The sequence below is a fragment of the Gossypium arboreum genome, chromosome 5 (genome assembly GCF_025698485.1).
Source record: "Gossypium arboreum isolate Shixiya-1 chromosome 5, ASM2569848v2, whole genome shotgun sequence".
NCBI lineage: Eukaryota > Viridiplantae > Streptophyta > Magnoliopsida > Malvales > Malvaceae > Gossypium > Gossypium arboreum.
The window spans coordinates 61,333,993-61,406,081 of NC_069074.1; the positions used below are offsets into that span (position 1 = coordinate 61,333,993).

The following is a 72,089-nucleotide window of genomic DNA, read 5'->3' on the forward strand; positions in this document are numbered from 1 at the left end:
AAGGCCTTGGGACTTAACCCGGATATCACAATTTGCACAATTGCCTTGGGCTTAGCCGGATATCATAACTTCGCCTAATTGCCTTGGGCTTAGCCCGATATCATAACTCGCATTAATTGCCTTGGGCTTAGCCCGGATATCACTCGAACATTCATACACATCTTTGTTTCAATTTCATAACACAACTTTTATGCACAATTCACTTAGCAAAATATCATTTCGGCTCAATGGCCACATACAAAGGCACAATGTCGATTGCTTATTACTTCATTCAATCGAATCAAAATCTAAGTTTCGATACTCAAAACTTACCTCGGACGTGGTCGAACGATTTGACGGCTATTCGACGACTTTTCCTTCCCTTATCGATTTAGCTCCCTTTGCTCTTGAGCTTAATTTAACAAATAAATTGGTTTTATCATTTGAGCATCGAAGAGGAATTCAAGATACCTAGCCAATATATATGCTCATTAGGCATCAAAGTCGCATATGTACGAAATCACGAATCGAACTCAACACATTAGTTAATATTCCTCTTAGCAATTTTCTAAGCCAAGAATAGGCATCAATATGCTTGCCTCTAACCGAATGCATGCACACCAATTTCCCCTCATGTGGCGAATATGCATGTCCATGTTGAGGCCAATTATGCACTTAATACCACACAAAACAGCATGCATTTTACTAACTAACGATTACATATTGTAGCTCAATACACATCTCTCATGTACTTCATAACCGAAACATCATCACAAGCAAATATATACCTTGAAATAGTATATATGTCATGCCAATACATCATGTGCAAACATGTATACACATATAGGTGCAAGGTCAATCTCAAGGGTTCATACCCATCCAAACACAAATTTTACCAATCAAGTAACAAGCATAAATCATGCTCATGAATGCACCATGGCGAATACATCACAACCATACTCTTTCAACTTCGGTCATGGTTAAACAAAGAATTCAATGTCTTACTCAAGATTGCTACAAAGAAATTTCAAGAGTAGTCAATCCATCATTGCATGCATCATTAGCAAGCTTCACATTTAGCATGCAATGGCTTCAACACAATAACAACCTTGGCCAAATACCATTTCCATGGCATAACAAGGATTTGAACCATGGCTAACATGAACATCAAGTTAGCAACTAAAACATGCATGAATCTCATGACACAACCTCATACATACCTTAATCTTGATGCAAGTATAGCCAAAATCTCCTTCTAGATCTCTTCCAAACCAAAAAATAGAGCAAAAATCCCTCCTTCTTCCTTAGTTTTGGCTCAAAGAAAGGATGAACAAAATTTTTCTTTCTTTCTCTACAACTCACGGCAATGGGGGGGGGAATACCACACTCACACACATTTTTTTTTTCATTCTTTTCTTACCCATACACCTTTGTTTATTATTTCTCCCTAATGCACCAACAAAACATGTTTCATGACATGTTTTGCCCATCCTCTCTTGCCATGGCCGGCCACTTCATGTTGGGGGGGGAATTTGACATGCAAATCCCTTATTTTTGCATGCATGAGCAACTAGTCATCACACATTTCCCCATCATATTTTCAAAGTTCACTACTAGGTCCTTTCTAGTGAAATTCACATTTATAACACTAAATCGAAACATCAAAAATGTCACACACAAATTAACACATATCATAGGCATCAAAATAAATTTTAAATTATTTTTATGCCTCGGTTTTGTGGTCCCGAAACCACATCCCGACTAGGGTCAATTTTGGGCTGTCACAATTCTCCCCCACTTAAGAAATTTTCGTCCCCGAAAATCTTACCGGTAAATAGGGTTGGGTATCGCTCTTTCATAGAGTTCTCGGTTTCCTAAGTAGCTTCTTCTATCCCGTGTTTGAGCCATAACACTTTCACTAGCGGAACCCGCTTGTTTCGCAACTCTTTCACTTCACGTGATAGGATACGAATCGGTTCTTCCTCATAACTCATATTGGTTTGAATTTCAACCTCGATGGACTAATCACGTGCGATGGATCGATCTATAGCGTCGAAGCATCGAAACATGAAAGACATCGTGAATCTTTTCGAGTTCGGGGCAAAATCAAATGATATGCCACCGACCGACTCGCTTCGGATATCTCATATGGCCCAATGAACCTCGGGCTCAACTTGCCCTTACTACCGAATCGAGTATCTTTTTCCAAGGCGAAACCTTGAGAAACACTTTATCTCCCACCTGATACTCGATGTCTTTTCGTTTCAGACCCGCGTACCACTTCTGACGATCGGAGGCTATCTTCAGACTTTTACGGATTACTTTCACTTTCTGTTCATCATCTCTAATTAAATCCACCCTGAAAATTTTGCTTTCACCGAGCTCAGTCCAAAACAATGGTGTACGGCATTTACGACCGTACAAAGCCTCGTAGGGTGCCATCTTAATACTTGATTGAAAACTATTGTTGTAAGCGAATTCAATCAAAGGCAAATATCGCTCCCATGAACCATCGAACTCGAGGATGCAACATCTTAACATATCCTCAAGTATCCGAATTATCCGCTCGGATTGACCATCGGTTTGGGGTGAAAGGCGGTGCTGAAATGTAGCTTGGTACCCAAAGCTTCTTGCAACTTCTTCCAAAATCGCGAGGTAAATCTCGGATCTCTATCCGATACGATGGAAATAGGCACCCGTGTAATCTCACAACCGAGAAACGTACAATTGGCTAGTTTGTCCATTGAAAAATCCGTGACGACGGGATAAAGTGAGCCAACTTAGTCAATCTATCTACCACGACCCAAATCGCATCCTTCTTACTTGCGACAATGGCGGTCCGGATACAAAGTCTATTGTGACTCGATCCCATTTCCACTCGGGTATCGTGGTCGGTGAAGTAATCTCAAGGCACTTGATGTTTCGCTTTCACTTGTTGACATATTAAACATCTCAAAACAAAGTCGGAGATGTCTCGTTTCATACCATGTCACCAAAACCGACGTTTCAAATCGTTGTACATCTTCGTACTCCCGGGTGGATTGCCATTCGGCTACAATGGGCTTCGTTCGAATTATCGAAATAAGTTCAATTCTTTGGAACACACAGACGACTTTTGAACCTCAAACAATCGTCATCATCGATTTGAAATTCGAGTCCTTGTTCGAACACACTCATTTCGCTTTTGCAACCAACTCATCGTCGACTTTCTCGAGCTTCACGAATTTGACGTATCAATAATGGTTTGGCTTTCAATTCAGCTACTAACACATTGTCGGGTAGAACAGATAAGTGTACATTCATCACTAAGAAAGCGAATAATGATTTACGACTTAAGGCATCCGCAACCACATTCGCCTTTCCGGGTGATAGTCAATGACCAGCTCATAATCCTTTAACAGCTCGAGCCAACGTCTTTGTCGCAGATTTAAGTCTCTTTGAGTCATCAAATATTTGAGACTTTTGTGATCCGGACACATGGCACTTCTCACCAAATAAGTAATGTCGCCATATCTTTAAGGCGAATACGATGGCGACCAATTCGAGATCATGGGTCGGATAATTTTTCTCATGTGGCTTTAATTGTCTCGACGATAGGCCACAACTCGCCTTCTTGCATCAAGACGCAACCCAACCCAAGTAGGGATGCGCCACTATAAATGACAAACTCTTTGCCCAATTCGGGTTTCACTAGAATTGGGGCTTCATCAAATAAGTTTTCAGTTGATCGAAACTTTTCGACATTTCTCCGTCCATTCAACTTAACATCCTTTTGGAGTAAGCCGTCATTGGCGTGGCTATCGTTGAGAAACCTTTCACAAATCATCGGTAATAACCGCCAGCCCCAAAAAGCTCGAACCTCGGAAATATTTCTGAGGCTTCCAGTTAAGTATGGCTGAAATTTTGTTCGGTCGACTCGAATACCGATGCAGATATCACATGCCCCAAGAAGCTAACCTCTTAACCGTAACTCACACTTGCTAAACTTAGCATATAATTGCTTATTCAGTAAAATTTGCAGCACTAACCTCGTGTGTTCAAAGATGTTCGGTCTCATTTCTTGAATAGACCAAGATGTCATCAATGAACACGACTACGAACCGATCCAAATATGGTCCAAGATCCGATTCATTAAATCCATAAATACCGCAGGGGTATTAGTAAGCCCAAACGGCATCACTAGGAACTCGTAGTGACCATATCTCATTCTGAAGGCAGTCTTGGGTACGTCCGAATCTCGAATTCGTAATTGATAATAGCCCGATCTCAAATCTATTTTCGAGAACACGAAGCTCCTTCGCTTGATCGAACAAATCGTCGATACGCGGTAACGGATATTTGTTCTTTATCGTCGCTTTATTAAGCTGACGATAGTCGATGCACAGCCTCATGGTTCCATCCTTCTTTTTCACAAACAACACTAGCGCACCCCAAGGCGAGAAACTCGGGCGAGCAAAACCTCTATCCACCAATTCTTGCAACTGAGCTTTCAACTCCTTTAATTCCGTTGGTGCCATACGATACTGAGCTATCGAAATTGGAGTGGTACCGGTACCAATTCGATGCCAAATTCTATTTCCGAACAGTGGTAAACCCGCAATTCTTGGGAAAACATCCGGTATTCACAAACCACCGCACAGATTCGGGTTTCTTTTTTGACTCCTTGTCATTGAGCACATACGCAAGGTACGCTTCGCACCCTTTTCTTACATATTTCTGGGCCAACATTGCTGATATTACAGCTGGCAACCCCTTTAAGTCCGTAGACTCATCCCGAATTATCTCGTTATTTGCGCACCTCGGATCAATAGTCTTGCTTTTGCAATTTACAACCGCATCGTGCATGGTCAACCAATCCAAACCAAGAATAACGTCGAATTCGTCGAACGGCAAAAGCATCAAGTCCGCCGGAAAACAAGAACCTCGAATACTAGGGGACTTTTCATACACACTTTGTTGACAAGCACGTAATGACCCAAGGGTTTGACACCGAATTACAAACTCGAGAGACTCAATGGGCAAAGTCTTCTTTGGATGCTAAGGTTTTGTATATATAAGAATGAGTAGGACCAGGTCAATCAAAGCAATCACATTAGTGTAAAGGAGAGTAAAAGTACCGGTAATAATATCGACGAGGAAGCATACTCACGCATGGCGATGGCATAAGTCCTAGCAGAGCACGAGCCTCGGATCGATGGTAGCATCTCTAGATCCTCTCGACCGCCACTAGCAATGCCCATATTTCTAGGTGGCCTACCTCGAGTTGTGGTAGCACCGGGTTCCCACTTTGATTTATGTTTTGTTCAGATAAACTCGAGCAATCCTTAATGAAATGATCGATCGATCCGCACTTGTAATGAGAACGGTCACGGAATCTACAACTCCGAATGCCATTTGCCACAATATTGGCACTGCTCGTCTCGACGATCATTGCCAACACCGGCGATCGAAGTGACTTGCGTGCCCATAGGGGGTCGATCGCGATCTCGTCTAGAAAAGCCCAAGTGTCTCTAGACCGCCTAAGCCATCTCTAAATTTCTTTGATGATCGTGGGAAGGGCTTCCCAAGACCTCTTACTGAAACTCCCTTGCTCCCACTTCAGCTTTTCTTTTCTCCATATCGAGCTCCTCGGCTTTGCACGCTCGCTCGACAAGAGCCACAAACTCTCGGATTTCCAAAATGCCAACATACCGCTTTATATCGTCATTCAGTCCATCTTCAAAGCGTTTACACATCACAGCTTCTGAAGAAATGCATTCGCTGCATCTGGCTAAGCCTCACAAATTTTCGTCAGTAGTGTAGAATCGACATGGAACCTTGTTTAAGTTCAAGAAATTCCTTCCGTTTTTGATCCATAAATCTCTGACTGATATACTTCTTTCGGAACGCGGTTAGAAAGAACTCCCAAGTTACGTGCTCCCTAGGCACAACAGAAGTCAGAGTACTCCACCAATAGTAGGCGGAATCGCGTAGCAAGGAGATAGTACACTTTAACCATTCATCGGGTGTACATGATAGCTCATCGAGCACCCGGATAGTGTTGTCCAACCAAAATTCAGCTTGCTTGGCATCGTCGCTATCCGTAGCTTTAAATTCAGTAGCCCCATGTTTTCGAATTCTATCAACTGGGGGCTTACTTGACCTTATTTGGTCGCCACGGAGGTATTGTAGGTGCGGGGGTTGCATTAGTCGGGAATGGAGGTTGTGGAACAGCCGTGTTAGTTCGAATGTATTGGTTGAACCAATCATTCATCACGCTATAGAAGGCTTGCTTAGCCTCATCATTCGGATTTCTAGCAATAGGTTGAGAGTCCGCCGGCGCTGTCCCTTGCGCGGGAGCAGGCGCCACACTCTCCACATCATCAGCTATTGCTCGGTTGGGATCGGGATCCATGGCTATAAACAAACACAAATTTCAAAATGTCAGATATCACCACACTATCAATTATCACTTAATGGCATGTATAGCTAGACCCCAAACATATCACGGTAGTCCTAGGATCGACTAAACCGTAGCTCTGATACCAATAAAATTGTAACACCCCGAACCCGAGACCGTTTTCGGTGTTGGACACGAGGGGTTAACAAGCCAAAACCACTTATAGCACCGACCAACTTGACATTCCCAGGCAAGCTGGAAAACTGCGTCACTGTTGCCTTAAAAAGCATATCTTGAGTTACAGAACTCGGAAACTGTTTCCATAAATTTTCCCTGAATTTAGACTCATATATCCATCCTTGGATTTTTTTCTAGAATTTTTGGTCGGGCCAATTGGTACAGTTTATTAGTTAAAGTCACCCATGTTACAGGGGTCGACTACACTGACCTTCGCGCGTTACAACTTGAATATCTCTCTGTACAGGGTTTCAATACTGATGCCGTTTGTTTCTAATGAGACTAGACTCAAAAAGGAATCTGCAAATATAAGGCATGACTTCTAATTCATTCTGGATAATTTATGGTAAATTTTCAAAGTCGCGACAGGGGACCCAGAAACCGTTCTGGCCCTGTCTCACGAGAACTTTAATATCTCTCAGTATACTGTTCATATGATCATTTTGTTACTTTCATATGAAAATAGACTCGTCAAGGTTCGATCACATAATTTATTCACTATTTAAAACCATTTCTACAAATTTTGGTGATTTTTCACATCCACATCACTGCAGCTGGCAGCCTCTGTTTTTAAGGTAGGCTTTACCTATATTGTAGTTCCCATGGACCAACTATAGTCTAGTCATACTTAGGTCCTCATATGATCATATTTAGCCATTCCAATGGCTGATCATGTGACCAACACTCTCATTCCAAACCATAATCACATCATGAAACCAAATATAATTACAAACCACATATGGTCAAATTCCATACTCCACTTTTACGAACCATTTTCGCATGGCCGCACACATATACATCACAAAGTACTTAAAACAACCGAGGGTGGTCCTATACATGCCATATCCAAAACTCAACTAAAGGAGTACCAAAAAGGGCTTTGATAGTGTGGTTGACTTCAACTTCTATGATCCCGAATCCGATCGCTAACGAGCAAAATCTATAAACAGAGAAACAAAGAAACGGAGTAAGCAATTTATGCTTAGTAAGTTTCGAGCCATAATATACACACAACCAAAGCATAGCATTCAAGTAGCTAAACAATAATTTATATGCACAATTTCTCAAAGACATGCTTACTTCACAATCCCAACTCTTATATTCATACACAAATAACGGCCTAGTTAATGCCGATAGCTCATTTATCATTAGAGCGAATATTCATACGCACTTACTCATAGTGTGCGAAGCACACACAAAACGTACCTTGTTGTTGGGAATTTCACAAGTGCATTAACTGAAAATTTTCCAGCAAGTTCAAAGTTCTCGAATCACATACCTTCGGAGTTTATCCGGATATAGCTACTCGTTCAAACGCCTTCGGGACATAGCCCGGTTATGGTAACCCGCACAAAGGCCTTCGGGACTTAACCCGGATATCACAATTTGCACAATTGCCTTCGGGCTTAGCCCGGATATCATAACTCGCCCAATTGCCTTCGGGCTTAGCCCGGATATCATAACTCGCACAATTGCCTTCGGGCTTAGCCCGGATATCACTCGAACATTCACACACATCTTTGTTTCAATTTCATAACACAACTTTTATGCACAATTCACTTAGCAAAAATATCATTTCGGCTCAATGGCCACATACAAAGGCACAATGTCGATTGCTTATTACTTCATTCAATCGAATCAAAATCTAAGTTTCGATACTCGAAAACTTACCTCGGACGTGGTCGAACGATTTCGACGGCTATTCGACGACTTTTTCCTTCCCCTTATCGGATTTAGCTCCCCTTTGCTCTTGAGCTTAATTTAACAAATAAATTGGTTTTATCATTTGAGCATCGAAGAGGAATTCAAGATACCTAGCCAATATATATGCTCATTAGGCATCAAAGTCGCATATGTACGAAATCACTAATCGAACTCAACACATTAGTTAATATTCCTCTTAGCGAATTTTCTAAGCCAAGAATAGGCATCAATATGCTTGCCTCTAACCGAATGCATGCACACCAATTTCCCTCATGTGGCCGAATATGCATGTCCATGTTGAGGCCAATTATGCACTTAATACCACACAAAACAGCATGCATTTTACTAACTAACGATTACATATTGTAGCTCAATACACATCTCTCATGTACTTCATAACCAAACATCATCACAAGCAAATATATACCTTGAAATAGTATATATGTCATGCCAATACATCATGTGCAAACATGTATACACATATAGGTGCAAGGTCAATCTCAAGGGGTTCATACCCATCCAAACACAAATTTTACCAATCAAGTAACAAGCATAAATCATGCTCATGAATGCACCATGGCCGAATACATCACAACCATACTCTTTCAACTTCGGTCATGGTTAAACAAAGAATTCAATGTCTTACTCAAGATTGCTACAAAGAAATTTCAAGAGTAGTCAATCCATCATTGCATGCATCATTAGCAAGCTTCACATTTAGCATGCAATGGCTTCAACACAATAACAACCTTGGCCAAATACCATTTCCATGGCATAACAAGGATTTGAACCATGGCTAACATGAACATCAAGTTAGCAACTAAAACATGCATGAATATCATGACACAATCTCATACATACCTTAATCTTGATGCAAGTATAGCCAAAATCTCCTTCTAGATCTCTTCCAAACCAAAAATGGAGCAAAATCCTCCTTCTTCCTTAGTTTTGGCTCAAAGAAAGGATGAACAAAATTTTTCTTTCTTTCTCTACAACTCACGGCAATGGGGGAATACCACACTCACACACATTTTTTTTCATTCTTTTCTTACCCATACACCTTTGTTTATTATTTCTCCCTAATGCACCAACAAAACATGTTTCATGACATGTTTTGCCCATCCTCTCTTGCCATGGCTGGCCACTTCATGTTGGGGGAAATTTGACATGCAAATCCTTATTTTTGCATGCATGAGCAACTAGTCATCACACATTTCCCCATCATACTTTCAAAGTTCACTACTAGGTCCTTTCTAGTGAAATTCACATTTATAACACTAAATCGAAACATCAAAAATGTCACACACAAATTAACACATATCATAGGCATCAAAATAAATTTCAAATTATTTTTATGCCTCGGTTTTGTGGTCCCAAAACCACATCCCGACTAGGGTCAATTTTGGGCTGTCACATTAAGTGTTCTAGGTGTGTGTGTGAGGTCCCAAGTTCAAGCTTTTACTTGGGCAAATTTTGGTATTTTTATGAATAAAGCCCAATCTGTGGTTGTTGGTTTTTAAATAAAATGTGGTTAGTAATGGACAGAATTGGCCTGCTGGTCTGGTGGTTAAGAGGTGTATTGGTGTGTTGGGGGTCTGGATTTCGAATCCCTATATGAGCAGGGAAATTTATTTTTGCTCAGTTTCCATGTAGAGTTGTGCTGGAGATTGTTTTACGGTAGTATTTAGTTAGTGGTTTGTAGGAGATTTTTTAGGGTTATAGGTAGGAGTTATCAAATATTATTTCATTTTCTTTTTCTCAAAAGTTTTGGTTTTTCTCTTCTTCTAAAACTCTGACACCATTTTCCCTCTCTCTGCAAAATTTCGTCCCTTCTTCATCTTCTTTTTTTTTCTTCTTGATCTATTTTCTGTGTGGTCTCCTATTATTCAACTTGTGACTGCGATAGTTTGGCAAGTGGAAGTGTTTTTCTTTTTCACTTGAATAGGTAGTCTTTTGCTTAACTCGTTTGAAGCATGTAGAATTCTTTGTTAACGAGGAATTTATGTTTTGACTACAGCGAATAGGGAGGAGTGGAGTTTTGGGGGTGCTGACTCATAATCGAGCCATTTGGAGTTTTGGGGGTAAGTGTTGAAACTCTTGTTTTGAGTGGTAGGTTTTGAATTCCGATTTAATCGAATCTAAGAATTATTCTAGGTTTGGTTCTGTCAATTATTAGGTGCTGGTTATCTTGAGAGTGTTGTTGCACCAAAACGTTACTAGGTGTGTACCCGAAAATACAGAAAATGAGATTCGACGAAAGCTAAAAAACTAAACTGTTGACGCCACACGGGCATGTGGTCGCTCGTGTGGTAGGCAGTGTGAGGGGACACGACCATGTGATCAACGAGTTAGGTCGTGTGCGTATGACACGACCATGTGATGGCCAAATGAGGTCGTGTATGACATACAAGCTCGACCAATTGGGCCGACTAGGCCACACGGGCATGTGGGCCCATACAGTCGTCCATATAGGCATGTAGATTTCTGGGCCAAGCCGTGTGATCCACACGGCCAAGGCCAATTTGGGCCGTGTGGGCCACACAGGCGTGTTGGCCCACACGGGTAGGCCACATAGGCGTGTGAGCCCATTTTTCTGAAATATTCTGTAAGGTTGCACGGGTCACCCAAGTTGACTATAGACCTACTGTAGGGTCAGTAAGCTTTACTTAGACCCATGATTATGTGATCTGATTGTATGGTGTCTGATTGAGCTTGATATTTGTACTAAACTAAATGTATGTTATGTTATTAGCATATTTGCATGTCATTTATAGCGTGTTGCATTGCATCGGGGTGGGTTGATGATGTTTGGAGGAAGTATCTAAAAGGGTTTTTAGCCTGTTATTTGACAGCTCAGCTACAAATTTCTGATTATGTGTCGCATTTCGATACAGCATGGTGTGTAGGGATGGGTGGGTTGATTTAATCCCCACATGGTGCGTAGGGCTAGACGGAGATGGTGTGTAGTGGCTGGTGGGTAGGATTATGATTTATCGTATCTGCATTCTGTGTCTGATATGGGTCAAGGCCCTAATATAATTCTGAGATTGTATTTGAATGGGCTAAAGCCAAATTAATTCTGTAAGGAGCTCGGGACTGAACTGTAAATGACTGTATTCTAATGTATTTCTGTATGCATGTTTTCTGTGGGGATTACACACTGAGTTCGCGAAAACTCACCCTTTCTGTTTAATTTGTACAGGTAATCCCTAGACTTGAGGGATTAGCATAGCGGAGGACTCGACAGTGGCCACATATAAATTTTAGACTGTTTTTAGCAAATTTTTAGATTTTACTACTTATTTAGGGTTTTGATGTAATTTATGGACTTTGGACTGTTTGGCTTTAAACTTTCAGTTTCTCAAATTGCTCTACGATTTATTACTGCAAGGCATTATAAAACACGGTTTTCCCTATGATCAAATGGGTTTTTCTAAAATAAGTGTTTTCAAAGCTTCCACTAAAAAGATATGAATTTAGACATTTCGAAAAACATGCACTTTTACTTAAAAATTAAAATAAAGGCTAATTAACTGGAACGATTTTTAACTTGACAAAATAGTTTTCAAATTCCATTCCATGTGACATCAATAGATTCAGCCATAATATCGAGGCCAAGTTTGGGGTGTTACATTTAGTGATATCAGAGCCAGGTTGCAAAACTTGGCTGTGGATTTGGGTTTAAAAACTTGGTTTTAAAGAAATGATTTTAAAATGGTTTGAAATATTTTTGACTAAGTATGTGGTACACCGAGTATTCAGCGTCAATCCTGTAAGTTTTCTATACTCTGATAAACTGATTAAAAACTATTGATAGTTTACTCTGAAAACATTGATATAGACTATTCTGAAAACACTTTAGTTAGCGTATACTGATGTAACGGCCCAATCTCTCAAATCCCGAAAACTGTGTTAAAATTATTGTTGTGTATGTGACGTGGTAGTATACTTGCCTTAGTGGTTTAGTTCTCTGAGAGTGTCTAGAAAGTCATGGGTTCAAGCCCTGGCGTGAGAAAAATTTTTCTCCTACTTGAATAAACCCTGGTCTTAGTTAGTAGGCTTCTTAAATAAATAGGGTTAAAGTATGAGACAAAAAGACTACTGATCTAGTGGATGAGGGTGTGTGGAGTGCTCTAGGGGATCATAGGTTTGAGGCTTGGCAACACAAAGGTATGTTTTATTTCACTTGCTTCTGATGCTGGGGAAGTGTTGTAGTTCGATTGAAATTGGGGTGTTGAGGAGTGTGGGGGCTGAGGCCGAATTCTAGGGGAGTGTTAGAGAGGATTTCGGCTAATAGGGATTTGGTTAGGTGGGAGTTGGATGGGGGATTCTAGGAGCGATAAGGGGAGAGACATTAAGAGTTTTGAAGGGAGTGGAAGAGGTTGTGTTGAATTGAGATTCTTACTTCTTGCAAGGTTCGGTCTTTGAACAATTACTAGAGGTTGGTCATTCTTTTGATTTTTCCCTTGGTGCTGAATTGCCATCATTTCGTTTTTCATTTCACTTGTGGGACGGATTGGTGGTAGGGGTCATCTTGAGTTTTAACCATTCAGCACTTTTCAAGTTATTCTCCTCTAACATTTTGTTTATCGATTGTTTTTGCTCTTTTCCTCTCATCAAGTCTCTTTGGCCGAACATTCCTACCTTGGGGTTAGCCGGTTATCTTTCTTCCTCTTCCTTACTCCAATATTTTTCCTCTTAACTGAGTGCACATTCTCTCCTTCATCTTTCCCTTTTCTTTCTCCCTACTCCTTTCCCCTTTCGTTTGGGTCTTGGTCGAATACTCTATCTCACCTTTCTATTTTTTACTGTCAGTTAGCAAGGGTGTGGTGTTCTGTTGGGTTGGACGATTGATTCTCTTCTCTCACTTTGGTGTTTATGTGTTGACCGAATGTTGCTAGGTAAGCCTCAACTACTTTTTCCTCCCCTTTCAATTTGTCACTTTGATTGAATCCTCTTCTTACTAAATCTCTTCGTGCCAATTACTTTTTGTTTTCCCTTCCAGATTAATCCCTATTCTTGGTTCTGTGTGTGTTACATCCTTAGTTTGCAATCTACTCAGTTGTGTTGGTAAGTATGGTACGATTATGATGGGATTATTATTAATTTAAGTACGAGTCTAATATAGACAAGTGATGTCTTTTATGTAGGTGGTGGTCAAGTTGATCGACACATCCCCTAGAAATCAAGGGTGCGACTATTGGGGCTTTGGTAAGAAGATCGTGATTACTTTGAAACTCTATTTGTTTCCTTTTGGAACATAGGTTAAAATCTTATCAGCCGATTGTTAATTATTCTTCAGGTATAAGAGTGATTGGAGCGCGGATTAACTTTAAATCGTAATAGGTGTGTAATCACACTGCTTCAATCGTGAACCGAAAAAATCCAAAAAATTGTTACCATTGATGCCAAACGGGCGTGCGCTCGCTCGTGCGGTCATCCATACGCACAAGTGTAGCATGTGATTGTAGAGACCACCACGAGCGATTTTGTGGGTTTAGATCATTTTGGTTCACGAAACGAAGAAATGGGTCGTGTGGGCCCCACGGGCTCGTCAGCCCCCACGAGAAAACCACACAGATGCGTGGAGTTTTGTGGGCCTGGCTGTGCAGTTCACACACCAAGGTCATTATTGGGCTTAATGGTCCACACGGGCATGTAAGCCCACCTGGGCCGTGTTATGGGCTTTAGGCCCATTTCCACTATTTGGTTTTAAGGCCGCTCTGTGACACCCCTAATTTGACCCTAGTCGGAAAGTGGTTTCGGGACCACAAAACCGAGTCACAAAAATAATTAATTGTTATATTTTATGCTTATTATTTATGAATAAGTATGTGTGAAAATTTCATGCTTTAAATTTTGTCATTTGGATGTGAAATAAATAAAAAGGGGCTTATGTGAAAAATCTTGAAAATGTCATAAGTTAATTGGAAGTGGCTAAAAAAATTGCATGGTTTGAAGCATGAGGGACTTGCATGTCAAACATTCCTTTTTCTTGGTAGTGGACGGCAAGGATGGGCATGAATGACACATTTTGGCATTTTGTGCTTTGTATGTTAGTAAATAATGTTAATAATATATTTGTTTATATTAAAGAAAATGGTTTCATAAAATAGAAATAATAAAAGTTAATGAAATAAATGAATAAAACATGTTTGAGGTGAAAATAACAAGGCCATTTCTTCTTCTTCTTCTTGCCATGAGTTGAGAAAGAAAATAGAAACCTTTGAGCTTAGGGCATTCGGCAAAAGAAGGCTTCAAATAAGACTCAAGAGCATAGAGGGGCAATTTTGGATAAAGAGAAAGTAAACGAATAGCCGTGGATATCTAGTCGTCGACCACTTCCGAGGTAAGTTTTAAGTGATTAAACGTTGAGTAAATTCAATCATAATAGGACATGATGAGTTGATTTAATAAGATATGATGTGGCCATGATATGTTCTAAGCTCAAATGGTAAGTTCTTAAGTGTTTGAGCTTGGGAATTTAAGTGTAATTTGAAATAGTCTGCTTAGGACAGCAGCAGTAATGTGACTTTAGAAAATCACCATAAATTTATGGACTTGAATTAGAAGCTGAATGAAACATGAAATTAAAGCTTAATGAGTCTAGTTTCTTATAAAAGAAACCGTGTAAGCAAAGGAATTTCCGATAATGAGATATTTAAAGTTGTGTGAGACAGTGCAGAATGACACTGTAATCCTCTGTTCTGTTTTTAGAAAATCATTATAAGTTGTACAAAAATTTTTAAAAGACAAAATTTATATTCTAGATGACTTAGTGAGTCTAGTTTCAAATGAAATAAACTAGAACATATTTTGAATTTTGTACAATGAGAAATTTGATTCGTAGTGAAGAGTGGTCAGCATAGTCAAATAGTGGAATAGGGGAACTTTAAGAAACATCTGGCATTGATTGGCCAAACCAAAAATTCTGAAAATTTGTTGGATAAAATATGTATGAGTCTATTTTCAGGGAAAATTAACAGCACTTCATTTGGAGTTTCGTAGCTCCATTTACGAATAATTTAATGACTATTTCTCAGGAAAAACAGCTTGTGCTGAATTTGTGATTATGTTGTAAACCTTAATAAAACTATTTGAGTTGCTTATAAGCTATCGATTAAATATTGGTAATCAAAGTACCAAATCCGTATTAAAGTGAAGCTATAAGCCGTAAATGACTAGTAAACCTAGTCAATTTTGTTATGATGAAATTGATGTACAAGGTGTGTATATGTGATAAGGCCTAATGGCCGATGTGATGAATGTGAAAGTGTATATATGTGATAAGGCCTAATGGCCAATGTGATGAATGTGAAAGTGTATATATGTGATAAGGCCGAGTGGCCAACGTGATGAATGTGAAAGTGTATATATGTGATAAGGCCTAATGGCCAATGTGATGAATGTGAAAGTGTGTATATGTGATAAGGCCTAATGGCCGATGTGATGAATGTGAAAGTGTATATATGTGATAAGGCCGAATGGCCAATGTGATGAATGTGAAAGTGTATATATGTGATAAGGCCGAGTGGCCAACGTGATGAATGTGAAAGTGTATATATGTGATAAGGCCGAATGGCCAATGTGATGAATGTGAAAGTGTATATATGAGATAAGACCTAATGGCCGATGTGATGGATGTGAAGGTGTATATATGTGATAAGGCCGAATGGCCAATGTGATGGATGTGAAAGTGTATAAATGTGATAAGTCCCGAAGGGCATTTGTGTCAAGATTATATCCGGATAAAACCCCGCAGCTTTATGCGAGAATATTATCCCGATTAATGTCCAGAGACTTCGTGCTCGTACTATATCCGAGCTTTAAAGACCCGACGGCTAAATGCTAGGATTCAAGTAAGACTTTGATATTGAGTATCTGCAATAAGTTACCATCAAATAAGTATTATGTATTTAAGATGTTCAGTACGATTACTTACTCATCGGTGGAGTGATTTCGAGGTGAATTATCAGTATCAAAGAGGTAGGTAAATGTGATTAATATTATAACTCCAAATATGAGAATCATCTAATTGGTAATGGTATGCTTGTATAATGAAGTATGTGATGAAATATTCTTATGTATTAGTCCTTATGATTTGAGTATGGGTTGGGTTCAGCTAGATGTGCCAGTACAAGGTAAGGATTATGTTTTGTAAGCTTACGTATATGTGATAAGGAATATGTTTGGTTCTTTATGTACCTACGGTAATTTAGTACTTGTCATGTTGAAATACTTAAAAATATGGATGTGATTATGAACAAGTGGAAAGGATTATTGAAAGCTGAAAATTGATGAAGAATGTGCTTTGGAAATATTTGACCATCTAGGTCATTATTATTCGGAAGTATATATGTGACAGCCAAGTGATGCGTTTATTGATATTATAGTACGAGGTGAAGCTCTAGATTAACTTCATCGAACAGTTGAAATGAATGACCAATGATAGTGAATGAGAACACTTTGTTTTGCTTAAAACTTACTAAGCTTATAAAAGCTTACTTTGTTCGATCATGTTTTGGTTTATAGGTTGTGGATTCTGACTACCAGTTCGGGGATCATCAGCACTTCGTCACACTATCTACCATTACGGCAACTATGTAATTAGACTTAGCTTATGGCATGTATAGGATAGACAATATAGTAGAATGTTATTTTGACTATTGTATATAAGCCATATGAAAATGGCATCTTTTGAATGTTTACTTATAGAAGTTTACATTTTATCCCTGGCTGTGTTTAGTGTTTATCCAAATGAATGATCTAAAAAAAAAAAAAGTTTTACCGTTTTGTCATGAGTTACAAGTCCGGTAATGCCCCTTACTTATTCCGGCGATGGTTACGGGATAGGGGTGTTACATTTTATCGGGCCGCCCAAGATGACTATGGGCCTACTGATGGGTTGGCAAGTACTTTTAGACCCATACTGATGGAATGACTATTATACCCCTACAGGTAAGATGACTGATATACCCCTATGCTTTATATGATTGTATTTGAGCATTACATTTTGTATACACGTATATATTATGACACGACATGTTGGATGGGGGTGGGTTTGATATATATATTGGAGGAAGTGTACTGTACTGGCAGCTCTACTGCAACTAAAGAATAGTGCCGCAATCGATGCTATATTTGGAGTGTAAGGATAGGTGGATCGATTTTATCCCCACATGGAGTGTTGGGCTAGAAGGAGCAGAGTGTAGAGGATGGATGGGTAGGATCTTGGTTGCATTACTGATATTATAACTGTAATAGGCTAAGGCCCATACTGATACTGTTATTGTATTGGGCTAATGCCTACATTAAAACTGGACTGTCATTGATATGGGCTTAAGCCCAAACTGTTTTGCCTACTGATTTCTTGTTTATTAAAAATAAGGATTACACACTGAGTTTTCATAAACTCACCTCTTTGCTTTCTTGTGCAGGTAATCCTTAAATGGGCCGATGCTACGAGGGACTCGATGGGGGCCATACTGCTGATTTTGATTCCTGTATCGATTTTAACCTTTAGGTTAATTCATTTTGAGTGTTGGTTATGTAATAAGGCCTCTTAAAGTTTTATATTTTGGGATTTCTAAACTTTTTGATTACATTTGTTAGCTTTAGGACGTGAGTGTTCAAAAAGATAACTATTTTCAAAAACATCACGTTTACACAACGCATTTTCTAAGCTTCCGCAAGAGACAACGTTTTAAAAAAAATAATCAAAATCGTTTTAAACTTGGTAAACGATGTGTTCTAAATTCCTCACAGAAAACAAGTAATAAAGATAATTATGTTAAGGGTTTTCTTTCAATATCACACTTTCTAAGAAAAACACTTCTATGTGACATTGCTAGAGTCGGCCACAACATCTAGGCCGAGTTTGGGGTGTTACAACTGAGACTGCGAATTACGAAAATCACTCTGAACTACTGAAACTGCTTACGTAAAACATCTTCTAATAATTATTGAATTGTATCTGATTCATAAAAATCTTAATATAGATAATTCGATTAGATATGAGCACATGAGGTATTTGAGGAACGGGGTACTAGAGGCTGTGGTAGGGGCCGTAGAGGGGCTCGAGTTGGGTCTTATCTTCTGGTAACCTGCCTAATCTAGATACGAGCGAGACACCGATTTCACCTACTGTAGAGACTGGGTCTCATGATCGCATGGCCAGGGATGACGCATTGTCCCAAGCTATGCTCAGGATATTGGAAAAGGTCGCTAGGCCCAATACTAGATTTGAGGGCTGGGGGTCGGTTACAAAATGGCTCCTGTCCAATGGGGCTAAGCCATTCAGGGGTGTCACTAGAGTCACCCCTAACGTGGCTGAGTATGGGATGGATGCCCCGAAAAGCATCATGGATGATTTGGACTTTACCCTAACCAGAAATTGAAAGGGGTTATTTCCTTGCTTCGCGATGAAGCATACTGGAATGACGGAAATGTGCAAGTGTACACAATCACATCAAGAAATAAAGTAACAAGTAAATGTCAAGTTATTATACCCACAGGGACTGCGAAAAGGATTATTTATGAATGCTATTTAAAACACTTTGGTGAAGAAAAATATTTTGTTTGAAGAGGGTGATTAAAAACTAAGATTTTCAACTAAGTAAACTAAAGAAATAAATCTCAAATGCACGATTTCAAAATATGATTTAATCAAGATGACATAATTGTGTTGACTTAATTACATTTCTTTAACTTAGAATTATTAAACTCATGTCTATGTTATTACAAATAAATTCACGACAACTCCATAATTTGCTAACTTATGAACATATTCACCTACACAAATCCATTCATCTCTTAATATATCCTTATGTTAATTCAAACGATTAAACAGATTTTAATAAGCAAACATGTTATGGCACATGCAAACTCATTAAATTGAACTAATCTCTTGCATATCCCTATGTCAATTCAAACGATTAATAAAATCTAATAAGCACATAAAAGACTATGTGAGGTAACAAGGTATTCTTACTTTGAAATAGTTTAATTACAATAATCTTGCAAGTTATGCAAGGCAAGTGTATTGCCAGATACATTGCTAATTTAACCTTCAGCTACCTTAGAAGAATAGACATGCATTGATTAATTATTATGTCCATTAATTACAATTTCAATCCGTTTAAGTAATTAATTCATTAGCTACCTCACAATTGTAATGCAAGAATAAATTAGGCATGATTTTACTTAATCAAACATTTTACCGAGGCCTAAAATAGCATAAACACAATTTTAATAATTTAATCAGATGAAATGCAATCAAACCAAAATGAATTAAATTCAAGCTAAACTAATTAAATTAATCATTCCAACAACATAAATATTAATAGATATGTTCATCATAACAACAATAAAAATTAAAGAGATAGGGAACAGGAGTCAAATCCGGTGTTTTGCCAAGGCTTTGACAAAGTTGCTCCGTTCTTTGTTCTTTGTTGTCCTCGCCAATCAAGGCTTCTATGGAAACTCAATTGCTGCTCCAAAATGGCTGAAGAAGAATCCTTTTCCAAGGGGAGAAATCGACACAAGAGCAATGGACTTGAAATAGGAAAATGAGAGGAGAAAGTGAGAGAGGAGAAAAGAGATGTGAATGAATTAAGGTATGTTTTGAATGATCAGCCAAGGGTTTTTATAGCTGAATGTGGCAGCTAAAATTTTCTAAAAATAGAAGCCAAAGAGCAACCCCTTGGCCGGCCATCTATGTGGCAAAATTGATGGCATCAACTTTGCTAAATATGGCTTGGGGCAAATCCATAAAGCCACCAATTGTGGAGGGGCTTCAATGCAACTTTGACAAGTCTTCAAGGGCTGCTTTGAAAGCTTAATTAATAAGATAATAAGCTGATTTGGGTCAGCATATGGACGGTTTTGGGCTGCCCAATCCTTGGCCTGTTCAGTTCAATCGGTTTGGTTCAATTGGACCACTTTTTCCATAATTAATTAATAATAATAATTTATTTAGCCCAAATTAAATTGGGTATAAATTAAAATTAATTATATTATGAATTAATACACATAATTGGAGCGTATTAGGCTGGAAATTAATTCTCCTTGATACTTCAAATTGCTTCTCAGTTTTGTGCTTCTGGCAGTGTTTGCCGAGCCATTTTTTGCCCTATGTGCAAATCTGTCGAAAATAACCAAAATTCATCAAAAATAATTATAAAATTAACTAAATTTTAACATATTCATATTTTAAGTGCACTTTAATTATTTTATAAAAATTAATTATTTTTCGACAAGAATTTAACCAAATTCGCATGAATTTAAGTTAAAAAGGGTATGAAAAAGTATGTAAAATTTTGTATGTCCACACCCCGAAAGTTAATCATTGCTCATCTCAAGTAATGCACAAATTTTGAAAAGAATTTCTCGGAAGCATCTTTGAAAAATTCTTTCAGGACAACATTTTTCTCAAAATTATGAATTTAATATACTTATGCTCAAAGACAAGAAATTTGATAGTTATGCTACTTAAGTATACATATCGTTCAAATAAATCTCAACAACTATTGTGATAGCAAAAATTAGACTAAATGCTTCCTAATAAATTCATGTTAAACCTTACCAATGTAATTTTATTTCCTTTATTCAAGATTAAGCTGCAATCATTAAGTTTAACTTATGTCTTCATAGGTTGTACGTAGCAATTTCTCTCCACTAATGTAGGTAGCATTGGAACTTTTGAATCAATAGGTCTTTAACAAGGTTGTAACGTGGCTGGGCTTAAGGGTAGGTAAAAGATAAATAGATTTAGGCTTTTAAACCCTAGACTCGGCTTGCATTGGACCTTCGAAATAATTACTTTCAATACATCAACTTTCCTCGCTTTGACATGCTTTTTTGTACATCTTATTTTAAGAGCTCATACGCTTTTTTTTTTTTTAAATTCAAGCATTTTGCTGAATGTACTACAATTTTAGAGCATTCGATATTTATTTTCAACTCCCCCAAACTTATTTTTAAAGAATACTTTGAATAGTACTGAGTCTAGTGTTTGGGACAATTTTATGATAGTTAAGAGAGAAGTGATGGCTAAATTTGCAAGGGTTCAAATAAAATTAGGCCATATAGTCTCAAAGTTGGGTTTCAAAGGACAAAAAATTCATCATGGTTGACTTGAAAGGCTCAAACGGTCCGAAAAAAAGTTGCCTAAATCATTTTCAATGTTCTATGCTTCCTATGATTTTGGCTCCAGAAACTACTAAGTCAATTCTAAAGACTTAAACTTTCATGCACGCCTAACTTTCGTAAGGAAATAAAAATTTATGGTACGATTTGCATGCTTTATTAAAAATACATTCATATCATTATTAAGCTAACATAATAATTTATTGAAATAATAGAACTTTATTTATACTGAAGTTTAGTATATTTAACAAAATTTCCAATTATTGAACAAAATATATCCTAATCATAATTAAAAGAAAATTTTATTCTGAATGGAAATAATTCAAATTCAATTTTTCTGTCCCCCCTACTTAAGATGAACAATGTCCTCACTGTGTAAAGTGAATAGATACTATACACCAGGTAGGATTCTAGAAAATAGGAGGTGAGTCAAATTGACTGCTTAAGTACCAAGCTCTCTCTAGATCCAGTCCTAGACATGTATATACCTATTGCCACACTTTGTACTTTACGACTTGTTCAAATTTTATTTATGATTTTCCTCTCTTATCATGCAAAAATAAAAATTCCTTATTAAACCTAATCCTAAAATGACCTAAGACAGAAATAAAATAAGGTCAAGATCCCCCATTTTATTTATTTACAGACCCTTCCGAATTTGACTCATCTTTTGCTCCATCATTATTCCCTTTACATGAATCACTTCGCTCTTTCTTCGATAATGGACTCCATGGTTCAAATATAAAATCTAAAAATTTAGGCACAAAAATAAATGGGTCATTGTAAATTTTCTTAAGAGCACTTCGCATCGAGTCATCCATTATTTTTGAGTATCTCTAGTAAGCTTGTTGCTGCCATTGCATATGTTGCATTATGTCCATCAACTTTGACAGCTCATCTCGAAGAACTGGGCTAGGCGGTTGAGCTCTGAACATTGAGGTTTCGTTATCAGGTTCAACTTCTGGTTCTAGTGGTTACACCTTACTAGAGACTTTAGCTGATTGCATTGGTTTGATCTTTGTGGGATCTTCTTCCTCTTCTTCGAGATCCTCACTTTCTTCAATTCACTGATGTAAAATAGAATCTCCAGCTATTCTATAGAAGTCCCAATCTGTGATGTTCCCTGGCTATAGCCTGCCTTCTTTACGTTTGCAATAATTTTAGCTTTCAAGCACAAAATTGTTATTGTAAAGGGAAAGTAGGCTGGGCCAGAACGTCTAATGACACAATTTCGCATCTCTCTCAGGATGATTTGTCCCACATCAATGATCTTTCTAGTTAAGATCGAGTATAATAAGACATTCCCTCTAATGAAATTGCAGTCCCATGTGAGCTAGGCATAAGGCTAAAACGGATGAAATAGAACCATATCTTTTTGAGTGGTGTCAGATATTCTCTTCAACAAGTGTGGATTCCTTGCTTTGACACAATCCACTGAGAACCTGGAACTGTAAGTTCCTCGAGAATTTCTTACAAATTATAATCGTTGTTTTCGAAATCAGGCAATTCAAAAAAACTCATTAATAGCATTCGAAATTATTGGTACCTTGATTCTATGAATTGGAAATTCTATCAACTCGCTTGTGGTTAAATTCACATAGAATTCGCGAACTAGTTCTTCATCCACACTAGGTCTCTTCACACAAAATAATTCCTAATTAAGGGTTTCAACAACTTGACGAATACGTGCCATAAAATCTTTGTAGTTGGTTTCTTTCAATGTAAAGCCTTTCTCTGGATGCATCTGTTGATTTTTGAAGATACTCTCGTATATTGCTTTGGCTTCTTCACAATGGAACTTGTTTTGTGTTTCATCAATTTGAGCACAGGCACGAGTTCTCTTGCAAGGCATGATTAACCTGAACATAAAATGGGAAAATTTTTTTCTCAAAATTTTAATTAAATAAAGATTCAATAAATTGAAAATTAAATAATTAAATAAAATTAAAATTTAGGAGAAAAAATTTTGTCTTACCACCCTTTTTATAAAAATTAAGAACTCCTAAAAATAATTAATGGACAAAAGAGTCAATTTAGGGTAGGTTGGAGGGTTTATTGGCTAAAAATAGTGTGTTGGTGCTGTGCTATGCGGATGGGTGTATGGCGATGAGGCTTGGCGTGGGCAGTTATGCTGGCTGTAGGCCGCAACACCAAGTAGGCAACAGCTTGGGCGCACGCAAGCTAGGGCTGGAGAGAGCTCGAGGTGCACGGATCCTTGTGAGCAAGCCTGTCGAGTGGCACCAAGGAGCAACTGCTGGGCGCACAGAGGAAGAAGGTGTGCGCGAGGTGAGCTGTTGGCCGACTAGTTGGGTGTTGTTGTGGCTACGGGCTTGCTGCACTTAGGGGATTTGTGTTTTGGGATTTTGAGTGATGAATGATGAAGAAGGTGGTATTTATAATGAAGGGAATAGGACTTAAAGAAGAATTCTTAGAACAATTAAATTATTCTAAGTTCTAATCCTAAATAAAGTTAACAACAATTAATAATTAATAAATTACATATAAATTATTAATGCTATTAATTTATTTAAAAATAAAATAAACTAATCCTAATTCTATGCTAAATTGATAAAAATTAATATATAAATTATAATAGATATAATTGTATATTAAAGATTATCATCTTATTATAAAAAACTTATCAAATAAAATATGATTAAATTAAAACTAATCCTAATTTATATAGGGTTGATAATAATTAATATATATTATAATGGATATAATTATATATTAATAATTATCATCTTTTTATTAAACTAAAACATTTATTCTAGAAGCCTTTTGAAAATATTTACAAAAAAGGCATCTAATTTTTACTATTTCTTAAAAGAGCAACCAAATTTTAAAATAATTCAATTAAGTCCTTAGACTTAATGAAAATTTGAAATTGAGTTGCAATTTAAAACTTGGATCGAATTGACCCTTTTATTTGAAAAACCAAAATTTAATTTTCTATTTAGGGAATAATTCCTTGGAAATTATGTTAAAATCAATTCCCAGGAAAGATTGGAGGGGTCACAAGCTGTCCCGCTTAAGTTCCAATCTCCTAGATAGAATTTATTTAAAATACTAATCCTGAAAATATACCTTAAATCATTTATTAAGAAGGAAAATAAGAAAATTTAAACATCTGATAAAATGAACGAAATTTGATTCCGTTCAATCTTATCTCCCCAGTAATGTTTCAGACGCTAAGCATTAACTTGAAAATTACCTCCCTTACCTTGGAGTTCAACAACTCCATATGGATAGATGTGATGAATCATAAATAGACCGGACCAACGTGATTTTAGTTTCCCTAGAAAGAACCTTAATCTGGAATTAAATAACAAAACTTACTGACCTGCTTCAAATCTCGAGCTCGAATGTGCTTGTCATGCCATTTCTTTAGTCTTTGGCATTTTCGTACGAGAACATTTAGAATTCCTCTAGCTCATTGAGTTGGAGCATCCGTTTCTCTTTAGCAAGCTTAAAATCCAAATTGAGTTAGTAAGCTTTGTGCTCTAACTGCAAGGGCAAATGATAGGCTTTCCCAAAGACCAACCTGTAGGGTGACATCCCTAAAGGTGTCTTGTATGCTATTCTGTAAGCCCAAAAGGCATCAACCAGTATTTTGGAAAAATCTCGTCGGTTTGGGCAAACTACCTCCTCAAGTACGCCTTTGATCTCCTTATTTGCCAGTTCAACTTACCCATTCGTCTGCGGATGGTAAGCTGTAGCGACCTTGTGTTTCACTCCATGTTTATCTAATAACCATTTCAACCACTTGTTAATGGGACCCTTCATCACTGATAATAGATCTTGGGGTTCCAAACCTTGTGAACACATGTTTTTGCAAAAACTTAATTACAACCTTAGCATCATTTTTCGGATAAGCTTCAGCCTCAACCCACTTAGACACATAGTCTACTGCTACTAATATGTACTTGTGACCAAAAGATGGCAGAAAAGGACTAAGAATGTCAATGCCCCATATATCGAACAGTTCTACCTTAATGATATTTGTTTGAGGCATTTCATTTCTATTGGTGACATTTCCAACCCTTTGACATCGATCACAACTCTTTACGTAAGCATATGCGTCCTTGAATAGTGTTGGCCAAAAGAATTCGGCTTGCAATACTTTGGCCGTAACATGAGTACCCCCGCAATACGAGTGACAATGGTATAGAATCTTTTGTACTTCATCTTCTGCCACGCATCTTCTAATCATTTGATTTGCTACTTTTTAAACAAATATGACTCTTCCCAGAAATAGTACTTCACATCATGAAGAAACTTTTTCCTTTGATGATATGTCTTATCAATCGACATCAAACCACAAGCTAAATTGTTAATAATATTAGCAAACCAAGGGATATTATGGATTTACCTTTAGTATGTGTTCATCCGAAAACGTCTCTCGAATTGGCATAAAAGGAGAGTTCCCTTCTTGCGGCTCTAATCTAGACAAGTGATCTGCTACTTGATTTTCCACTCTGTTTCGATCTTAAATTTCTAGATCGAACTGTTGAAGTAGTAGTACCCATCGGATCAACCTCGGCTTAGTGTCTTTCTTAAAAAGTAAATAATTAATTGTCGAGTGGTCTGTATAGACAGTCACTTTGGTACCTACAAGATAAGATTGAATCTTGTCAAAAGCAAACACAATAGCAAGTAACTCTTTTTCTGTTATCGCATAATTTAGTTGAGCTCCTATCAGAGTTCGACTTGCATAGTAGATGGGATGAAAAACTTTGTTCCTTCGCTGGCCCATGACAGCTCCTATCCCGAAGTCACTTACGTCACACATCAATTTGAATGGCAAATCCCAGTCTGGTGTGACGATTATGGGTGCTGTAACTAACCGACTCTTCAAATCTTTGAAAGCCTTTAAGCATTCCTCATCAAACTTGAACGTCGAGTCCTTCTCTAATAATTTGCATAAGGGTTTAGCAATTTTGGAGAAGTCCTTGATAACTCTTCGATAGAAACCGGCGTGGCCCAAAAAGCTCCTAACACCCTTTACAGATGTTGGAGGTGGGAGTTTCTCAATAACATCTATCTTTGTTTTATCAACCTCTATTCCATGTCTTGTTATCTGATGCCCTAGAACAATCCCTTCTCGTACCATGAAATGGCACTTTTCCCAGTTGAGTACTAGGTTTTTTTTCTTATCATTGCCATAGTACCTTCGCTAGATTGGCTAAGCAATCATCATAAGTATCTCCAAATACTAAAAAATCATCCATAAAAACTTTCAAATACTTCTCAACCATATCAGTAAAAATAGACATCATACATCTTTGAAATGTAGAAGGTGCATTACATAAACCAAATGGCATGCGTCTAAATGCAAATGTACCATACGGGCAGGTGAATGTTGTCTTATGTTGATCTTCTGGTGCTACTATAATCTGATTATACCCTGAGTATCCATCGAGAAAATAGCAGTAGTCTCGCCCCATGAGTCTATCCAATATTTTTGGTCCAAAAATGGCAAAGGAAAGTGATCTTTCCTAGTCGCTTTATTCAGCTTTCGGTAGTCGATGCAAATTCTCTATCCCTAACCGTTCTAGTTGGTATCAGCTCATCATTTTTAATGACTGTGATACCTTCTTTCTTTGGCACGCACTAGACCGGACCTACCCATGAACTGTCTGAGATGGGGTAAATTATAACCGCATCTAACCACTTGATGATTTCTTTCTTTATTACGTCATTCATGATGGGGTTCAGTCTTCGTCGTCCATCAATAGTCCCTTTTTTTCCATTTTCAATGATAATCTTGTGCATGCATACAGATGGACTAATACCACGAATATCAACTATGGTCCATCGATAACCTTCTTGAATTGTTTCAATACAAGGATAGTTTCTCTTTTTGCTCACTAGTTAATTCTGCTGAAACAATCACAGGCAAAGTAGAAGCCTTACCTAAATAAACATATTTTAAATGTAAAGGTAGTACCTTGAGTTCTAATTTCGGTGGCTCCTCGATTGACACTTTTGGTTGGGCATAATCCCTTTTTCTCTAATTCCAAAGATTCAAAACGGGATTGTGGATTAAATCCCTTTTGATTAGCTTCTAACAACGTTAAGTATTTATCCTCCTCTTCATCATTTGGAGGATCTGATGTCAAAATTTGTTCCAACGGATCCTCAACGTAGTTGAACTCCTTCTCCACTATTAAATCCTCTAAATCAGATACTGCAGAACAATCATCAATTGTGTCAGGAAATCACATTGACTTAAAAACGTTAAATGTTACTTGATCATCCTAAACACGCATAGTAAGCTCGCCCTTCTGTACATCAATAAGGGTCCTTCCAGTTGCTAAGAATGGTCTTCATAAGATGATTGGCACTTCTTTGTCTGCTTCAAAGTCTAGGATAATAAAACTAGCAGGGAAGATAAATTTATCCACACGTACCAATACATCTTCGATTTTTCCTTTTAGAAGTGCTAATGATCGATTTGCTAATTGAAGTGTAACTTTAGTAGGTCTAACTTCACCTATCCCCAACTTCCTAAATATTGACATAGGCATCAAGTTAATATTCGCACCTAAGTCACATAATGCCTTACCACAATACGTTACTCCAATGTTGCAAAGTATGGTAAAACATCCAAGATCCTTCAACTTTGGGGGTAGTTTGTCTTGAAGACATGCACTACATTTCCTCATCAGAGCTACCGTCTCAAATTCTCCAAGTCTTTAGTTTTTGGATAGGATATCCTTTAGGAACTTGACGTAGTTCAAAATTTGTTCAAGTGCTTCAACCAATGGGATGTTGATATGAAGTTGCTTGAGTACGTCTAGGAACTTCTGGAATTGAATCTCCTGCTTCTACTTTTGAAGTCTTTGAGGGTAGGGTGGGGGTGGTTTCTTTACTGGAACTGGTTGATTCGTCTTCTGTTGAAATTTTGCATCTAACAGAGTTAGTAGTTGATCAGAATTAACTGGTTCTAAAATTTCCTTATCGGGTTTTACAGATTCTGGTTCTCGTGAAACTAGAATTTCAACACTTGGTTGAACTTACTTTGAATCTTGAGCGTTAGCTTGCTCTTTTTCAGCTTCGATGGTGTTGGGCTCTACTGTCTTTCCACTCCTCAATGTTAGCGCTTTGCAATGCTCCTTCCCCAGATTCTTTGGATTCTTTGTATCACTAAGTAAATCACATGGTGGTCGGTTCCTAAGTTCAGTGGCAAGCTGGCCCACTTGATTCTCTAAATTCCTTAGAGTGGCGTTATTTTTCGCCATGTATGCCTTTAATAAATTCTCTAAGCTATTGGATGATTCAGCCTGAGCTGGTTTCTAAACTTGTTAGGGGAAACTAGGCTGTTGGGTTGGTCTAGGTTAGGCGTAAGTGTTACTGGTTCCAACCCCTTGGTTACTCTAAGAAAAATTGGGGTGATTTCACCACGATGGGTTATTGAAATTGGATTGCAGTCCTTGCCTTCTTCGATTTTGGTTCTGGTTACCTATGTAGTACATAGATTCTGGGTTTGATAGACATTCTTCAAACAAATGTCCTTCCCCACAATAGACACAGGCTATATTTTCAAATTGTTTAGGTGGCAGTGCTGTAAAACTATTAGAGCCATTAGTAGTAAGATTTTTAAGTATTGAGGATATTGATGATACCTGAGATATGAGTGAAGTAAGAGCATCTACTTCATGTTTTTTGACGACTCGTCTTCCTGCCTCTGTTCAATTGGTTGGCCATTGGCAATTGTTACTGGCAATCCTCTCAATGATTTCATAAGCCTCATTATAAGACTTAAAAAGGAGAGCACTATTAGCAGAAGCGTCTACTACCATCCTCGTGTGAGCATTGAGACCATTACAAAATGTCTCAAGTTGGATGCAATGTGGGATTCTATGATGAGGGCACTTTCGTAATAACTCTTTGTATCTTTCCTATGCCTCATACAAGGACTCATCATCCATTTGTTAGAAAGTAGTGATCTCGTTCCTCAACTTAGCATTCTTGCTAGGCGGGAAATACTTCATAAGAAATCTTTCTGCTAATTTTTGCCATGTGGACATTGAGTTCGATAGCAATGAGTTCAACCAGGCTCAACCTTTGTCCCTCTGTGAATATTAGAACAACTTCAATTGTAATGAATCTTCGAGTACTCTAGCTAACTTGAAAGAATCGCTAACCTCCATAAATATTCTTAAGTGTAGGTGACGATCTTCTGTAGGCATTCCACTGAATTGGCCCACTGTCTGAAGCATCTAGAACATGACTGGCTTTAGCTCAAACTGTTGTGCCTCAATTTTGGATCTCCTAATACCCTGATTAAGATCATTAAATACTGGCACGACATACTGTCGTAAAGCTCTATCCTTATCATCAGCAATAAGGATAGGATTTTGAGCAGGGTTTGCTCCATTTCCTTGGATCAGATTTTCAAAATTCATCTCTTCAGTCCTTTTATTTGCTTGTCTTCTTCGCTCTTAAAAAGTTCTTTCTATCTTAGAGTCTATAGGGAGTAGGTCAATAATTCAGTCAATACTCATAAACACCTGAAATGATCAAAGAAAAATTAATTAAGTTAAAAATTAAACAAAAAAGAATAAACCAAAATGTAAAACTAACAAATTCAAAAATAATGACTTTTTAAAACATTCCCCGGCAACAGCGTCAAAAACTTGGAACGATGGAAATGTGCAAGTGTACACAATCGTAACAAGTAATAAAGTGACAAGTAAATGACGAGTTATTTTACTCACAGAGACCGTGAAAAGGATTATTTATGAAAGCTATTTAAAACACTTTGGTGAAGAAAAATATTTTGTTTGAAAAGGGTGATTAAAAACTAAGATTTTCAACAAAGTAAACTAAAGAAATAAATCTCAAATGCACGATTTCAAAATATGATTTAATCAAGATGACATAATTGTGTTGATTTAATTACATTTCTTTAACTTAGAATTATTAAACTCATGTCTATGTTATTACAAATAAATTCACGGCAACTCCATAATTTGCTAACTTATGAACATATTCACCTACACAAATCCATTCATCTCTTAATATATCCTTATGTTAATTCAAACAATTAAACAGATTTTAATAAGCAAACATGTTATGGCACATGCAAACTCATTAAATTGAACTAATCTCTTGCATATCCCTATGTCAATTCAAACGATTAATAAAATCTAATAAGCACATAAAAGACTACGTGAGGTAACAAGGTATTCTTTCCTGGAAACAGTTTAATCACAATAATCTTGCAAGTTATGATAGGCAAGTGTATCGCCAAATACATTGCTAATTTAACCTTCAGCTACCTTAGAAAAATAAACATGCACTGATTAAGTATTGTGTCCATTAATTACAATTTCAATCCGTTTAAATAACTAATTCATTAGCTACCTCACAATTGTAATGCAAGAATAACTTAGGCATGATTTTACTTAATCAAGCATTTTACCGAGGCCTATAATAGCATAAACACAATTTTAATAATTTAAGCAGATGAAATGCAATCAAACCAACACGAATTAAATTCAAGCTAAACTGATTAAATTAACCATTCCAACAACATAAATATTCATAGATATGTTCATCATAACAACGAAAAAAATTAAAGAGACAGGGAACAAGAATCAAATCCGGTGTTTTTTTGAGGCTTTGACAAAGTTGCTCCGTACCTCATTCTTTGTTGTCCTCACCGATCAAGGCTTCTATGAACACTCAATTGATGATACGAAATGGCTAAAGAAGAACCTTTTTCCAAGGGGAGAAATCAGCACAAGATCAAGGGACTTGAAATGGGAAAATGAGAGGAGAAAATGAGAGAGGAGAGAAGAGATGTGAATGAATTGAGGTGTGTTTTGAATGATCATCTAAGGGGGATTTTATAGATGAATGTGGCAGCTAAAATTTTCTAAAAATATCAGCCAAAGAGCCACCTCTTGGCCGGCCATCTATGTGGCAAAGTTGATGGCTTCAACATTGCTAAACATGGCTTGGGGCAAGTCCATAAAGCCACCAATTGTGGATGGGCTTGAATGCAACTTTGAAAAGTCCTCAAGGGATTCTTTGCAAGCTTAATTAATCAACTAATAAGCTGATTTAGGTCAGAATATGGACGGTTTTGGGCTGCCCAATCCTTGGCCGGTTCAGGTCAATCGGTTCGGTTCAACTAGACTACTTTTTCCATAATGAATTAATAATAATTTATTTAGCCCAAATTAAATTGGGTATAAATTAAAATCAATTATATTATGAATTAATACACATAATTGGACCGTCTTAAGCTAGAAATTAATTCACCTCGATACTTCAAATTGCTTCTCAGTTTTGTGCTTCTGGCAGTGTCTGCCAAGCCATTTTTCGCCCTTTGTGCAAATTTGTCGAAAATGACCAAAATTCATCAAAAATAATTATAAAATTAACTAAATTTCAACATGTTCATATTTTAAGTGCACTTTAATTATTTTATAAAAATTAATTATTTTTTGACAAGAATTTAACCAAATTCGCATGAATTTAAGTTAAAAAATGTATGAAAAAGTGTGTAAATTTTTGTGTTTCCCCATACTAGTGGTGGCTGACCGTTAAGGAGGGCACTCAACCCGAACGACTGAAATGGGATTTCTATAAATTTTCTTTCCAAGGTAAATATGTGCGGGTAAGCTACATCGGCGCTAGGAGACGTGAATTTTTGAATCTCATGCAATGGGACCATTTAGTGGCCGAATATGAGGCCAAGTTTCTGAGGTTGAGCCGCTATGCACGGGGTATGGTGGCGACTGAATATGAGAGGTGTGTCCAGTTTGAAGATGGCCTTAGGGATAATCTAAGGGTTTTGATTACTCCAGAGAGGAAGAGTGAGTTCTCAGTTTTGGTAGAGAAGGCACAGATCACCGAGGAGGTAAAGCGTATTGAGCTCCAAAATAGAGATAGAGAGAGGGGTAAGAAGAAGAGGGATTCAGAGCCCTAAAGTTCTGTGATGAGGCCTAAGAAAAAGCCAGATTTGATGGGCCAGTTAGAGTTGGGCCTTCTATTTCACCTACTGGGACCTTGCCTTATGGGCACTGTAGTAGACGCCATCTGGGCGAATGTTGGAGGATGACTGGGGCATGTTTGAGATGTGGGTCTACTGAACATAGTGTTCGAGAGTGTCTGCTAAGGGCTGATCAAATGCAAGCTCTGGGTTCTAGTGCTGCACTGCCATTGAGGGTAGTCCAGCAACCTCCTAGAGGTTGTGGTTAGGATAAGGGTGGTAACAATATGGGCCGTGGACAGAGAGCACCGAGCAGAGGTGCTGGACATGAAAAGGTGAGGTAGCCTGCACTTGTCTATGGTACTCATTGTTGAGAGGACTGAGATACTCCAGACATCATTACGGTACATTTTTAATTTATAGTGTACCTTGTCTTGCACTGATAGATATAGGCTCTACACACTCATACGTAACAAGTACTATGTCTAAAACTTTAGGGACTCCAATTGAGAGTACTTCTAGTGAGGTGACTGTTGTGAGTCCTTTGGGGAAATCTATCCAAGTCAACAAATTGTATAGAGATGTCCTGTTAGAGGTCCAAGGGACAGTATTTTTGGCTGATCTGATGGAGCTTCTGTTCGGGGAGTTCAATTTAATTCTGGGAATGGACTGGTTGGTCAAGCACCGAGTAAGTCTGGATATGTGACTAAGAGGGTCTGTAACACCCCTAACCCGTATCCGACACCGAAATAGGGTTACAAAGCATTACCAGAAAAGATACAACTTTCATACATTCACACAATCACTCAAATCATATTCGAAAGCTTACCTTTGTAACTTCAATCAAACAATTCTTGAATCATTAATGCACAAACCACAAAACAATTTTATTGTATTCGTATATAACCATTTTTTTATCTTATAGCATAAATTACTATTCATATGGTCAAATATACTTCTTTTACATTGAAAATTCATGCGCAAATTATCATATCAATATGAACCATTTTAAAACACAAATGTTAAGTCATATCACCTAATTCCCAAGCTAAAAAAACATGTCTAACCATCATATATTCAAACAACTTATGAACCATTTCTAAGCATAATTACCAAATCAAAACATACCTAAATTTATATGCTAGCATAGTAACAAAATTACTAATACACAACCAATTCATTTGCTCACTTATTCAACTATCAAAATTAACCCTTTTAGTCATACCAATTCCACCATTCAATTTTAAATTAAATTTACCATTTAATAACCGAATACAAATGTCAACTTGTCACTTTAAACATCAAACCACAAACAAACATGTCATTTGCATATGTATCTAATTTATCTATCATTAGCTGAATATGCATGCACATCATTTACCAATTTGTAACGCCCCAAATTATAAGTAATTATTTTTGTATGTTGTGTTGTGTAAATGTATGCTTGCTTCAGTGGTTAAGTGTCCTGAGAAGTGTTGGAGAAGTCTTGAGTTCAAGCCTTGGATTGTGCAAAAATTTTATTTTTACTTGAATAAACCTTGTCTCTAGTCAGTAGGCTTCTTAAATAAATGTGGATAAAACATGGCAAAAAAGGGCCTGTTAGTCTAAATGTAAGTGGTGTGTAGAGTGTTCCTTGCGGTCTAAGGTTAGAGGCTTGGTGATGCAAAATGAATGTTTTATTTTGTGGTGAGTACATAGGAGTATCCTAGGTTGACCGAAACTCTAAGGAATTTGAAGAGAGTTCAAATTAGTTGGTGGAGAGATTAGAGGAGAGGTTAAGGAGTAGATCATGGGATTTGGTGGATGGTTAGAGAGGTTTTAGAAGAAAATCACGGGGGATAGAGGGGAAGGAAGTGTTGTGCCAAATTGGGACTTTGGGCACTCAAGGAAATCGATTTTGGGGGAAAGAATTCGGCTTTGGGGTTGGCATACTCATTCTTTTTTCTTGGTTTCTACCAAATGGTTCTCTTTTGCTTCTTTGCACTTCCTTGTTGAAGCCGAATATTAGTTGACCATTCGGGTATTTTTCTATGCTTTGCAATTTTTTGCTCTCTTTTTGACCATTTTCCTCTTATTAACTGACTTCTTTTCCTTTTATATCTGAATTGGTCTACCTCTCTTGACCAATTGCTTCTAACTCCTTTTCCCCTCTCAACACTTTCGGTTTTGACAAGTTACTCTCTTGGTTTCCTTGTTCTCTTTGTAACCTTCTTGATCGATTATTCCACCTTCTCCCTCCTACAGTCGGTTGTTGTCCTTAGGTCAAATACCTTGTCTCCTCTCCCCTTCATTTCTTTTCTCTGCTCTCTCTCAATTCCTTCCTTTTTCACTTAGTGCGTTGGCTGAATATTGATTGGTAAGTCCCTGTTTTGCTTCTCCACTTTCGACTTTTCTCCTATTTTTCTCTTATTGCCGATTCTCATCTTCTCTCTCATTTATGGTGCTATTTCGATTTTTAGAACTTCTCAATGAGTGAAAGAGTTTACAAGTGTTACAGAAGCGTTCAAAACCTTTCTCTCGTCACTCGACTAAAGGTAGCTTGACCCTTATTTATCACATGTTGAACTTTGGTGCATGACTTGTGTTATAGGGTGTTGGTCGATTGCCTTATTTTTCCCTATCTTTGGTTTTGTGTTTACAATAAGCCTGTATATGTTGATTCAAGCCATGTGTTTATGCAACCATCATTAATGGACTTCACTGGTTATGCAGCTTTTTGACAAGAAGGGTGTAATCAACCTTCGTCAACGGTTTAAGCTGGCGAAACCACACTCTTTCAATCAAGGCAAGTATCAAATATTATTTTAGGTTCAGTGTGTAAAAGAGGGTGATTAACCCTATTGTCAAGCGACTAATGGTAAGCCTTGTATGAATGTAGGTTTTGGAGCTCATGGACTTTTAGCACTTTTCGCAAACAAGGTGTGTAAAACATTACCCCTATTCATAAATCGGCAAAAGCCGAAAAATGTGACCATTGGCGCTACGCGGGTGTGCGCTTGCTCGTATAGTAACCCGAATGTGTAGACGTGGGCGTTTGATTGTAGAGGCCACCATGAGCAATTTCATGGGCTTAGGCTGTTTTGGGCCACGTTGGGCCGAATGGGCCGTGTGGGCCCCACGGGCTTGTGGGCCTTATGACATCCCTAATTTAACCCTAGTCGGGAAGTGGTTTCGGGACCACAAAACTGGGTCACAAAAACATTTAAATACCTTATTCCATGCCAAATATATGTGAAAATGCATGTGTGAATTTTTAATTCTTTGATTTAGTTAAATTGAACGTGAATTGAAAGTAAAAGGACTCATGTGAAAGGATTTAAATATATGTGGCTAATTTTAAGAGGTTAGTAAAAGAATGAAGTAAAATAGATGGAGTTGCATGCCAAATAGTCCATTTCCTAAGGATAGTGGCCGGCCATGACAAGATTATGGGCAAAGGGAACATGTTTCCAACATGTTAGGTTAGTGGTGTATGTAGGAAGCCATAAAATAAAAGCTAGCATTAAAGAATTGAAAAAAATGATGAGCATGGATGCCCCCCATTTGCCGTGAATTGAACAAGAAAAACAAAAAAAAGTGCTCATCCTTTCTCAAATTTTTGTATTGCCGTGAGTGAGGGAGAAGGGGGGGGGTTTGGAGAAGCTTGGCCATACTTGCAACTAGATTGAGGTATGTTTGATGTCATTCCTTAAGATTCATTCATGTTTTAGTTGTTAGTTTGAAACCTACCTAGCCCATGGCTTAGATTTCTTTGCTATTTGATGGAGATGAAGTTCGCCATGGAGGTTGTCTTTCTTGGTTGGTATTTTAATGTTGTTGTGACGAAGCATGAAGAGAAGTGAGATGAATGTTTAATAAAAGGAGATTTTTGTGCCATTGAGTTCTTGTTGTTATATGTGTATGTGCATGAGTATTCGCCATGCTATAGAATCCATGTTGCAAAATAATTAATGCTTAATGTGATATATAATAGTACTTGTGAATGAGCTTGAGAATATCTAAATTATTAGTTGGAGGTGCTGAATGTGGTCTTGGATGAATTTTAAAGAACAAAGAAATTTTGGGTGACTATAGGTCAAGGACATTCGGCCAAAGGCTTGTGTGCTAGCAAAGTCGGCCTAGATGGGGTAAATGTTAAGTGTTAAATGTTCATGAGATAAAATTTTGTGATTTGATGAATTAATGATGATAGTATAGTTGATGTCATGTATAAATATGTGGCAAGACGGTTAAACTAGTTAATTTATTGATTAAGCTCAAGAAGCTAGAGGTGGAGAATCAAGCAAAGGCAAAGGAAAGAACATCGAGTAGCCGAGTTGGAACCATTTTACCCAATACAAGGTAAGTCATTAAGCATATATTTGATATTGCTTAAATGATTGTAATATCTATGCAATTGTGTTTAATGAGATGAAATATATACAAATGTATGTGTATGAAAAGATGATATTGTTGAACGTAAAAGAGATAGTGAAATGTGTAGGAAGTTTGCTTGCACTAAGTGTGCGAGAAATAGATGTGTACGGTGATTAGATTGGCACCGAGTGTGCGAGCTTGTAATGTATGGCACTAAGTGTGCGAGTTTGGACTATATGGCACTATGTGTGTGGGCTTGAATCACATGGCACTAAGTGTGCGTGATTGAGTATTAAGCACTATGTGTGCGAACTCTACACATATCTCCGATTGAATATTTATATGGAGGTGTGACTTTATCGAGATGAGTATGGACAGCGGAAAGAGTAAGTACCTTGAGTTCATGGCTAATAGATGCTATGTTCATGCTCGGGGTGGAGTTGATAAGATTTAAATCTATGTGATGATTTCAATTTCATTCCCGTAAATAAGGTATCGTGGAATAGATGAAAGTTCATTTGATTGCATGATTGTTGCGGAAATGAAATGATGTATGGAAATTGCTTCAAATATCCTATTGAATAGTATATGAAATGTAAATGTATGACTTGGTATGAGATTGATCCGAAAGGTCTAAGGAACTATGGTATAGTTTGGTATGGCTGGAACACTTGGCCTTGTTTCATTATTTCATTTTATGATAATTTTATTAATGGATGGTTGTGGAATGCTTATGACTTACTGAGTTATAAACTCACTTGGTGTTTTCTTGTCACCCATTTTAGGTTTCTTGGACTCGTCTCCTTTTGGGTGCTCGGAACCGTCAACGAAGTCATCACATCGGCGAGCAATTTTTGGTATTGTCTTCTTAGTCAACTTAGGAGAACATTTGGCATGTATGGGCTATTTTGTTTTGTTAAATTTTGGGTTGTAAACTTTAAGCCATGTGAAAATGGCCTATGTGGTCGTTTGAGTGGGATGCTAGAATCTATAGCCACGAGTCTTAGAAACCTTAATTTTGATAAGGTGGCCATAATTTGTGTCATGTATGATGGATGATTAGTAAGGCTAAGGAAGGATTCATGAAATTGGCATAGTCTACTGCAGTAACTGTTGCGGACAGCAGCAGTGATATGAGATCAAAAATCACTAAAAATAGTAGAAGTGGAATTAATTGCTAAAAAATTACGTACTCAAAGCTTGATGGGTCTATTTTCATATGGATGAAACGAAACGACCATATGAGCTGTATTTTAAGAGATATTCAAGATTTCGTGAGACAGGGCCAGAACGGTTTCTGGATTCTATGTTTCAACTTTGAAAATTTACCATAAATTATCCAGAAACAATTAGAAGTCATGCCTTATATGCATAGATCCCCCTTTGAGTCTAGTTTCATTAGAAACAAACGACATGAGCATTGGAGCTCTGTACGAGATGATATCCAGGTCGTAATGCGCAAAGGTCAGTGTAGTCGAACCCCGAAACAGGGGTGACTTTAACTAATAAACTGTACCAATTGGCCCGACCAAAAAATTTTAGAAATAAATCCATGGATGGATATATGAGTCTAAATTCGGGGAAAATTTACGGAACTGGTTTTCGAGTTCTGGAACTCGAGATATGATTTTTAAGGTGACAGGGACGCAGTTTGCCAGCTGGACTGGAAATGTGAAAAATAGTCTGTGTGACACATGAGAGTTGGTCTGAGAACCCCTCGTGTCCGACTCCGGCGACGGTATCGGGAACGGGGTGTTGCAGGCCTCACACGGGTAAACCACATGGATGTGTAGAGAATATTGGGCCAGGCTGTGTAGTCCACACGGCCAAGGACATTTTTGGGCTTTGTAGGCCTGCATTATAGGCTTTGGGCCCATTTACACTGTTTGACTGTTAAGGTTGAACGGGTCGCCTAAGACGACTGTGGACCTACTGTTGGGTTGGTAAGTATACCTAGACTCCAAAGTGATAAATGAATGTTATGCCACTATGAGGTAAAATGACTATTATGCCCTTATGAGATGTATGACTGTAATTGAGAATGCCATTTTATATATATTGCATACATGTATGATATTATGATATGATGCATGACATATTGCATGGGGATGGGGTATATTGATTAGAGGAAGTGTACTGTACTGGCAGCTCTACTGCAAATACAGTTTAGTGTCGCAACTGGTGCTAATTTTAGAGTGCAGGATGGGTGGGTTGATTTTATCCCCACATGGAGTGTAGGGCTGGACGGAGTGGAGTGTAGAGGCTGGTTGGGTAGGATTTCTAATTGCATATCTGTACTGTTACTGTCACTGAAATAGGCTAAGGCCCACGTTGATACTGATACTGTAATGGGCTTAGGCCCTAACTGAAATCGAATCATATCAAACGGGCTCAGCCTGCATGTATTTGCCTATTGTATGTCTGACTGTTTGTTCATTAAGGGATTACATACTGAGTTTTCATAAACTCACCCTTCTGTTTATCTGTACAGGTAATCCCCAGGTTTAGGCAGGTCAGTGTTGTGAGGGACTCGAACGTGGCCACACAACCGCACATGCTTCCATATTTGCCTTTGTATTTACAAGAAATTTAACTTGGGTATTTGTTTTTGTAATAAGGCCTCTTTAAATTTTTAACTTTTAATTTGGGATTTTATTTATTTTGATTCATATCTGATAGTAGTAGGACGAAGATTTTCAAAAGATAAATGCTTTTCAAAACACCACATTTACGCAACATATTTTAAAAGCTTCCGCAACAAACATTGTTTTAAAGTGTAATAACAATCTAATATGATTAACATTTTGCTAAAACGACTTGAGTTTTAACAATGAACGAGATATCCTAAATTTTTGTTAAGATTACAAAGAGGTTTTAATATAAAACGGGTTTTTCAATGAAATTATGTTTTTTGAAAAACACATCAATATGATATCGCCAGATTCGACCATAACGTCTAGGCCGGGTTTGGGATGTTACACAATTCCAAGAAAATTTTACAAGACAAAGTATATATCAAATTTTATGTCAATAATGAACCACATCAAATAACCAAAATCACAATATAGTAAAGTCATCTCATAGCTTAACAAAACATGTACCACATTTCACATAATAATCCATTTTCTATCTTCATTGCTGAATACATCCATTCATGATATCATGCATATCTCACACATATCTTATATCATTAAAATACACATTACCTTTGAACATGATCAAGCTAAAACCAATCATTAGACATATTACTCAATCATATATATTTCCAACTATAATTTCACCTATATGCCATAACCAAATATTCTTAAACACCAAATCACCAACACCTTAACTAAACATAACGACCAAGTTCATCTACATTTTTGTCTATGCATAAACCATAGCCAAATCAACCAAACACACATCCAAAATCACCAACCATTTTCAATGCGTATAACACATATAAACTTAACTAAAGTTTCATATACTCACATAACATATTAGCCATTTTCGCATGGCTTAATATATACATAACTTCAAACTTAACCAAATATAATCTAGCTTATACATGCCATAGGTTCAAGTTCAAACTTATAAAGTACCAAAAATAGTCTATAGTGTGATAGACTTTGCTTACGATCCCCGAGCTCGTAACTAGTCTCCAAAATCTATAAAACAAATCATAACCACATTTAATTTCAAGCTTACAATTTCATATACAACATATACTTTCATATATAAATTTTACCTTGGCCGATTATACATATATCTATTATCAAAGTAACATTCAATTTCAAAACCATAGTACCATTATATAACCTAATATATGTATACACTCATTAGCATATACTCTAGAATTAAACTTTACTATCTCATACTTATACATAGCATGTGGCCGAATATACTTCACAAATACACTTATATTTACATTAGCATCATGCATATTTTGCGTCACATATCAAATAACTAAGTTACCTTATTTTCAAATAGATAATCAACTATCACATACCCGTTCACTTAGCTCAATTTACACATTCGATCACAACTTATCATTTCCCGTTGAACCATTTGGAATTGAATAGGATACTCGAATAATCACACATATCGTACAATGCCAACGTCCCAAACGTGGTCTTACATGTAATCACATATCGATGCCACTTTCCTAGACAAGGTCTTACATGAATCAAATACGATGACGCCAGACATGGACTTACACGTAATCACATATCGAAAATCCTATGTCATGACATATGTATCCTAGCTATTGCTAAGGTTCGTACGGGACTTTCCAGCGTCGTAACTCGATCAAATCAAACTCGTACACATAGCTTTCAAGCATATTCACATTTGGATGTCATATATATATATTCATATAATTCATTTCAGCATATAAAACTCGTATTTATTTAAAATTAACAACATCTATTTGCTTATAAACTTACCTCAGACAACAGTAATTAGAACGGGACAACTAATCGACTACTTTGATTTTCTCCCAATCCAAATCCAATTTCTTTGGTTCTTAATCTAAACATATTCAAGTTAAACTCATCCAAACATATTTTCACTCAATTTAGTCCAAAAACACATAAATGGGCAAATTACCATTTTACACATGACATTTTACACTTTTTAAATTTAGTCCAAATTGCACAAAACATGCAAAATTTGAATACATTATGCTTAGGCCGAATGCTCCTTATATTCATACAAGTCCATACATGGCATAACTCAAAATATTCATCAAAAATTCTAATACAAAACATATTAGTCTAAAACATATCTTTCATAATTCATCAAATAACATCACAAAACTCAATTATTCATCAATGGCATAACTCAAAATATTCATCAAAATCAAAAATTCAAGCTTGGGCTTTGTACATTACACTGAAATGATCTCAAAAAACGTAAAAATTATCAAAAGTCGAGCTAGATACATACTTTAATCAAGCTTCAACAATGGCCGAACCTATGGAAACCTTATTTCTTTTTCTTTTCTTTAATATTCGGTCATGCAAAAAGAATATGAACACATGGTTTTAATTTTATGTTTTATAATATATTAACTTAATAATCATTTTACATTTTTAACCTTTATAATAAAATATAAAACCATTATTGTGACAGCCCTAAATTGACCCTAGTCGGAAAGTGGTTTCGGGACCACTAAACCGAGACATAAAAATAATTGACCGTTATAGTTGATGCTCATTATATGTACATATACATGTGTGAAAATTTCATGTTTGGATTTTGTTAATTGTAAGTGAATTTTATCAAATAGGACTTATGTGAGAAAATCTAGAAATGTGCTAGGCAAATGTAAAGTGGGCTATTAATGCATAATGTGAAAATGATGGGTTTGCATGTCAATTTACCCAAAAGTTAAGCATGATGGCCGGCCATGCTATGAGTGGGAACATGTTGCAAACATGTTTAGTTAGTGGTTATGTTAGAGAGAATAAAATAATGAAAAAGGAATATGATGAAAACAAAGAAAAGAAAAAAAAAGTGTCCATCCTTTCATTTTCTTTGCTTGGCCGAATGTCCTAAGAAGAAGGGGGGGAAGAGCTTGAGAAAATCAGCCATGGTAGTTGCTAGACCAAGGTATGTTTGATGTTGTCCATGAGACTCATGCATGTTTTAGTTGTTAGTTTGAATTCTATCTATCCCATAGTTGAATTTGGGGTTGTTGGAGAATTGGGATTTGACAAAGAAGCTTAAAATTTTAGTTGATACCTTGAAGCTATTAACATGTTAGTTATATGGATGTGTTGAGTTGCTTGGGATGTTAGCATGAAAGTTGGAATTGTTAAGCTAATTTGTTGGAAGTGCCGAATTTAGGACTAAGAAGAGAATGAGTATTCGGCAACCATAGTGAAAAGGTAGGTGTTGCCGATTGTTAGATTTAGACCATGGGAGTGGCTATAATGGGCATTAAGATGTAGAACTTAAGAAATGTAGTTATATGTGAATTTACATGATGATACAAATAGATGTGAAAATATATGCTAGATTAGGAAAATTTGATTAAGTGTTCATGAGATGAAATTAGGTGTTTAAAAGATGTTATAGTTGACATTGTATATATATACATACATTCGGCCATCTAATTGAGTATGAAGGTGGTGTTAAATCTAATTGTGATGCCCATTTGGAAGTGTATATATATATGTATAAATATACATAAGTATGCCCGTTCGTGATGTTACCTTTAATTATGTGTATAATCGACTAAATGGGTAATTAGTGAGGGTGGTTGCCGAATATACAAACATACATATGCATGTGTAATTGAATTATGAATGTTTAGCAAGATGGTTAAACTAGTTGATTTATTGATTAAGCTCAAGGAGTTAAAGAAGGAGAATCAAGCAAGGGAAAGACGAAGGTCATCGAGTAGCCGACTTGGAACTATTTTACCCAACACAAGGTAGGTCACTAAGCATATATTTTGTATTGATTTAAATAGACATAATGTCTATGTAATTATGCCGAAAGGAGTGATAAATTTATATACATGTATGTATGTGGTGATGAAAGTATTGAATGAAAAAGAAAAGAGGTGAGATGTATTGAGTTGTTGATTTCGGCACTAAGTGTGCGGGTATAAACATTTGTGATCATGAGAATGGCACTAAGTGTACGGGTTTAAAATTTGTACAGCACTAAGTGTGCGAGTTTGATCATATAGCACTAAGTGTGCGAGTTGATTATATAGCACTAAGCGCGGACTCACTATATGCTTTTGAATCACTATTGACACTGAGTGTGCGACATTATTGAGTTGACCACGGACAGCGGATCGGGTAAGTACCTTGAGTTCATGGCTAATAGGCGCTATGTTTATATTTGGAGTTGAGCTTGGTAAGTTTTGAACCTATGTGACAATTTTAATTGAAGTCACGTACATAAGAATTATCGTGGAATAAGTGAAAGGTCATGTAGTTGCATGATTGTAACGAAAACAAAATGGTGTATAAAATACCTCAAATCTCCTATTGATTAGTATACGGAATGTGAATGTGTAACTTGGTATGAGATTGAATCGAAGGTCTAAGGAACTATGGTATAGTTCGGTTTGAATGGAGTAATTAGCCTCGCTCCATTTTGTTTCCTCTTGTGATAATGTTACTAATGGTTGGTAGTGCATTGCTTATGACTTCTGAGTTATATACTCATTCGGTGTTTGCTTGTCACCTATTTTAGGTTTCTTGGACTCAACTTTTTGCGTATTCGGGACCGTCATCAAGTCATCACACCGCTAGCAACTTTTGGTATTTTCTTTTTAGTTGGTCTAGGAGAACATTTCGCATGTATAGGCTCTTATGTTTTGTTGAAATTGGGTATGTAAACTTTAGCCATGCGAAAATGGCATAATGTTCGTTGGATTTGGTTCTATGATGTTTGGACACAAGTCTTGGTAATTCGGTTTTGGTTGAGTATTAGTCGAGGCCTACTGATTATTATGCCATATGTCATGGCCGATTATTTTCGGTGTTAAAGTCATGATTTGGTAATAGTGTAGTAGGGAGATGCTCGGTGATGATTAACCCTTGGCATGGCTAGTCATGATCATAATTTGTAATATGTATGATGAATTATTAGTTAGATCAAGGAAAAATCATGAAATAGGCATAGTTGCTTTATTAACAGATGCTGACAGCAGCAGTGATGTGAGATTGAAAAATCATTAAAAATAGTAGAAATGGAATTAAATAGTGAATAAATTATGTAATCAAACCTTGATTAATCTACTTTCACATGGAAGAAACGAAATGATCCTATGAGTTGTATGTTAAGAGATATTTAAGTTTTCGTGAGACAGGGCCAGAACTGTTTCTGAAGTCCCTGTTCCGACTTTATAAATTCATTATAAATTTACCAGAGATAATTAGAAGTCATGCCATATATGTACAGATTCCTTTTCGTGTCTAGTTTCTGTAGAAACAAACAGCATCAGTATTGAAGCCCTGTACAGGGAGATATCCAAGTCGTAATGCGCAAAGGTCAGTGTAGTTGATCCCTGTAACATGGGAGACTTTAACTAATAAACTGTACTAATTGGCCTGACCAAAAATTCTAGAAAAAAATTTTTAGATGCATATACGAGTCTAGTTTCAGGGAAAAATCACGAAACTGATTTTTGAGTTGTGGAACTCAAGATATGATTTTTAAGGTGACAGTGACACAGTTAGCCAGCTGTCTGGAAATTTTTAAGAAAATGAACTGTGCTAGTAAGTGGATTAAGCCCGTTAACCCCTCGTGTCTGACTCCGGCGACGGTCTCGGGTACGGGGTGTTACAATTTGATTGGCATTAGAGCTATGGTTTAGTCGGTTCTAGGACTACCATAGCACGTATGAGTCTAGCTATACATGCCTTAATGTTAATGTTTAAATGTGTGATGACTTCTGACGGTTAAAATTTTTGTTTTGATTAGTAAATGGATCTCGGTGTAGAGAGAACCTTGGCGGATGACGTTGAAAGTGTAGCGGCTACTCCTGCACAAGGGACACCGCCTGTTGAACCTCAGTCATCTGCGAATAATCAAGGTGAGGGGGCTAAACAAGCCTTCTTCACCATGATGAATGAGTGGGTCGCGCAATATGCCCGAACCAATTCGGCTGTCCAACAATTCCCGAATTTGAATAATCCACCCCAAGATCCCGTAATGCCATCGCCATCGATCTGTGAGGCTGAGCAAGCCACCGTGGACTTGATTAGGAAGCGGACCGAGGAGTTCAGGCCATAGTTACCGATGATGCCGAAAAGGCCGAAGTTCGCTTGATAACACCATTCGGTGTTTGATGAACTGTCATGCACACCGATGAATGTCTAAAGTGTGCTATATCCTTGTTGCGGGACTCACCTACTATTGGTGGACGACCTTGATTTCCATAGTCCCAAACGAACGAGTTACTTGGGATTTCTTTCAAACGAATTTCGAAAGAAGTATATTAGTCAACGGTTCATCGATCAAAAACATAAGGAATTCTTGGAACTCAAACAAGGTCAGTATGGCGATTATGTCGAATACGAACATGAGTTCGTAAGACTCGATCGGTATGCCCGGAGTGTGTGGCGATGAAGTTGCTATGTGCAAAAGATTTGAAGAAGGATTGAATGAAGATTTAAAGCTACTAGTGGGTATTTTGGAGATAAAAGAATTCGTAACACTAGTTGAACGAGCCTGCAAGGCGGAAGAACTTGGAAAGGAGAAGAAGAAGGCTGAATTTGAAGCTAAAGACTATCGTAAGAGATCGACGGGTAAAGCTCCGTTCTCGGCTGTAAAGAAGTTCAGGGAGGACACTAATAAATCGAGGATGACTGCGGGAATTTCCATTAGAGCACGACCATCGACGGACTCCCAAGCTACTTCGGTAGCTAGTGTGGGCAATAACCGTCAAGAGAAACCTGAATGCCCCCAATGTGGAAGAAGACACATCGTTGAATGTTGGGGTAAGTCTACTAACAGGCACATTATGAGATGCGATTCAAGGATTACTTCATTAGAGATTGCACGAGCTTGATGAGAAGAATAAGATGCAAGGTGCAAGACCTAGTGGAATGGCAGCTAGAGGTAGGCCACCGAGAATTTCAGGAGGTAGGGGTGGTAATCAGAGAGGGGCTTCTGATACGGCTGTTCGATCCGAGACCGTACTCCGCTAGAGCATATGCCATTTTGACGAGAGGAGGCGTCCTCCCGATGTTATCACCGGTACTTTCACTCTCTTTGATACTAGTGTGATTGCGTTGATTGACCCTGGCTCTACTCATTCATATGTATGTGAAACCTTAGCATCCAAGAAGACTCTACCGTTGAGTCTCATCGAGTTCGTAATTCGAGTGTCAAACCCTTTGGGTCAATACGCACTTGTTGATAAAGTGTAAGAGATGCCCTTTAATAATCCGAGAATCCTTTTCGGCCGATTTGATGCTTTTACCGCTTGACGAATTCGATGTTATTGTTGGTATGGATTGGTTGACCGTACATGATGCAAGGTGAATCTGAAAAGGAAAACCATTGATTTGAGAAGTGCAAATAATGAGGTAGTCCGAGTTGAGTCTCTCGATTTAAAGGGGTACCAGCGATAATATCTTCAATGACCGCTCGGAGATATGTGAAAAAGGGGTGTGAAACATACCTTGCGTATGTGTTTGATAGCAAAGAGGCGGAAAGGAAACTTGAATCAGTACCAGTGGTTTGTGAGTATTTAGATGTTTTTCCTGAGGAGTTACCGGGGTTGCCACCGGTTCGAGAGGTGGAATTTGGCATCGAGATTGTACCTGGTACCACGCCAATCTCAATAGCCCCGTATCGTATGGCATTAATGGAATTAAAGGAATTGAAAGTTCAATTGCAAGAATTGATGGATAGAGGTTTCGCTCGACCGAGTTTTTCTCCATGGGGCGCACCCGTATTGTTTGTGTAAAAGAAGGATGGAACCATGAGATTGTGCATCGACTATCGTCAGTTGAATAAAGTGACCATAAAGAATAAATACCCGTTACCACGTATTGATGATTTATTTGATCAATTAAAGGGAGCCTCAGTATTTTCCAAGATAGATTTGAGATCTGGTTATTATCAATTGAGGGTTCGAGACTCGGACATACCCAAAACCGCTTTTAGAACAAGGTACGGTCACTACGAATTCTTAGTGATGCCGTTTGGGCTCACTAATGCCCCTACAGTATTTATGGATTTAATGAATCGAGTATTTAGGCCATACTTGGACCGGTTCGTAGTTGTGTTCATTGATGACATCTTGGTCTATTCAAGAGATGAGACCGAACATGCTGAGCACCTGAGATTAGTGTTGCAAATTTTACGGGATAAGCAGTTATATGCTAAGTTCAGTAAGTGTGAGTTCGTTAAGAGAGGTTAGCTTCTTGGGTCATGTGGTATCCGTGATCGGTATTCGAGTTGACCCGAGCAAAATTTCAGCCATACTTAACCTGGAAGCCTCCGAGAAATATTCTTGAGGTTTGGAGCTTTTTGGGACTTGCGGTTACTACCGACGGTTTGTAAAGGTTTTCGATGATAGCCACACCAATGACGAAGCTACTTCAAAAAGATGTTAAGTTCGAATGGACCGAAAGATGTCAGAAAAGTTTTGATCAACTGAAAACTTATTTGACTGAAGCTCCAATTCTAGTGCAGCCCGAATCGGGCAAAGAATTTGTCATTTATAGTGATGCCTCCCTACTTGGGTTGGGTTGCGTATTGATGCAAGAAGGTCGAGTTGTGGCCTATGCGTCGAGACAATTAAAGCCACATGAGAAAAATTATCCGACCCATGATCTCGAATTAGCTGCCATCGTATTCGCTTTGAAAATATGGCGACATTACTTATTTGGTGAGAAGTGCCATGTATTTTCGGATCACAAAAGTCTCAAATATTTGATGACTCAAAGAGACTTAAATCTGCATGCAGAGACGTTGGCTCGAGTTGTTAAAAGATTATGAGCTTGTCATTGACTATCACCCGGAAAGGCTAATGTGGTTGCGGATGCCTTAAGTCGTAAATCACCGCTTGCCTTACGAGCGATGAATGTACACTTGTGCGTTTCTATCCGACAATGTACTAGTGGCGGAATTAAAGGCCAAACCATTGTTGATTCATCAAATTCGTGAAGCTCAGAAAGTCGATGATGAATTGGTTGCAAAATGGGCTGAATGTGTTCTGAATATGGAATCAGAGTTTCAAATTGATGATGACGATTGTTTGAGGTTTAGAAGTCGGTTGTGTGTTCCAAGAAATTCAGAACTCATTTCAATGATTCTGAACGAAGCTCATTGTAGCCGAATGTCAATTCACTCGGGGAGTACGAAAATTTACAACGATCTGAGACGTCAGTTTTGGTGGCATCGTATGAAACGAGACATTTACGACTTTGTTTTGAAGTGTTTAATATGTCAACAAGTAAAGGCGGAACATCAAGTGCCTACGGGTTTACTTCAGCCGATCATGATACCTGAATGGAAATGGGATCGAGTCACGATGGATTTTGTGTCTGGGTTGCCATTGTCGACAAGTAAGAAAGATGCGATTTGGGTTGTTGTTGATAGATCGACTAAGTCGGCTCATTTTATCCCCGACGCACGGATTTTTCATTGGATAAACTAGCTGAATTGTATGTTTCTCGTTGTGAGATTACACGAGTACCGATTTCTATTGTGTCGGATAGAGATCCGAGATTCACCTCACGATTTTGGAAGAAATTGCAAGAAGCTTTGGGTACCAAGTTGCATTTTAGCACCGCTTTTCATCCACAAACCGACGGCCAATCCGAGCGGATAATTCAGATACTTGAGGATATGTTGAGATGTTGCATCCTCGAGCTTAGTGGTTCATGGGAGCGGTATTTACCTTTGATTGAATTCGCATACAAAAATAGTTTTCAGTCAAGTATTAAGATGGCACCTTACGAGGCTTTGTACGGTCGAAAATGCCGTACGCCATTGTTTTGGACCGAGCTCGGTGAAAGTAAAATTTTCGGAGTGGATTTGATTAAAGATGCTGAATGTAAAGTAAGTATAATTCGTGAGAGTCCGAGGAAACATCGATCATCGTAAGTCGATGCGGATTTAAAACGAAGAGATATTGAGTATCAGGTGGGAGACAAAGTGTTTCTTAAGGTATCGCCTTGGAAAAAGATACTCAGATTTGGCCGTAAGGGCAAATTGAGTCCGAGATTCATTGGGCCGTATGAGATCTCCGAACGAGTTGGCCCAGTAGCATATAGGTTGCTTTTACCCCCTGAACTCGAAAGGATCCACAACGTTTTCCATGTTTCGATGCTTCGACGTTACCGATCCGATCCTTCGCATGTAATAAACCCCTCCGAGATTGAAATTCAAGCCAACATGAGTTATGAAGAAGAACCGATCCGTATTCTAGCCCGTGAAGTGAAAGAGTTGAGAAACAAAAGGGTTCCGTTAGTGAAAGTGTTATGGCTCAAACACGGAATGGAAGAAGCTACTTGGGAACCTGAGAACTCTATGAAAGAACGATACCCAAAACTATTTACCGGTAAGATTTTCGGGACGAAAATTTCTTAAGTGGGGAGAGTTGTGACAGCCTAAATTGACCCTAGTCGGAAAGTGGTTTGGGACCACTAAACCGAGACATAAAAATAATTGACCGTTATAGTTGATGCTCATTATATGTACATATACATGTGTGAAATTTTCATGTTTGGATTTTGTTAATTGTAAGTGAATTTTATCAAATAGGACTTATGTGAGAAAATCTAGAAATGTGCTAGGCAAATGTAAAGTGGGCTATTAATGCATAATGTGAAAATGATGGGTTTGCATGTCAATTTACCCAAAAGTTAAGCATGATGGCGGCCATGCTATGAGTGGGAACATGTTGCAAACATGTTTAGTTAGTGGTTATGTTAGAGAGAATAAAATAATGAAAAGGAATATGATGAAAACAAAGAAAAGAAAAAAAGTGTCCATCCTTTCATTTTCTTTGCTTGGCGAATGTCCTAAGAAGAAGGGGGAAGAGCTTGAGAAAATCAGCCATGGTAGTTGCTAGACCTAGGTATGTTTGATGTTGTCCATGAGACTCATGCATGTTTTAGTTGTTAGTTTGAATTCTATCTATCCCATGGTTGAATTTGGGGTTGTTGGAGAATTGGGATTTGACAAAGAAGCTTAAAATTTTAGTTGATACCTTGAAGCTATTAACATGTTAGTTATATGGATGTGTTGAGTTGCTTGGGATGTTAGCATGAAAGTTGGAATTGTTAAGCTAATTTGTTGGAAGAGCCGAATTTAGGACTAAGAAGAGAATGAGTATTCGGCAACCATAGTGAAAAGGTAGGTGTTGCCGATTGTTAGATTTAGACCATGGGAGTGGCTATAATGGGCATTAAGATGTAGAACTTAAGAAATGTAGTTATATGTGAATTTACATGATGATACAAATAGATGTGAAAATATATGCTAGATTAGGAAAATTTGATTAAGTGTTCATGAGATGAAATTAGGTGTTTAAAAGATGTTATAGTTGACATTGTATATATATACATACATTCGGCCATCTAATTGAGTACGAAGGTAGTGTTAAATCTAATTGTGATGCCCATTTGGAAGTGTATATATATATGTATAAATATACATAAGTATGCCCGTTCGTGATGTTACCTTTAATTATGTGTATAATCGACTAAATGGGTAATTAGTGAGGGTGGTTGCCGAATATACAAACATACATATGCATGTGTAATTGAATTATGAATGTTTAGCAAGATGGTTAAACTAGTTGATTTATTGATTAAGCTCAAGGAGTTAAAGAAGGAGAATCAAGCAAGGGAAAGATGAAGGTCATCGAGTAGCCGACTTGGAACTATTTTACCCAACACAAGGTAGGTCACTAAGCATATATTTTGTATTGATTTAAATAGACATAATGTCTATGTAATTATGCCGAAAGGAATGATAAATTTATATACATGTATGTATGTGGTGATGAAAGTATTGAATGAAAAGAAAAGAGGTGAGATGTATTGAGTTGTTGATTTCGGCACTAAGTGTGCGGGTATAAACATTTGTGATCATGAGAATGGCACTAAGTGTGCGGGTTTAAAATTTGTACAGCACTAAGTGTGCGAGTTTGATCATATAGCACTAAGTGTGCGAGTTGATTATATAGCACTAAGCGTGCGGACTCACTATATGCTTTTGAATCACTATTGACACTGAGTGTGCGACATTATTGAGTTGACCACGGACAGCGGATCGGGTAAGTACCTTGAGTTCATGGCTAATAGGCGCTATGTTTATATTTGGAGTTGAGCTTGGTAAGTTTTGAACCTATGTGACAATTTTAATTGAAGTCACGTACATAAGAATTATCGTGGAATAAGTGAAAGGTCATGTAGTTGCATGATTGTAACGAAAACAAAATGGTGTATAAAAATACCTCAAATCTCCTATTGATTAGTATACGGAATGTGAATGTGTAACTTGGTATGAGATTGAATCGAAAGGTCTAAGGAACTATGGTATAGTTCGGTTTGAATGGAGTAATTAGCCTCGTTCCATTTTGTTTCCTCTTGTGATAATGTTACTAATGGTTGGTAGTGCATTGCTTATGACTTACTGAGTTATATACTCATTCGGTGTTTGCTTGTCACCTATTTTAGGTTTCTTGGACTCAACTTTTTGCGTATTCGGGACCGTCATCGAAGTCATCACACCGCTAGCAACTTTTGGTATTTTCTTTTAGTTGGTCTAGGAGAACATTTCGGCATGTATAGGCTCTTATGTTTTGTTGAAATTGGGTATGTAAACTTTAGCCATGCGAAAATGGCATAATGTTCGGTTGGATTTGGTTCTATGATGTTTGGACACAAGTCTTGGTAATTCGGTTTTGGTTGAGTATTAGTCGAGGCCTACTCGATTATTATGCCATATGTCATGGCCGATTATTTTCGGTGTTAAAGTCATGATTTGGTAATAGTGTAGTAGGGAGATGCTCGGTGATGATTAACCCTTGGCATGGCTAGTCATGATCATAATTTGTAATATGTATGATGAATTATTAGTTAGATCAAGGAAAAATCATGAAATAGGCATAGTTGCTTTATTAACAGATGCTGACAGCAGCAGTGATGTGAGATTGAAAAATCATTAAAAATAGTAGAAATGGAATTAAATAGTGAATAAATTATGTAATCAAACCTTGATTAATCTACTTTCACATGGAAGAAACGAAATGATCCTATGAGTTGTATGTTAAGAGATATTTAAGTCTTCGTGAGACAGGGCCAGAACGGTTTCTGGAGTCCCTGTTCCGACTTTAGAAATTAATTATAAATTTACCAGAGATAATTAGAAGTCATGCCATATATGTACAGATTCCTTTTCGAGTCTAGTTTCTGTAGAAACAAACGACATCAGTATTGAAGCCCTGTACAGGGAGATATCCAAGTCGTAATGTGCAAAGGTCAGTGTAGTCGATCCCTGTAATATGGGAGACTTTAACTAATAAACTGTACTAATTGGCCTGACCAAAAATTCTAGAAAAAAATTTGTAGATGCATATACGAGTCTAGTTTCATGGAAAAATCACGAAACTGATTTTTGAGTTGTGGAACTCAAGATATGATTTTTATAGTGACAGTGACACAGTTAGCCAGCTGTCTGAAAATTTTTAAAAAAATGAACTGTGCTAGTTAGTGGATTAAGCCCGTTAACCCCTCATGTCCGACTCCGGCGACGGTCTCGGGTACGGGGTGTTACAATTATAAACCATACCTTTAACCACCCAACTCATTTAATTATGGCCTAATTGCATTATAAGTGCTTCATATTAATAAGAGAAGTTCAATTAAGCACTTTCATATTCAATTAAGCACTTTCATATTCAATTAAGCACTTTCATATTTAACTATTAACTTTTCACTTTACGTGATTAAGCCCTTTTTATTAAATCGGCACTCAAACGAAAAAAATTAAAACACGAAAATTTCATGTATATAAATTCAAACATAATAAGCATAGAATAAAATTTTAAAATATTTTTTTGACTCAGATTCGTGGTCCCATAACCACCGTTTCGAATAGGGTCTAAATCGGGCTGTTACAGGGTCATTTTGAGAACCGAGGATGACACGAGGCAGTTGTGATTAGGGAATGTTAAGATTTGTTAACTAATTTGATTTCTGCATTGGTGGCAGAAAAGTTGGTCCGGAAGGGATGTGAGGCATATTTGGCCTATGTAAGTGTTTCTGATTCTGGGGATTTGACTGTAAAGGATATCAAAACTTTCAGGAATTTTCCAAATGTCTTTCCTAAAGAACTATCGGGTTTGCCTTCGAGCTGAGAATTGAAATGTGGGATTGAAATTTTGCTGGGTACAGCTCCAGTGTCTATTGCCCCCTACCGAATGGCACCCATGGAGCCTACGAAGCTTAAGGCTCAGATTCAGGAGCTGCTAGATCGTAGGTTCATCCGTCTGAGTGTGTCTCCATAGGGAGCACTTGTATTATTCGTAAAGAAAAAGGATGAATCCATGCAGATGTGTATCGATTATCGGTAGTTGAACAAGCTAACGATCAAGAATAAGTATCCACTTCCACGAATTGATGATTTGTTCAACCAATTTAGAGGGGCTTCTGTGTTTTCCAAGATTGATCTACATTTGGGTTATCATCAATTGAGGTTTAAGGAGGTTGATGTGTATAAGACAACATTTAGGACTCGATATGGACATTACGAGTTCCTAGTTATGCCCTTTGGTTTAACTAATGCACCAGTGCCATTTATGGATTGGATGAACCAAGTATTCCAGCCCTATCTGGATCTGTTTGTGGTAGTGTTCATTGATGATATCTTAGTGTATTCTAAGACTGAAGACGAGCACGATGAGCATCTTAGAGTGGTACTATAGACTTTTCATGAGAAACAGCTGTATGCGAAGTTCAGCAAGTGTGAGTTTTGGCTCCGGGAAGTAACCTTTTTGGGGCATGTAGTTTCTACTGAGGGCATACGAGTTAATCCTCGTAAGATTGAGGCAGTGTTAGATTGGAAATGGCCGAAGAATGTGTCTAAGATCTGTAGCTTTTTGGGGTTGACAGGTAACTATCAGCGATTTGTAGAAGAGTTCTCCTTGATCGCAGCTCTGTTGACTAAGCTTCTGCATAAGGGAGTTCCTTTTGTGTGGACTGATGCACAGTAGGAGAGCTTCGAGAAGCACAAGACTATTTTGACTCAGGCTCCTGTTCTGATACAGCCTGAGTCTGGTAAATACTTTGTGGTATACAGTGATGCATCACATGTCTGTTTGGGTTCTATGTTGATGTAGGATGGGAAGGTGGTGGCATATGCATCTCATTAGCTCAAAACTCATGAAGCAAACTATCTGACACATGATATGGAATTGGTCGTCGTAGTTTTCACTTTAAAAATCTGGAGGCACTATCTGTACGGTGAGAAGTGTATTATCTACACTGATCATAAGAGCCTCAAGTATCTCCTCACTTAGAAGGAGTTGAATCTTAAGAAGCGAAGATGCGTTGAGCTGCTTAAAGATTATGATTGTACCATTGAGTACCATCCTGGTAAGGCCAATATGGTGGCTGATGCGTTGAGTCGTAGGGATATGATTGATTTGAGAGCGATGTTCGCTCGACTTAGCCTATTCGACAATGGGAGTTTGTTGGCTGAACTTCAGGTGAAACTGGCATGGATCGAGCAGATCAGGGGTAAACAGATGGGGGATAAGTCTCTTGAGTTGCATTTTCGTCAGGTTGAGAATGGTGATACTACTGGTTTTGGGATAAACAGTGATGGGGTATTTTGTTTTTGCGGTCAGATTTGTGTACCGAATGATGAGGATTTAAGACAGTTGATTCTGAGGGAAGCGCATAGTAGTCCCTATGCTATGCATCCCAACGGGAATAAGATTTACCAAAATCTTTGGGAATTATACTGGTGACCAGGGTTGAAGCGTGATTTTATTGACTTCGTTGCTCACTGCTTGACTTGCCAATAGGTTAAGGCTAAGCATCAGCTACCTTCGGGTTTGCTGTAGCCGGTTAAGATTCCTTTGTGGAAATAGGAAGGAGTAACGATGGAATTTGTTAGTGGGTTGCCTCTAACACCCACTAAGAAGGATTCTGTCTGGGTCATCGTGGATCGATTGACCAAGTCTGCTCACTTCATCCCAATTAGGACAAACGTTTTTCTTTGAAAATTGGCTAACCTCTATGCATCGAAAATAGTGAGATTGCATAAGGTATTCATCTCGATCATTTCTGATAGGGATCCTCGCTTCACGTCTCGGTTCTAAAAAAGCTGCATTGAAGCTCTGGGTTCAAGCTTGGATTTCTGTACTGCTTTCCATCTTCAGACAGATGGCCAATCTGAGAGGGTGATTCAAATACTGAAAGATATGTTGAAGAGCTGTGTGATTGATTTTTGAGGCAGTTGCGAGGAGTACTTGCCATTGGCAGAGTTCGCCTATAATAACAGTTTTTAGTCTAGCATCCAGATGGCACCTTACGAGGCTTTATATGGTCGTAAGTGTCGCACTCTTTTATGTTGGACTAAGTTGGGCGAGCGACGTGTTATGGGTCCTGAGTTGGTTTCTGAGATTGAAGATAAGGTTCGACTGATTAGGGATCGACTGAAGGCAGCTTCTGACAGGCAGAAGTCTTATGCTGATCTGAAGAGACATGAGATCGAGTACTTTGTGGGGGACTTCGTCTTTCTCAAGGTCTCGCTATAGAAGAAGGTTCTAAGGGTTGGTTGTAAGGGCAAGTTGAGCCCAAGATTTATTGGGCCTTACCGAATTCTGAGACGTGTGGGACCTCTCGCTTATTAGTTAGAGCTACCTCCGAAATTGGATCACATTCATGATGTATTCCACATCTCTATGTTGAGACGCTACCATCCTACTCATATTGTTCCTGTGGAGGAAATTGAGGTTAAGCTAGACTTGACCTTAGAGAAGAAGCCTGTTTAGATTTTGGATCGTGACGTTAAGGTCCTGAAGAGGAAATCCATTCCTTTAGTGAAGGTGCTACAGCGAAATCATAGTACTAAGGAGGCTACGTGGGAGCTTGAGGATGCGATGCGTTAGCAGCATCCTCATATGTTCTGATCAGGCAAATTTTGAGGCTGAAATTTTCTTTTAGGGGGTAGAGTTGTAACGCCCCCAAAATTTATATTTTTGTTTTTGTTAAATTGACACACAATTATGTATCTGCTTCAGTGGTTAAGTGTTCTAGGTGTGTGTGTGTGAGGTTTCAAGTTCAAGCTTTTACTTAGCCAAATTTTGGTATTTTTATGAATAAAGCCCAATCTGTGGTTGTTGGCTTTTAAATAAAAGGTGGTTAGTAATGGACAAAATGGGCCTGCTGGTCTGGTGGTTAAGAGGTGTATTGGTGTGTTAGGGTCTAGAGTTCGAATCCCTATACGAGCAGGAGAGTTTATTTTTGCTCAGTTTCTGTGTAGAGTTGTGCTAGAGATTGTTTATGGGTAATGGTTGGTTAGAGGGATTGTAGGAGATTTTTTAGGGTTATGGGTAAGAGTTATCAAATATTATTTTCTTTTCTTTTTCTCCAAAGTTTTGGTCCTTCTCTTCTTCCAAAATTTTGACGCCATTTTCCCTCTCTCTGCCAAACTTTGTCCCTTCTTCATCTTCATTTTTTTCTTCTTGATTTCGTTTTTGTGTGGTCTCCTCTTGTTCAATGTGTGACTGCGATAGTTTGGTAAGTGGAAGTGTTTTTCTTTTTCACTTGAATAAGTAGCCTTTTTCTTAACTTGTTTGAAGCATGTAGAATACTTTGTTAATGGGGAATTTATGTTTTGACCATAGTGAATCGGGAGGTATGCAGTTCTCATTATTTTGACTCGTAATCGAGCCATTCAGAGTTTGGGAGGTGAGTGTTAAAATGTTTTTTTTGAGTGGTAGGTTTTGAATTCTATTTAATCAAATCTTAAGACTGATTCTGGGTTTGATTCTGTCAATTATTTGGTGCTGGTTATATCGGGAGTGTTGTTGCACCAAAACGTTACCAGGTGTGTACCCAAAACGTAAAAAATGGAATTCGACAAAAGCCAAAAAAGTAAACTATCGACGTCACACGGGCGTGTGGTCACCCTATGGTAGGCCGTGTAAGGGGACATGGCCGTGTGATCGATGAGTCAAGTTGTGCGCACAAGACACGGCCGTGTGATGCCTAATTGAGGCTATGTGTTACACACAGGCTCAACCAATTGGGCCGTGTGGGCTACACAGGCATGTGGGCCCACACGGGTAGTCTACACGGGCGTGTGGATTTCTGGGCCAAGCCGTGTGATCCACACGGCGAATGCCAAATTGGGCAGTGTGGGCTATACGAGCGTATGGGCCCACACGGGTAGGCCACATAGGCGTGTGAGCCTATTTTTCTAAAATATTCTGTAAGGTTGCACAAGTCGCCCAAGTTGACTGTGGACCTACTATACGGTCGGTAAGCTTTACTTAGACCCCTAATTATATGATTTGATTGTATGGTGTCTGACTGAGCCTGATATCTGTACTAAACTGAATGTATGTTCTATTACTAGCATATTTGCATGTCATTTATGGTATGTTGCATTGTATCAGGGTGGGTTGATGATGTTTGGAGGAAGTATCTGAAAGGCTCTTAAGCTTGTTATTTGGCAGTTCAGCTGCAAATTTTTGATTATGTGCCGCATTTCGATACAGCATGGTGTGTAGGGATGGGTAGGTTGATTTAATCCCCACATAGTGTGCAGAGCTGGATGGAGATGGTGTGTAGAGGCTGGCGGATAGGATTCTGATTTACTGTATCTGTATTCTATGTCTGATATGGGTTAAGGCCCTAATATAATTCTGATATTGTATCCGAATGGGATAAAGCCAAGTTGATTTTGTAAGAGGCTCGGGCCCAAACTATAAATGACTGTATTCTGATGTGTTTCTATATGCATGTTTTCTATGGGGATTACACACTAAAACTCATCTTTTTTGTTTAATCTTTACAAGTAATCCCCAAACCTGAGGGATCAGTGCAACGGAGGACTTGACGGTGGCCACACGTAAATTTTAAACTGTTTTTCACAAATTTTTAGATTTTATTACTTATCTGGGGTTTTGATGTAATTTATGGACTTTGGACTGTCTGGCTTTAAATTTTCAGTTTCTCAATTACTTTACGATTTATTACTGCAAGGCATGATAAAGCACAGTTTTCCCTATGATCAAATGGGTTTTTCTAAAATAAGTGTTTTCAAAGCTTCCGCTAAAAAGATATGAATTTTGACATTTCGAAAAACATTCGTTTTTACTTCAAAATTAAAAAATAAAGGCTAATTAACTGGAACGGTTTTTAACACGACAAACTTGTTTTCGAATTCCATTCCATGTGACATCACCAGATTCGGCCATAACATCTAGGCCAGTTTTGGGGTGTTACATGGTCAACGATAAAAACCGTTAATGGACGAATTTAATACAAGGCCTTATGACTACATGCCCGCATGCACCAAAAATAAACAATTTATAAAATAATTTAAAAGCACAGTTTTAACTACAAGCGTATTGTGTTGACTTGTAATATTTATAGTGTTACAATGGAACACGGAGTATTTCACTGATTGAACCCAAGGAATTATTAAATTAGTAAATGTGTTTCTGAAGTTAATTACAAGCTAAGCAATTACTAAACTTATCAAGTTAGAAATTAAAATATACTGAGGCTAATTCTAAATTATCAATTAAACTACTTAAAGTAAGTTTTCTTCCTATTGCCTTCGGTTATGCAAATGATAAAAATGTTGGTCGATTGATTAGTTGATTGCTAACTAAGCTAATAACCTATCTTGATTAGATCACTTACAACACCTCACTAGGAATCTCTCTTGATCTCAACCTAATATAGAATTACCAACTAAGTTCTCCTATTGGTCTCACTTAGACAAGTAGTTCTCCTCTCGGTCTCACTATTTGGTACAATTATGTCAAACTATCAAGGATAAACTCTCATCTTGATGTCGTTTATCTAGATTTTTCACTAGAGGTGTCAACTCTAGCGTATTAAGAAATTCGATATAATAGAATAATCTACTAATAAACATCAACTTAATCTAAAAGATAACTAATCAATCAACTAATAATCAATTTAGCACATAATCAAACTTTAATCTCAAACAAGCATTTTATCAAACACACGATAGTCATAAAATAAAACTAAAAAGTTTTAAAAAATTGTAACCTCCCAACCCGGCCTAGACGTTATGGCCAGATCACGAAGACTACATTAGTCACCGAAATGAATAAGTAACCCTACGAACCTTAAAAACCCTAATTTGACTCACTTTGGAAAACTATGGTTGCACTTGAGTTAGTTGAGAAAATATACATTTATTAAGTTGTTTATTCTTAAGTCCCATTTTGTTATTGATAGTGACGTTTCTAGGAACCTGTTGTTTGTCACCTTATTTTGCAAAGTTTTGTTATTTTTAATGCAGCAGAAAACACTATCCATGTCAGGTTTTAATTAGGTTGAGTAACATGCATTTTCCAATTAACATATATTTTTAATGTGTTGAATAATACAAGCATAAAATCTAAATCCAAAAACCACAACCATAATCCAAAATAAGGCTTTACAGTCCAAAATTTTCATAAAAACTTATAAAAAATATTTAAAGTCAAAATATTCTGAAGTCCATGATACGTTTGCATGTCAGGTCTGATCCTAGTCTTGATCATTACCTGAGAAGTTAAGACTAGGGGTGAGCTTAAAATAGCTTAGTGTGAGTTAATAACAATATAAACAATCAACAATTTCATTAAAATATGGTACGTGACATATTTCAATAAGGCGTGAGTATGTCATGAGTATGATGCAATGTAAGAAGGTTCCTACCAATCCATCTGCTACACACCACAAGTTCCCCAGAACTCAACTTCCAAACACCAAACAATGAGAGCCAAAGCTCAATGTAGATAAACCACCAGTACAATAGTCCTGATAACTGCCAATAAATATGTAGAGAAGCTGCAAATATCATGGAAAAGCCACCAATAATGCAATAAAATCACCAATCTCCTCGGTACTCCCAGCATAGTGCACTGACAACAATAATGCAGAATTTAACCACCGCTGGTAGTCCACGGAACTCCTCCATCAACCATATTAACCCATCGCATGCAGATGCAAAATGGCATACAATCAGTGAGCAATTCATGCTATCAATATCAGTCTCGTACAATGACATGCTTAACATGCGTATCAATAATCAATGACAATGTACGTTTTGCATACTTTTCATTTATCAGTAACATTGACATTCAATCACGCTTTCAATACATGTTCAATTTTATATTTGCATTCAGTCAGTTAGTCAAGTCAACAGTTTTACTGGTATGTAACATACGATACAATCTCATACTTAGTATGTAGTTTGAATAGTGGCATTGTACGTTGAACATTACACATGCATCCCATAATCAGTGAACACAATATAACATCATTTCAAATCATGTCACAATCAGCATAAATCAATCCATAACATTGGCAATCAATTAGATAATCAAGAATAACTAGTACGCATACAGATAATCCTAGTAAAGGCTTAACAATTCAATCAATGATCTTAAAGTCACATACCTTATTCTGCAACTTTTAATTCGCTTATTAGGCCATTCGACCATGCCTAACTAGCAAGAATTTTATAACAATTTATAAATTATAATAAGAATTAACAACCAACTATGCAAGGTTAGGACTCACACCTTAAATTGCAAGTTCGCAACACTAATCTGTATAGTTCGTGCTTCCACACTTAAACCGTAAACATACCTAAAACCAAATTACAACATTTAACATATTAAAATATTATTAAAACCAACCTTGAAACACCTCCTAAGAGTTCAGCCAAATCAACCTTGAAACACCCTATCAATTAAGAACATTTAGGACTGATATAAACAGAGGAGAAATAGAAAAACTTATTGATGTAAGGGGTGACAATTGAATAGAAATAAGTAGTCCAAAACAATGGTTTTTCAAAGGGCGGCAACACCATAAGTGGCGACAGAAAGGGACTGACTTGGGTGACACAGGAGGATCTTTGGACAGCAAAAGGAATGATTTTTAGGGCTAGAACAACCATTTATTGGCTGCAAAGACAGCAGCAAAAATTGACACAAAAGGGAGAGGAAAAAATAACTAACCAACACCACCACGAACAAGGGAGAGGGGGCGATAATGGACAACAAAGGGATGTTAAATAGGGTGGCACAGAGGAAAGTTCTAGGGCAGCAAAGGGGCTAGTTTTGGGGTTAAAAAAATCAGTAAAGTGGCTGGAAAAATAATAGTAATATATTAGGCAAGGGGGTTGCACAACTATGGTGAAATCACTATGTTTTAGGAAGCACAAGGGAAAGAAAAAAGAAAAAAACTAGAAAAAGGAAGAGGGAAATAGGAGGGACGGCAAGAAAAGAAAATGAAAAAAGGAAATTTGAAAAATAATGAAACAATAGCATATATAACTAGGGTTTACTAGGCTGGATGGCACAAAACTAAGGGAGTGGGAGCAAAAATAGTAAAAATTGCCATTTGCAAGGGAAAGGAATTGAACTCAAGTCTCTAAGTCAATTAGACTGTTTTCTTATTTTCCCTTAATCATTAAGCCAATAGCAAATTCTTGAAATAATTTTACAAACCTTAAACCAAAGAGTTTGGATGTTACAAAAATACTCATTTAATTGGGAATTTTGATTAAATGCAAAAACTTGATTGTCTATCCCTTGCAACATCTTCAACAAGAGAAAAAAATAAAACAAAAACAAAACTCTACTCTAAAGGAGAATAAAAGAAAATCCTATTCTAAAAATAAGAAGAGAAGAAAAGGAAAAAGAAAAAAATATCTAATGGCTAGTTGTCTAGCCTAAGTTTTTTCCTCTAAAAAGACCTATAAAGTTATAATTATAGTGTTTTCTAATTTAACCTTCAAAAGACAAATATGCCATCAGTTAAAATCTGAAAGCTTTGATGGACTGAAAAATGCCTTTTACATGTTTTCCTCATCAAAGGCCAGTATCGCGACACCCACACCTTGGTGACACGATAGCATCAATAGCCTACTCCATTGTGCTCATTGGGTCTTTCAGTGTTCAAACAATGGTTGTTGGTGTTGTGACATTGTCCTCAAGCAACTCAACTTCTTTACTTCTAGGGATCGTGGCCGATATTACAACCATTGAGACTATTGTCACAACAACAACCCCTTGTTTTGGCGACACTAGAGGCAATCCACTTGATCGTGTAATTTTGTTGAAGTCCAACTCTTTCATTGATGGTAAAAGCATTAGTGTTGCGACATCAACACCTTGGTGTCATCACCTTGTCTCCAGTTTAGGCTCTTCTCCTCATTTTCGCATCAACAAAGTGCCTAAAACAAACTTAACTCAAATAATAGCATAAACTTTCCATTTTATTCCAAAAAAGTGTTAAAATACAATAAAAACTAAAATTGAACATGAAATTTAATAATTAAAGAAAAACAATAAAAAGCATTATAAAATACTTAAGAAGAAGCTTTTTAAGTGCCTAAAAGAGCTTAATTTGACGTATATAAATATGAACAATTAATGTCACACCCGATTTTCAGTAAGTCCCGAATTTAGAGGAGAGTTGTGAGTTAATTAAATAAAATGGTAATTTTGAGGGCTCTACTGAAAAACTTGGGAAATTTTTTGGCTGGTTGGTAATTAGTTAAGTTTCAATTATGGTTCAGTTAGGTTGGAATCAGTTGGTCCCTTAGTGGAAGACAAAATGATTGTCAATGGATGGCTTATTTAGGGCTTTGGTGGTCGTGCGTGAAAGGTTATATATGTGGGAAGCCCTAACTACCTAAAGGAAATTCTTTTCAACTCTGATTACAACTTTTCTTCTCATTTGCATCATCTTCTTTGATTGCTCTAAAGAAAAGGATGTTAAAGAGAATGTTCAATCCTGAGATTTGAAGTCTGGAAGTAGATAAACTAAGGAATTTGTAAGCCTTCATACCAACATGTATTCGTGAAATTGGGAAAAGAAAAGTAAGATTTTGGAAATCTTTAATAAAGCTCCTACATGAAACTGGATTCTAAGTTTTTAAATTAATTTCTCTGGTTTATTTGGTGTATGAGTTGTCTTGATTAGCTGCTAGGACAAGAAGGCTTTGGCATTGGATGAACTAAGGTGGCGAGGACGAAGGATTTAAGGTGAGTTTTTGTACTCAACATTTGGATGATTGATGGATGAGTGTTACTTGTGTGATTTGTCTCTCCATCTATTTTGAACTCTATTTGAAACCTATGGTAGTATGTGATTTCAATGAATAAGCATGACATGCGTGTTTAAGGTTGAATAATTCATGAAAGCCTGCAAGTATGTTCTATATGATAGAACTGTGTATTGATGTATCAAGGTAAGGCGTACTCCTTTATGTGATAGTATTTGGAATGTTATGCTTGAAATGCATGTTTTTAGTATGCGAAGTATTGAGGGAGTTACCTTTTACGGGGTAGTTAAAGATAGATAAATTTGGTAGAATGGAGGAATGGGAAGGTTGAGAAGACGGGTACAAGGGAGTTTGGTGGCATCATGGACGATATTCTACTGGTCATTCAGGGGGACACTATGACGACGATATTCGACTAGTCCTTTAGGATGACACCATGACGACAGTATATAGGTCCTTTGGTGCGACACCGCATAAACAATATATAGGTCATTCAAGGTGACACTGTGTAAATGGTATATAGGTCCTTCGAAGTGACACCATGAAAACGATATATAGGTCCTATGGGGTGACACCTCAATAGGGGTTTAATGATTCTTTGGAATCAAATATCCATGGGTAACCATGGCATGATCTAATGGAAAACAGCTACATCTCATGGCAAAAATGGAGTCCACAGAATGATGAATAAGAAACTTGTTAGGGCATAAAAAGGAAGGTTACTGTATGAATCGTATGGTGAATAGTTGATAAGATGATCATGGTGCAACTAAAAATGCAGGTAAGTGTGTTAAATTAAGGAATCTGCAAAAATGCAAAAATAAGAGGAACTAACAGAAGCGTTTAAATGCGACATATGTGGAAGGAAAGGGTATTTGCTTCAAGGTATTTGTAATAATTATTTTCCATTTCGAGTTTACCATAGTTGATGTAGAATCATCACTAGCTAAATGCTTACGGAAGGGTTCATCAGATTTGAAATCTTAAGTAATGGTGATAAGGAGGTCGCTAGGAAAAAGGGTAGTCCACCAAGGATTATCTTGGATGGAAAGTCCGACGGGAAATAATGGTAGAAATAGGAGTTCGTTAGGACTATATAATGCGGGAAAATCCACTTGGGACTATCAAATGTGGAAGCCACCAAAGGAAACCTAAGAAAGGGGAAATCCTCTTAGAACTATCTATTTCTAGGAGTATCTAAGTAGAATGGACTAAAGTGGAAACGTCCTACAGGACCAATTTCTAAAGAACAAGACAGCCATGAATGGGATGATTATGTATCAGCCAAACCTCATATTCAAGACAATAAATGAGATTATTAGTGAATGGATCTTCGTCAGAATAAGGGTCCAAGCACATGTTAAGTCATAAGAGGAAAATTTTTAGGGTATTACAATAAGTCTATATTAAGTTCGATATGAGAATAAAGGACTTGAATAAGAATCTGCACATGTAGCAAGATATCTGATAGTCCTCCAAAAGTAGTCATCAAGCCGCATATTTACGTAAATGGTACCTTTGTTGAGTCAAGCTAGAAAGGTAATATGGGAGCTTAAGATGGAGCTAGCCAAGGTTAAAACCCAGAGAATGGTTTCTTAATAAAACTTAGTGTTTTGAAAACAGTTATTGTTTTGGAAAACTGCGATCTACTTCTAATAAATATCAAACGGAGTAAATAAAATCCCAAAGTTTAAAATAAAACTAGAGAGGCCTTATTACAAACCAAACCGAAATTAAAGTACTGAAAAGCAAATAAACGTAGTAGATAACGAAAGCAGCTGCATGGCCATCTCTGAGTCCCTCGCAGCACCGATCCTCCTAATGCTGGGGATTATCTGCACAGTTAAAAGTAAGGTGAGTTTATGAAAACTTAGTGTGTAATCCCCTCCTAAATTAAAATAGTTAGTAAACAGACAGAATTCAAAATCAGTCTGGGCCGAAGCCCATTACAGTAACAGAACAATGAGTGTGGGCCTAAACCATATGGGGGTTTTGTGGTCATTTTGCCCCGATTCTATTAATGGGATAGCCCAATTGTTACTGATATTGAGAATAGGCTAGGCCCAATTGATTCTGATGAGGGCTGAGACCCAAGTGGAATTTTACTAGGCTTTTGCATACATGTAAATCATAAGCACATTAGTAACAATTGGGCTATCTCAATAGCTCTGATGTATGCAAAATCATACCCAGTACAATCATATATGTAAATCATAAGCACATCAGTCAAACGGAACATAAGAGCATAATCGTCATTCTACCATATAGGGGTTTTGTGGTCATTTTGCCCTGTAGGGGAATTACGGTCATTTTCCAAACCGAGGGTATTTATGACCCATCAGATGGTCCACCGTCACCTCGAGCAACTTAAGTAACCTAAACAGACATAACGGTGAAAATGGGCCTAAGGACCATTACTCAGCCCAAGTGGGCCCACACACTCGTGTGGCCCATTTAGCCCAATTTCAGCCACGGCTATGCGAACACCATAGCCCAACTCATAATTTGACACTTACCATAGATTTTATCTGTGTGGGGCCCACACAGCCCATTAAGGCCCAAAAATACCTGAATCATATGCACGACATGACAAGTCTATCTACTTCCCGCTTAACAGCAAAATTTACCCACACAGGCCCACAGGCCTATTGGGCCTATTCTACCCACTATGGCCTATCGAGACCCATAACGTCCCCAGTCCACAAAAACACACGTGGTGGCCTTTCCAGTCTATCGTCCATGATTTGATTGCTCGATTAACCCCACGAGCGATCTCATGCTCTCGTGGCCTCAAATGTCGAAGTTTCAAATTTTTGGCTTTTCGGATTTCGACGATTCGTAGTTCAACAGGGGTGTGATTACACTCCTTTTTTAGCTTATCGATAGTAATGGTTTACAGTGTACAGTTACACACCTTTTTATGCTGAATCGCGCGAGAAATCTCCTAGTACCAACCTTACATCAATCAATGTTTTTGGTTAATGTCAATACCTTTTACTAACACTTAATCCCAAAATGATGGCATTGACACCCACCTTAACCAAAGTGTGTGATTCGGTCCGCTTGTAATGTTAATCAAAAGATGACTACACCCTTTCCTGCTGAAATGTTGTAATAACAAAGGAATCCATTAACCAACAAACGCATGATCTAGCACTTGACTCTATTTTATTGGTCAAAAAAAAGCCAAATCCAAAGATAGGGCATTCGGCCAACCCCAAAGTGCTAGACCAAAATGCTTACCTTAAATCACGTGGTAAGAAAATGGTTCTGGTGACTACCTTCAGAAACTCCTTCGCTTCACCGAAAACCTAGAATCCAACAACGACCACCCCATAAGGAAAGGATCATGATTTCGGTAACCCACGTACATGACGAGAAATAGGTATTCAGTTTTTAGAAAAGATAGAAGAACGTGTTTGAACACATATAACTATAACAGAAAAACAAGAGAGAACCCGAGTACCTACCAGTCTGTCAGAACCATTGTAAATTGAAATCATATGTCACTAGCAGAAGAGAAAAGCAATCGGCCAAGAACTGAATACAGAGAGTATGCCAAAAGGAAAAGCAATGAAGAGATTAAAAGGGCAATCGATTAGGGGAGAGCTGAAAAGAAATCAGTATAGTGAAAGTGATGATGGTAAGGGAAGCGATTGGGACAAAAGATGAAGAAACAAAAGATAGTATATTCGGCCAGGAAAAAGAGAAGTAGAAACAAAAGTGAACAAAGAAAACCGTCAACAAAGGTTGTATTTGACAACACCAATTTGCTTGCCAAATGGTCAACTTCGCGACACATCAATAACCCAAAACGGAGAGCAAAAAGAGATATATTTCGGTACTAAGAGTCACAAAAAAAAAATGACCAAAACACAACAAAATGAGAGGAGAAACATCTCATAGCTGAATTTGCATACTCCAACCCCCAATCAGCTACAACTCTTCCTAATTGAAACTCCTTGACTTTCTCCTAACCATGACCAGTTCAAACATTACCCTTTTACCAAGTCCACAACTACCTTCCAGAGTTTCAATCCAATTCAACCACTTACCATCCCCATGTAGCAAAATAATTGCGTTTTGCTTGCAAGGGGATTCGAACCCTTGCCCTTATCACATGCTCACATGCCACTTGTCTCCCTGCCAAAAGCTCTTTTGTGCCACACTTTATCCTCAATTAATTATAAGGTCTATAGGCAAAAGTCTAGGTTCCTTTAAAAGAAAAACCAAAATAAATTGCAAGAGCTACGACTTGAACCCAGGCTCCCTTGTAATCTTAATGACTCCACAACCACTAGACCACATGCTTCCTTATGTCATTTACATAACACAATAATTTAAACGGCCTACTTCCAAGCATCCAGGGTTTTATTCACTTAAAACCAAAATTTTTGCTAAAGCCCAGGTTTGGACCCAAGATTTCTCCAACATTTCTCAGGGCCATTAACCACCAAAGCAAACATTTAATTGTGTCATTTCCTTGCACAATTAAATACTTATATACAACCTCCTTACGGACCCATACTCAAGGCCCAGTACTTCTAGGCCAAAATTCGGGGCGTTACATGTAACACCCTAAACCCGGCCTAGATGTTATGGCAGAATCTGGCGTGTCACATTAAAGTGTTTTTCGAAAACCATGTTTTCATTGAAAACCCTTCTTACTATTTAAAACCTTTGGCCATTTTATTCCTTGTGAAAACTTCAGTTTAGGTTGGTTTATTTTGCAAAACGTGGTTTACTGGAAAGTTATTCCTATTTAAAATGGTGTTTATTGTGGACGCTTAATTTAAAATAGTTGATTTACGAAAACATGATGTTCAAAAGTCAAGTTGCGAAAATGTACTATTTTGAAAATAGTTATTGTTTTGGAAAACCGCGATCTACTTCTAACAAATATCAAATAGAGTAAATAAAATCCCAAAGTTTAAAATAAAACCAGAGAGGCCTTAATACAAACCAAACTGAAATTAAAGTACTGAGAAGCAAACAAACGTAGTAGATAACAAAAGTAGCTGTGTGGCCATCTCTGAGTCCCTCGCAGCAACGATCCTCCTAATGCTGGAGATTACCTGCACAGTTAAAAACGAGGTGAGTTTACAAAAACTCAGTGTGTAATCCCCTCCTAAATTAAAATAGTTAGTAAATAGACAGAATTCAGAATCATTCTGGGTCGGAGCCCATTACAATAACAGAACAATGAGTGTGGGCCTAAGCCCAGTACAATTTCACTTGGGTCTCAGCCCTCATCAGAATCAATTAAGCCTAGCCCATTCTCAATATCAGTAACAGTTGGGCCTAGCCCATTAACAGAATCAGGTAGGCCTAAGCCCAATATAGAATCAGAATCAGATGTAGATATGCAGACATATCTAGCCAAGTCCAACCAGTACACCACCAGTACCAAACAACACACCATATAGGGATAAAATTGACCCACCCAGCCAACACTCTAAGCTTAGCACTGGTTGCAGCACTAAGTCAACAGAACAGTTCAACGCCGTAGACAGAACGGCTAAAGGCCATAAATATCACACTAACGCTGCCAATTAACCAAACGGCTATAAGCCATAAGTATTGTAGAAAGACTGAAAGCCTTGTACAGACCGGCTACAAGCCGTCAATAATAACCCAACCCCATGCAGTATGTCATGTCATAAATATTGTGTGTATGCAAAATCATACTCAGTACAATCATATATGTAAATCATAAGCACATTAGTCAAACGAAACATAAGAGCATAATCGTCATTCTACCATACAGGGGTATTACGATCATTTTTCCCTACAAGGGCATTACGGTTATTTTCCAAAACGGGGGTATTTATGACCCATCAAATGGTCCCCCATCACCTTGAGTGACTTAAGTAACCTAAACAGACATAATGGTGCAAATGGGCCTAAGGCCAATTACTCGGCCCAAGTGGGTCCACACACTCGTGTGGCCCATTTAGCCCAATTTTAGCCACAGCTATGCGAACACCATAGCCCAGCTCATAATTTGACACTTACCATATATTTTATCCGCATAGGGCCCACGAGCCCAGTGGGCCCCACAGCCCATCGAGGCCCATCGAGGCCCAAAAACAACTTTAGTCATGCACGTAACATGACAAGTGTATCTACTTCCTGCTTAACAGCGAAATTTACCCATACGGGCCCACGGCCTATTGGGCCTATTCGGCCCATTATAGCCTATCGAGGCCATAACAGCCCTAGTCCATGAAAACGCATATGGTGGCCTTTGCAGTCTATCGCCCATGATTTGTGGGCTCTATTTACCCCATGAGCAGTCACACACTCACGAGGCTTCAAATGCCAAAGTTTTAGCTTTTCAGGTTTTCGACTTTCACCGATTCGTAGTTCAAAAAGGGTGTGATTACACTCCTTTTACGGCTTTTCGATAGTAATGGTTTACGGTGTACAATTACACTCCTTTTTTGGCGTTTCGAAAGTAATGGTTTCCAATGTACAGTTACACACCTTTTTCTGCAGAATCGTGCGAGAAATCTCCTAGTACCAACCCTACATCAATCAATGTTTTTGGTTAATGTCAATACCTTTTACTAACAGTTAATCCCAAAAGAATGGCATTGACACCGACCTTAACCAAAGTGAGTGATTCGGTCTGCTTGTAATATTAATCGAAAGATGACTACACCCTTTCCTCTCGAAATGCTGTAATAACAAAGGAATCCATTAACCAACAAATGCATGATCTAGCACTTGAATCTATTTTATTGGTCAACAAAAACCTAAATCCAAAGATAGGGCATCCGGCCAACCCCAAAGTGCTAGACCAAAATGCTTACCTTAAATCGCGTGGTAAGAAAATGGTTCCAGTAACTACCTTCAGAAACTCCTTCGCTTCACCAAAAACCTAGAATCCAACAACCACCACCCCATAAGGAAGGGATCATGATTTTGGCAACCCAGGTACATGACGAGAAATAGGTAATCGATTTTTAGAAAAAATAGAAAAACGTGTTTGAACACATATAACTATAATAGAAAAACAAGAGAGAACCCACGAGTACCTACCAGTCTGTTAGAACCCTTGTAAATCGAAATCATATGTCACCAGCAGAAGAGAAAAGCAGTCGGCCAAGAACCGAATATGGAGGGCATGCGAAAAGGAAAAGTAATGAAGAGATTAAAAGGGCAATCAATTGGGGGAGAACTGAAAAGAAATCAATATAGTGAAAGAGATGATGGTAAGGGAAGCGATTGGGACAAAAGATGAAGAAACAAAAGATAGTATATTTGGCCAGGAAAAAGAGAAGTAGAAACAAAATTGAACAAAGAAAACTGTCAATAAAAGTTGTATTTGACAACACCAATAACCCAAAACGGAGAGCAAAAAGAGATAAATTTCGGCACTAAGAGTCACAAACAAAAAATGACCAAAACTTACCAAAATGAAAAGAGAAATATCTCATAGCCGAATTTGCATACTCTAACCCCCCAATCGGCTACAACTCTCCCTAATTTAAACTCCTTGACTTTCTCCCAACCACGACCAGTTCAAACTTCACCCTTTTACCAAGTCCACAATTAACTTCCAGAGTTTCAATCCAATTCAACCACTTACCATCCCCATGTAGCAAAATAATTGCATTTTTCTTGCAAGGGAATTCAAACCCTTGCCCTTCTCACATGCTCACACGCCACTTGCCTCCCTACCACAAGCTCTTTCGTGTCACACTTTATCCTCAATTAATTATAAGGTTTATAGGCCAAAGTCCAGGTTCCTTTAAAAGAAAACCAAAATAAATTGCAAGAGCCAAGACTTGAACCCAGGCTCCTTTGCAACCTTAATGACGCCACAACCACTAGACCACATGCTTTCTTCTGTCATTTACTTAACATAATAATTTAAAAGGCCTACTTCCAAGCATCCAGGGTTTTATTCATTTAAAACCAGAATTTTTACTAAAGCCCAGGTTTGAACCCAAGATTCCTCCAACACTTCCCAGGGCCATTAACCACCAAAGCAGACATTTAACTGTGTCATTTCCTTGCACAATTAAATACTTATATACAACCTCCTTACGGACTCGTACTAAAGGCCCAATACTTCTAGGCCCAAGTTCGGGGCGTTACAATGACTAAGTCGATTGACTTATCTACTGACGACTAATATAGATGAAGTATGGGCACCTATAAGACCAGTCCTACTGAGGAATCTCCTAAAGCACACATGAAGTTTTAATTCTTTTTATGAAATATTACTTTCCCAAAATTTAGTATTTTTCTATAAATATCGAGGTACAAGATCTCACTAAGTTCATCTGAACTTATAAACCTACTGTGATGTATACAGGGAAGATGAACGACTCGGGGATCTTTGTGGATGGACCAGAAACTACCAGAATTGCGTGAAGGGTGTGTGTAATACCCCTACCCGTATTCATTGCCGGAATAAGGTACGAGGCATTACCGGAGTTTACGAATTAATTTTTTTTTTTGATATTCAATATAGCCCCTTTATAAATATCTAACCTTCCCTGCAATATTAAATCGAGACCAATCCACATCAACCAAATCAATTCAACATATTTTCAAGATAAATTGCATATTTAT

The 72,089-nt window shown here is 37.8% G+C and overlaps 1 protein-coding gene and 1 non-coding gene across 2 annotated transcripts; both read left to right on the plus strand.

The window, feature by feature from the left end:
* The first annotated feature begins 29,305 nt into the window (after positions 1–29,305).
* Positions 29,306–29,412, plus strand: LOC128293668 (small nucleolar RNA R71). Its single transcript, XR_008283846.1, has one exon. It is a non-coding gene; the product is annotated as a small nucleolar RNA R71 (small nucleolar RNA).
* A 2,777-nt stretch (positions 29,413–32,189) lies between these two features.
* Positions 32,190–54,435, plus strand: LOC128292684 (uncharacterized). Its single transcript, XM_053027580.1, has 7 exons — positions 32,190–32,361; positions 32,436–32,651; positions 32,891–33,081; positions 35,106–35,178; positions 53,435–53,563; positions 53,618–53,698; positions 54,335–54,435. Exons 1-7 carry the CDS (start codon positions 32,190–32,192, stop codon positions 54,433–54,435), a joined length of 963 nt encoding a protein of 320 aa, XP_052883540.1.
* Positions 54,436–72,089: the final 17,654 nt, after the last annotated feature.

Coding starts and splice junctions, on each gene's coding strand:
- LOC128292684 (XM_053027580.1), top strand. CDS start 32,190: ATGGTGGCGACTGAATATGAGAGGTGTGTCCAGTTTGAAGATGGCCTT. Junction 32,652..32,890: donor AGTCCAGCAACCTCCTAGAG/GTTGTGGTTAGG, acceptor CTAAAACTTTAG/GGACTCCAATTGAGAGTACT. Junction 33,082..35,105: donor ACTGGTTGGTCAAGCACCGA/GTAAGTCTGGAT, acceptor CTGGTTATGCAG/CTTTTTGACAAGAAGGGTGT.